A 70,035-nucleotide genomic window follows, 5' to 3' on the forward strand; every position below is an offset into this window, starting at 1 on the left:
AAGGTATTTGCAGGAGTATTTTAGGAGCATAAAACCACAACGTCTCTTCTCCAGATTGGCCACCTGACTTTTTGATGAGGGCAGGAACCCGCGCCCGGAGGGCAGCGCTCGGGTCCCAGAAGCACGAAGTCAGCGCACGACCTCGGCCGGGCGCCTGCGCCGCGTCCCAGCCCCGCAGGACCCCCAGGCTGGGCCCGCCGAGGCCCTCGGGTACCTTCAGCTGCGAACCGAGGCAGGAGGTGCCAAAATCCACGCGAGATCTAGTTCCGCCAGACGCTCTTCGCTCCCCACCGTCAGCCACCGTCACCCACTTGGCTTCGCAAAGCTCCGCCGGAAGGAAGCTCCCACGAGCAAGGCAGCAAACCGAAACGTATCCAACTCCTAAACCAAAAATCCACCCGAAAACCTGCGATTAGCAGCCCTTACGTCTAACGCAGGGGGAAACGCGGCCGGCTCGCTCTCCCCGTAGACCCGCGCGCGGACCTTGCCCCAGCAAAAGGGTCCTGGTGCAACCCAGAGGTGAGACGGGCGAGACCTCGGTGCCGTAAGCAGCCCCGCACCTGAGCTGACCGAGCCCTGCTCTTTGCTCAACGAGCCTTATCGGAAGGGCTACCGGCTAAATAAGCTGCTCGCGCGGCTCAGCTCCCACCGAGCGAGATCTGAAGGTCCTCCAGGGATGTTCCGCGCTTTCTCCTCCTTCCCACGACGGCGGGGCGCTGCCGGCGTCCCAGCCTGCATCCCTGACCCGGCAGCGGCAGGTTACCTAACGCACGCCAGAACAGCCGAAACACAGAGCCGGGATTAGCGACGCCGCGCTGAACCTGACCTGACCTAATACCTTTATTATAGTCGCTAAGCTCCGACTAGGTGCTGTACGAGACGGGATACAGACCACGCAGCGCTCGCTTCGTCGAGGGCAAGAATCAAACTGGCAGATCATCATCGAACCTCCGCGATGGACGCCCTGCAAAACAGTTGTTCCTGGTGAAAAGGAAGGTGCGAGCAAACCTGCGAGCTCGCCAACTCCTTCAGCCCAAAGCAACGGTGCTGCCGATGCAAAAAGGACACCGGTCCGCGAGGCAAAAGGAGGAATATTTGTAAATAGATGCGACAGGCAGCCCGCAGTCGGGCTGGCTGTAGCACTGAGGTCGCGGCGTCTCGTGCTTGGTACGAGTAGCTCTTCAACGAGATTTACCGTCTCGTGAAAGCCTCGCCTGGGAAGGCGAGCTCGGAAGCCTCCCGCAGATTTTTGGCACGATCCGGGCTGCTTCAGGACAGCACGTCGTCCCCGCAAACGGAGGCCTTCCAGCAGGGAGAAGGCGTTCTTAAAAATACGCTGTTGCTCAAGAGTCGGAGCACGAGAAAAGCAGCAGTTAAGCAAGAGTCGCAGTGGAAGTTTATAAAAACGTGACGATTTTCATAGGCTTAACCGCTTTTAAATAAAAACTTTACCCTATTTTCCAGAGCTACAACCACCCGCTTCCCTTCGCTCCAAGTACAACCGTGCTAATCTCAACACCCAGCTTATTCCAAAACTTGGGTTGAAGAACACGTCGGCAGCCGCGCAGGAACGAAGCCTCCAAGCCGTACAAAAGCCAGAAAAGCCTCCAACAGAAACGCAGCAGCTTCGTTACGTCCGAGGCCCTACCCTCATCATCATCACCATCACCACTCTTGGTTACTGATTCCTCTTTCGAGAGGGTTTGTGCTTTTCAGGATAAATTACAAACCTCAACTTTCTGTTCCAAAAAGCTCCTGAAGGCAAAACAACGGCTCAAAGCCCGGCGTTGATCATGGATTACCTTAAGAAGAGCATCATCATTACAGTGCGATAACCAAGGATGGTTATTGAGCATGCACGGTCTAATTTTCACAGCATCCTTGCTTCCACTTAAGCATCAGCCTTCCATCTCCGAAGGCTGCCCGCGGGAGAGGACGTGGGGCTCCCCACGCCCGGGGGGATCGGCCAGGCCAGCCGGCGCGGAGGCAGCACCCAGGAGCCGGGGGCGAAAGCGCGGCCCCGTTTGGGATAAACAAGAGCCGGTGGCGAGGATCCCACAGCCCCGCAGAATTAAGGGCTTGGAAAGTTTAGCCACGGACGCAGCACGCTTCACGGGGCTGCGCTGATCGCCTCGTTAGGGCGAGGGGGGGGCAGCGGCAGGAAGAGAAGGTGAAGAAATGGTTGCACAAAGCAGAGTTTCCTAAAATCGTCCTTCCTTACGCTGCGGCTCGATAAAGCCATCGAACCGTGCGACGAGCGCCGCAGCACCCGCTCTCGCGACGTTCTCAGGAGCAGGGTTACACTCCCAAGAATTATAGTAATAATCTAACGACCCGTCTTAGGCTCTCTTCCCGTTTTAGCCAAATACCAGGCAGGTACCTAAAATAAACACAGTTTTCTCAGCAGCTGCACGCAAGGAAATTCAGTCTGAGACACATTCACCTGCTTAAATCAGGCCGCTACTATTTCCAGCGCAAACCCTGGCTGTGCAGGAGAGCCCAGCACTTGCCGGCCTCGCCGGCCTCCCAGGGGTGCTCGTAATCGGCAACCCCGCAAATCCGGCCACGGCAGATTTTGCCACCCTGTTAAGCGCCGTTTCTCCCCGTAGTATTTTCAGACAGCTCTCTTCCTGCCCGGTAAATCTATTTTTCTGTCATTTGAAGAGAGGAGTTTAGAGTTTAACTAAAGCGCTGTCAGAGCGGAGGCAGTTGGTGAGATACGGGGCGAGAGAGCATCCCACGGAGAGCCAAGTCACATCCCGCCGCAACCGCACGGCATCTGGCGAGTCTCTGCTGCCCGAAACACGGTAAACACTCGGCAGAAAACCAAACCAACAAAAATTAAGGCACTAGAAAGACCACGGTCCTGAACTCTTAAGTACTTGGGCGCAGAACTCCTCCTGCATCCCCTCTGTTCCCGGCAGGGATTTGCACGCTTAATACCCACCACGCGCACGCCGAGAGCTGACGAGCGTTTCACACCTATGAACGCGCTCGGAGAAAGCCCGGCTCTGTAAGCGCGCTCTTCCGAGTCGCGTACTCGTAACGAGTATCCCGACAGACCTCCCTTCCAGATGCATCAAATACAAACCCCGTGAGCTGCCGCACTCTCTCCCCTCTCTAAGCTCCTTTCTTTAGCGAGCAAAAACGCACGTTCAAGTCGTTTAAACATCCCGTTTCCCCAAAAAACGACACAGCGCAGACGCGCGCGCTCAAGCCGCCGCACAGCGGCTTCGTCAGTACGTTTGCCGTCGAGAACATCCCTCGTATTTCCTGGGCAAAGAATGTTTTTCCCGCTGCCCCGGGGTAACGACTCGCCATCAGCAGAAGGGAGCTCGGTGCCTGCGGTCCCCGCTCCGCGCAGGTTAAAGCTGCGACGCCACAAGTCATCGCACCAACTGCTTATTTTCCTTTTCGATCTACTTTAAACGGCAGCTTTTGTTCTACTGAAACTATTAATCCAGGTCTTAAAAAAAGCCTTACGGTGCTAACTCTATTTTATTTTAAACGCTCTGAAGAAAAGAGGCGCCAAAATAAGAATTGCCACGATGCTTTAAAGTCCAACAGACCAGCCCGCTCTCCTCCCGCGATATAAGGAGTTTGCGCGCTCTTTACGTCACAGCGTATAGGAGAGCGCTGCTCTCCCAGGGTCAGGAACAGCCGAGCCCCGCGTGAGGCGCGGCAGAAAGCGAACCCAAACCGGAGAGTCCGGCTGCGGCGTATGAATGGGAGCGACTGCGATCAGTCTTTGCCGAGGACTGGAAACGTGCAGCGGGGTCAGGAAGAAGAAATCTGACGTTGTCAGTGAGCTGACACGGAGAATTCCGGCCATCAGCTTTGGCTTTTCCAGCTACGCGACTTAAGCCGACAGTAACGCCTTTATCAGCCCTGCGATCGAAAGTCGAAAATCATCCCTCACCCCGTGCGCTACGAGCGCATCGCCGCTGGCAAACACGTAACTAATCATTGCGTGTACAGCACCGCGCTGGCGTTAGCCCATTTTACAGACGGGTAAGTGGAGAGGCATCACAGCGGGATAAGCGCCACTCTCCCCGGTGTAACAGGGAGCCACCGCCGCCTCCCGGGAGGATCCGTCCCGTTACTGCGCTCCTTGCGTAAGCGACTCCCACGACACGGCGTCGGTGCAAAGACGTTTCCCTTAAGCATGGGATTGTCAGAGATGCTGGAGCCGGTGAGTCACCGCCAGCCTCCTCGCCCACAAGGAAAGCATACGGAGTCCGCGGCAGCCAGGCAACCTGTAATTAGCCAGACGAGAAACTCCCTTTCCTCCCGAGATTAAGACGGGTAAACTTTCGGAGTTGTTTTCAAGCTCGTGGCTCGCTGCGGCGCGGCCGAACAACCCGAGTCCGAGTCCGGCCTCGGCGTTTACGCACGGATCTTCACGCTAACGCCCGGCGCCGTTCGAGGGGCGCGTGAGAAAAGGCGACGCTCTTCCCCGCGGCGAGACCCCCGGCACGAGGAGGGAGGCTGCCAGCGAAGACGGAGCCCACAAGACGGGGCTGCGAAGCCGTAGGGATTTCCAGGCTGCGAACGGCGGATCCCACCGGCTCCAGGCCGGAGGGAGAGTCACCGCATCTCCCTCCTTCGCTCCAAAACCACCGCAAGTGGGAACGTTCTCCCCACCCGGCGCCCACCGCCCCCGTTCCAGCGGACGCCCGGTTCGGGCGCTGGACCGAGCGCCCCGCAGACGCCGGCCCGGCCCGGCGGCCCTCACCCCCGTGGCAAAGCCGGGCTCGCCCGCCCCTCCCCGGGGGTTTAGTGGAGGCTGAGCCGCCGAGACCGGCGCCAGAGGCCACCGACACCCGCCCCGGCCGGTGCTTCAGCGGCGGGAGCGCCCGCGGGCCGGGCAGCGGGGAGCGGAGCGGAGCGGCCGCTGCCCCCCGGGCCCGTCACCGGACGGGGGGCGGCCACGGCGGCGGGTGGGAGCGCGGGGCGGCCCCACGGGGGCCCGGCCGCCACCGGGAGCCCGGGCGGGACCCGCGCACAGCGCCGGGCCCGACCCGCGGACCCCGCCGCTCCCTGAGGCGGCGCCGTGAAGCCCGCGGGACCCGCCGCCGCCCCGGGAGCCCCGAGGCCGCCGCCGCCGCAGGCCCGGCCCCGCCGAAAACTTTCCCGAGCCCGCCGGGCGGGCGTTACCTGCGCGCGGCTCCATGGCGCTCCGGACCGGACCCGACCCGGCGGCCGCCGCCGAGGCCGCGCTCCCGGAGGGGCGGGAGGGGGAGGGGAGCGCGGTCCTCCGCCGCCGCCGCCGCCGCCCGGAACGCGGCGCCGCCCCCGTTCCCGCCCGGAACGCTTTGGCGGGCGCACGCGGCCGCCCCGCCCCGCCCGGGCGGGGCTCAGCCAATGGCGGCCCCGAGGCGGCTCCGCCCCTCTCCCCCGGCGGCGCCGCCGCGCCTGCGCGGGGGCAGGAAAGGGGAGAGCGCCCCCTGGGGCTGGGCGGAGAGGGCACGTCACCGACCCGCGCGGCCTGAACGCGCCGGGTGGGGCCTGTGTGGGGCCTGACCCCCCTGTGTGGGGCCTGACCCCCCTGTGTGGGGCCTGAACCCACTGTATGGGGCCTGAACTAACTGCGTGGGGCCTGAACCACCTGTGTGGGGCCTGACCCCCCTGCGTGGGGCCTGTGTGGGGCCTGACCCCCCTGCGTGGGACCTGAACCCCCTGTGTGGGACCTGAACTAACTGTGTGGGGCCTGAACCCACTGTGTGGGGCCTGAACTAACTGTGTGGGGCCTCTGTGGGACCTGAACCCCCTGTGTGGGGCCTGAACTAACTGTGTGGGGCCTCTGTGGGGCCTGAACCCCCTGTGTGGGGCCCGAACCCCCTGTATGGGGCCCGAACCCCCTGTGTGGGGCCTGAACCCACAGTATGGGGCCCGAACCCCCTGTGTGGGGCCTGAACCCCCTGTATGGGGCCTGAACCCACTGTGTGGGGCCCGAACCCCCTGTGTGGGGCCTGAACCCCCTGTGTGGGACCTGAACCCCCTGTGTGGGGCCTGAATCCCCTATGTGGGGCCTGCGTGGGGCCTGAACCCCCAGTGTGGGGCCTGAACCCACTGTGTGGGGCCTGTGTGGGGCCTGTAACCCCCAGCATGGGGCCTGTACCTCTTGCATGGGGCCAGTAACCCCAGCATGGGGCCTGTGCCCCCAGAATCCAGGAGGCCCAGGGGAAGGTGCGTGGTCCCCTGAAGCCAATTCCTGCCGGGAATTTCTTTCGCTGTGAGGGAAAGCCGCAGGGCACGGAAAAGCCGCCTCTCCCTCCGCCCCATGGCGCAGGGGAACAATGCTGAGTGGGCCGGCTGGCATCGGGGCCTGGCGGGACGGTGCGTCCATCCGGCCAAGTGCTTGGCATTCTCCCCGCCGTGGGTGTCGGCAGCCGCGGGCGAAGCACGCTGACAATGTGCCCCGGCGCATTATTGCTCAGAGCCAGGAGGAAGCGTCCTTGCAAAGCCAAACCGGAGCTTTCGGTGGCCGGTGCGGGGAGGCTCATGATGCCACCAGCTCTGCCGTGGGGTGTCGGGACGTGCCGGGAAATCCCGGCAAAGCTCCCGCGGGGAACCGCCGGTCGGGCGTATTTGCTGCTCTGGTCCATCTCCCGCTCAGCCCTTCCGCTGGACAAGCGGATTTCCCTGGAGAAGGGTGGGGAAAGGGCGCTGGGCCGGTGCGGCGGCAGCAGCCGGGGTCCGGGGGCTGCTCGGGCTGGTGGCGGTCGGTGGCAAACCCCCAGGCGGGAGGAGCGGCGCGGGGCCCATCATGCGCAGCGTTCAGCTGATCCCAGCACTGAATCGCAGCCTTTGTTCTCCGCCAGCGACCTAGCGTTGTTTATATCTCACACAAAAGGATTGTTTATCGTGTCAGGGGCAGAGAAAAGTCCAGTAAAGAAAGAACCGTCTGTGCTGCCGAGTCCCGGCCTCCCCAGAGTCTTTTTCTTTCCCCCCCGCCGCAGTGATTGTTCAAAGGAGAGATCTTTCTGAGTGCCCCTGATTTCCAAGCAATCAATAGCGTGGCATGGCAAGCGGGCCCCGCTGCCTGCGCGGGCAGGCTTCGTGTCATCCTCCTCCCGTGCTGCTCGCATTAGCCGTTTCTTTCCGGCTGCCTGGAGCGATTGCAAGTGGTCAGCAAGGCAGGCGCAGTGTTGAATAACAGTAAAATCTTGCCTCTTCTCTGCCAGTTCTAGTTTAAACCATTTCCCCAGCTGGCAGAAACAGTTTTGTCAATGAATTTCCCTCTGAGGAGACGTACGAGGCCTCCGCACCCTTCATCGGTAATGCTGGCACTGCCCTTCCTTCCGAAACCACACAGCGGGCACGGTGACGGCAACGGTGACAGCGGCAGCCGGCCCTGTGATGCAGCCGCTCCCGGGCTGACCCAGGGCCGCTCCGCAGCTCCCCGACGCTCTCCTGGTCCTGGTTCTCGTCGGCATTAGCTATTTTACGAGTTCAGCACAATTCTTTTTACGTCCTCAGCGTCCCTTCAGCTGAGCGTTCACAGGATTTTGAGCTCACCGGCTTGGCACGCCCGCTCCCCCTTTCACAAGGCCAGCTCGAGCAGTTTCCACGAGCGGGGAGAATGCGTTTGTGTCATGTCGGCTCTGCTGCAGCCGGGGCACTGGTCTCCCCGGGCGGATCGATGCAGCCGCGGCGGCAGCTCCTCTTGGCTAGGGCAAAGGGCTCTGCAAAGCCCGGGCCAGGCTGACGTCTCCCCGGGGGCCTGAGCAGAAGCAGTCATCAGGGGCTGGTCTCCACTGGCTACGCCGCACGCCACGTCCTCAAGCGACTGCGCCCCATTCCACTTACCTACGTGTAACCCACCCGCCCGGGTGCGTTTCCTGGTGTTGGTCTTCCAGGCAAGTGACCGTACGCTCCCGAGCGTCAATCCCGATTTCATCCAGAGCTCGGCAACTTTGAGATCCTGTCAGTGCGATTCGGAGCCTGCGGTGAAGCAGCCTTGTCCCAGGATCCTGCGAGACATCCAGCAATCGCAGTCGTTCCCGTCAGCGGATGCTCTGACAGGCGAAACTTGGAAGCGGAGGATGGTTCTTAAAATACGTCTTGGCACCTTGGGGTCTGCAAAACGCAGGAGCGAGGGGAAGGGCTCTTTGGAGGAGGGGACAGGCAGTGGGCTAACGAGACGACTCCTGATGCAGCTGAGCTACAAACCCTTTTCCAGCCATTTGGGGACTGACTTAAGGTGACATTTCTGCCCTGTTATCATTACAGCAGTGCCCTTCGCTGCGCACTGACCCGGGGTTGCGTCTTAAAAACACCTGCAGCGCCGTGCTCCGTCCTCGGCAAGGAGACGGTGCGGCAGAGGAGCAGGCCCTCGGCCTCAGCCTCTTCGGTGGACCCGAAACCAAGGCGACAGGAAAAGAGCAGCAGGCTGAACTCCCCGCGTACCTCCCCTGCACAACACCTAGGCAGGGAGCCGACACGGAAGATTGCGGAAAGCACAATGCCGCCTTTGACACCGCAGTTCTTTGAACGACTGAATAGTTCAATTCTTGCTGCTCGCTATGGTGCCGTCAGTCATTCGGGGTCAATTCTGGCGCGACGCAAGCAGGGACGGCTCCACTGAGTGGTGCGGAGTTTCACCCACCTATATCAGCCCCAGCGACTGTTTATGGATTTGATTTGATTTTGATTTTTTTTTCATTCGGATGAAAGCTTTCTCAGAACTTCCTAGTTGGAAATCTCGCAGCAGCTCCTGCGCAAGTCGCTCCCCAGGTGCCGGACAAATAATAGTGCTTTGCACTTCTAAAGAACCTTTCATCTGAGGATTTCAGAGGACTTCACATACCGAAATGCTTTAACCCTTCCAGCAGCCCCCAGTTTTATGCCAGTCCCTTTACAAACGCGGGAGGCAGCTCCTGCTTCCGGGAGGTTAATGGGCTCATTTGCGTTCCCAGTGGGTCAGGCTGGTAAAGGGGAGCGGGATTCCCGACAGCCAGCTCTAATTGCCAATAGTGGGAGGTGAAAATCCTGATTTTTCCAGGTCTGGATGGTCTATTGCCAACTGCTGCTGTTGATCCGCAGAGCCCGAGCATCGCCGTGGGTTTATCCTGCTGGGGACACGAGCAGGAATGGGCAGCACAGCCGGGAGCAGATGGGAGATGGGAACTGCAGGGTGATCCGTGATGGAGCGTGGTCAGACCGGCCTCGGGGGGCTGGGTTTGGAGTAAGGCCGTCAAAGGTGTGGGTTTGGACTTGGGGGTGCTGTGGGGCAGTTGCTCTCAAGTAAGAAGGGAAATACGGAGAAGCATCCTGAGGAAGAGAGTACCAGCTCCAGGAGGGAAATCGAGAGGGAAGGCATCAACCAACTCGACTGAAAATCCCTGTTTTCACTCAGTTTCTTTGTGATGCGAGTGGAGCCTTCATCTGGTTATTTTAGCTGGATCATCGTCAGAAATGGTGTGAGAGGGAGGACAAGACACGGGGAAAAATGCGAGGGTGAGGCGGAGCTGGCGAGGGGCAGAGTCGGAGCTGCCGGCTGCGGTTCTGCCGAGGGGGGAATCCACATCTGGCTCTGCCGGAGTAGGCACACCCTGGGGTATGACCTTTTCTTTGGAAAGCCCCAAAGGAGAAGCAAATCTGCGATGATTGTGGGTCTGTTGTGATACCTTTGGCTCACCCGTGAACTGTTAAGCTTAATTTTGTGACAGCTGGGGTGGACCGTCTGGCTTTTAATGCCTTGGAAATTAAAACCCCATTTTAAAACAAATTAAAAACTCATAAAAACAGAGATGAACTAAAGCCCCAAGTCACACTGCTCTCACTATATTGGATATTACTCTCCCTTCTGTGGAGAGCGAGATAGAACGTATGTTTATACGAGGTTACCGACTTGGCGGCACAGAAGCCAGCACTCCTTCAACTTGCTGTAAAGCCCTGGGTGCCCCAGGACACGTCACCCAAGGCTCAGACTGGGTTTGCCCCCGCGGGGACACGGGCCAGCGTCCCAGCACAGCAAAGCCCCCGTGCAGCCCCGCCGCGTCCGACCGAGGAGCTGATTTTCAGGCTGGCTGCTGAGCTTGGGTCACCCGACTGCGCCTGCTCCACCACAGCAATCCTCCTCTCCTCCGGCGACGAAGAACAAACCCAGAGCTTCACGCAACAGGCAAAACGTAGAGGCTTCCCCTTTCTTCTGAAGCTTCGGGCACTGGTCACCGGCAGAATTAATGCCCAACGTAGCACGGGGCTGATACCCAGAGTGCTAAAGCAGCGGTTAAATGCCCGTTGTCCTTACAGCATCTGCAGCATGACACACCAGCACCGTCACGGCGCTTTACGTCATGGATACGAAGGAAGATTAAAGCGCGGTCTCGACCGAGTGCAATGACTTGCCTGGATTTGCCAGGGGACATTAGGGTAAATAAGAAGACTGCCATAAAGAGGATCAGGGACTGGAGTAGAGGGGGATAAAGACGGAGGAGCAGATGGCGAGCATCGCCAAGACACCGAAGGAGTGAGGCAAGGCACTCGTGAGCCCAGGACCGCCGTTGTCAGGGCTTTGTATAGAAATCATTTCACTAGTGAAGAGAAACATGACGAGGGAGCACAGGGATCGGAGGCACAAAGTCTTTTCAGCTTAACTTGGGCTCGGCCGGTTAGCTCCGGCCTGATTTGTGAGGGAGATGTTTAAAGGCCGCGGCTAGCAGGGTTATGAAAGAGCTTTCCTTGCCTTAAAACTCACTCGACTTTCTCCCAAAAAACCTTACGGAGTGGCCAATTAACTTCACATAATTGACACTTATATGCAGTTTCCAAAAGACAGTGGATAAGGTTCGGGACCCAAAAGGACCTTTGCTTCTTTATTTGTTTTTTTTTCCCCCCTCGTCACTGTTAAAAGGGGAAACACAATAAGATTATGAAAAAATAATGAGGTGAAGTAACCATTCCACATAATGAAGTGTGCTCGTTTTCCAGGGCCAACAGGAAACCACAAGACTTACTGTAGGCGAGCTCAATAGATGCAGAAATTGTTCCCAAGGCAGTTAAATGGAGTTACTTGTATTTACTAATGAGAGATAATTGAGTAGGAAAAAAGACATGCCTGCTCATGGTGCGATGACTTTTTTTTTACTCTGTTGGAAAAGCAGAGGGTTAAATGGCAGCTGACAAGCAAAGCTAATAGGAAAACAAACGAATTTTTGGCTTCGCAGGCCTGAAGCTCTTCAAAGACGGAAACTCTTCCAAACCTTATTTTACTTGCCAAGAGCCTCTTTTTTCTGTAGCACTTTTCCTCAGGAGAACGGAACGCTGTGGCAGGAGATGTCTCGGACATGAGCGTCGCTTCAGAGTGTAAGAACTGAGGTGCAGGGAGAGGGTTGGGATTTTCCCAAGTCACCAGAAACCAGATGCAGAGCCAGGACCGGGACTGGGGTGCTGTAAACTTCCTTGCACACAGGAGAGAGATAGGTAAAGAAAATTATTTCTTATTAATGAAAACCAGAGGAAGACAAACATCACGAGGCATACAGGCAGTTATTTCTAAGCAACTATTTTTCAAAGTCTGCGTGAATTTCAGCTCTCTGCTGCTGGCAGTGATCTGCTTTTCCTCTCTCCTGTAACTAACGTTATTACCCTTTTACTGACACGATAGGAAGATGATGTTGTTGCTGAACCGAAGAAGTTAATTTATAGGAGCAAATGCTTTGTTCTTGGCCCATTTCCAGAGCTGGGCTCACTCACGCCACGGGTTGACTTGGCTCCTGGATGCCACAACACTCGCATGGATGGGGCGTAACGGGACTCGAGGGAAACGCTCATGGTATTTCTCCAGTTAAAAGACGGCTGCTTTTAAGTATGCAGGGAGACGACCGTTGAACCGATGTGCTGTTTTCATGGCACACACAAACGTTTCCATTTCCTCAATACGAGGGAGCGGACAAAAAGGCGTGAGCTGTCCGTGGCTGGATGCCGGTAGCCGGTCCGGTCGCGCTGTGGCATCAGCGTTGGCTTCCGGCGCAGTTTTGCGCATGAACCAGCAATGGAACGCGCAGGATTGTCTCCTCTTCTGACTTGATACCTGAGGATGTGGCTTTCCGCAGTTCGGCTCTCTCCCACCGGCAGGCAGAAAGCTTTAGAACTGGAATATCGTAGTCAGCTAACGGGTTCGTCAGGCACAAATGACATCAGCGGGAAGCAGACGCTGACGTCAGAACGGCCAAGTCGTCCGGCTCGAAGGGGCACATCTAAATTTTTCTAACTCGGCCCATCTGGTTTGCAGCTGGTACCAAGAGCACATCAAGCAGGGAGCTATTCCGCGGCGTTGTTTGCATGAAGATGGTTTCCAGCCTACGCTTTCAACATGAATCTCTGGGATTTCATTTATGAACTTGTGCTTAATTAGATAGTTCGAGCTGAGCAGTTGTGCACGAGCGTCGCAACCAAAGTCACGGTGGAAATGGTGCCTCTTTTAGGGTAGGAAGAAATGAAGGAAGCACAGTCTGATCCCATAAGGTTACTGCTTTGATGCGTGGGTCAAATATAAAATAGCCACTCGGAACATATTCCACGTGAAGCGCGAATCAGTGGAGTTTCCCTGAACCGGAGGAGCTATTCCCACGTCAGTCCCTGGTTTTTGCTGTTTCATGGGACGGCTGCTCAACTTGGGTCAAAGCACCGATGTTATCTGCTAGAGCAGAGGTGGGAAAAATTATTTTCCTACGTTGAGAGAGAAGTAGAAGGATTTTAAAGACGCGAGACAGACTGGGATGTGAATCAAAGGTTGCAGAGAGGAGGAATTTTCTGTTACGTGGTAGCGTGTGATGCCCCAGGAAACGCAGGCTGCCCTGGCCGCCTTTCTCTTTGAAACGAGAAGAGGAAAATCGGCGCCTTTTTAAATAATGAAGATAAAATTTGATCTCTTAAAATAGGCAGCACCGTAATCCTGGGACAATCCTATTGACTAAACTTAGGTACCAAAATCTGCCCCCGAAGCTGCTATCGTGCTGTTTAAATAGTAATTGGACTAGAGTAATTATTAGTGAGATTAAATAGATTTTTATTTATACTAATATACATTTGAATGAATTCTTAAGGAACATTTAAATTAGAAACAATGTCGTACGTTACGTTGTCCAGCAACAAGTCCCGTTGACATTAAATTGCTCTTCCACCGTCCGACGTCATCCTGTGGGAAAGGAAAATTGTAAAGATTTCTTCAAAATAAAAATAGAGTTGCTTTAAATGTCTTTTCTGCAAATAACAGATAAATGTAACAAATAAGATGGATGCTTTCACCCTCAGTAATTAATAAAATGATCGTTGGAACTATTTTTACTCTGGAATATTTCTTTTCTGTTAGTTTTTATCACGTCCATTATTTGATAATTTGTAGAAGTGGCAGATCGGTACAAATCCACCAACTTCTATGTAGATGAAAGGTAAACACGAGCAAAACCCAGCCCGACAGCCAACAAATGTTTTGCCGCATCACCCTCAAACCCACCGAGTCCCCGGCATCCCACGCTGACCTTTTGCAGGTGGATAAAAGCCACAGTGGAAAAATAATTACGGGAATCAAGGAGTCTGAACGCAGAAACCTCAAGGTCCAGCCTGTCTGACGGGCTCGCCAGGAGGGCGAGTCGGGGCCGGGACTGTCCCCCGACACGGGAGCCTTCAGCTTCTGGACACTGCAGATCTTACCGTGGTTTTATTGCAGTTCCCTTTTGCCCACAGTTCCCAGAGCGCTGCGCCCTTCGGTACGAACGGAATTGGTCAGCAGAGTTCTGGGGCCGGTCTGGAGGCCGACGCTGAGGTACACTGGCAAAGCTTAGGTGGGGCGCGGGGAGAACGAAAACAGATGAAAAGTAAGTAGCATCTGACCACGATTTTCTGGATTCGCCAGAAGTGAAGCCAAGGTATTGAATTACTTGGGCCAGTCACCCTCCAAATACCCAGTTAAGTTTAGAAGGCGACTAAATAGACTATACTAAAGATAAAACCGGCATCGGGAGATCTGCTTTATCTTTGGAAATAAACGAACTAGGTAATTCTTCTGAAGCTTTATGAAGCCAGGCTAGCGTCCCTCTAATTTGCGTTTGGTATTGCTGTTTGTTCGTACTTTTCAAGAAGGCGCTTGGATCCGTCCGTTATCGTTCTTTTTTTATGCATTTGTACCACGGGAGCTTGTGGGATCTTGGTGCCAGCCCTGCTGCGAGGCTCTGCGCTGAGGCAGAACAAAAAGTCCCCGACGCAAAGGTATTTTGAAGAGACGTTAAAAATGCAATCCCTTATCTGGCAATTTAAAACCAGGCTGCAGCAGCAGAGGACAATTTACAACTGATTGTCTATTTTTCTGTGGTTGAATGGCTTGCAAGCATTGGACTTGATTTTCAGCCGTGCCTCCTGCTAACTAAATGTGACTAAAAAATCAGTCCCTGATGTCTCAACATGGACATTCAAAATGACGAAGGAGATGCGGTGTTATAGCTTTTGATGTAACAATAGGTTTCAACCACAAAACACAGAGCTTAGGCTATTTCTGTACCTATTTTACACGCTTAATGTGAACATAATCGACAGTCTGCATAGCAAGTTGTTTTGGTTTTTTTTCTAAACCTACTGCTTTGCGAGTGCTTTTAGTGTGCATTCATTCTGTCACACATTACCTCGAGCTTTCTGCACCTGCCTGAGTCGCAACAGTCCTGTAATGGAAGAATATCCCCCCGCCCCGTAATTACATGAATGTTGAATCCTTTTTGACAGTAGAATATTGATGTTAAAATAACAAAATTCTTGCATTATACTTGCGATTTGTCATTCACTTAGTCAAATCTATCACCACAGAAAAACAGCAAAGGCACAAAAAGGCATTTATATTCCTTTAAGGACAATTACAAAGATGTATTTAAGAAGGAGACAATACTCGGGGCTTATTTAGTTGAAAAAAATCATCACTGACATCATTACAAAAGCATTTCCAAGGAAACTGGACAAATAATGAAATGAGAAGTACTTTCCAGACACTAAATCATTTAAAATCTAAACAAGGTCAGAAAACAATAGGATGCAATTAAATACCAAATTTTTATTCAGTTCGCAAATCTTATGCATATAAAGCAGTACTTTTTGCAGTGTGTACCCCCACTAACCCCTGAAGTAAGGGGTCAGTCAGTCTGAATATGAGAAGTAAATTCAGGTGCCTGGAACAGTATTTTTTCTGGAGAAATCCTGAACCATCTAAAGCATGCAAATATTATTTTGCATCAAGATCTGTACGTACACAAAGCTCCCTGGCCTCTACCCGCTCTGTAGGAAGAAGACCCAAAGTATTTTCAACAGTGAAACGAAATTTAGAGTGTGATCTCAACTGGTAATCTAAGTCCTTAAAAGACAACAAACGTGTAGGTTACTCGATTAAGAAAAAGGGGAGTTGCTTAATTGGACGTGAAAGGCAGGATTTATTCATTTATCCATTCTTCTATAAATAGGGATCTGGCAGCGAGGGTGCGCTGGCTCAGTTTGGCGCAGCCCCATTTTAGCTCTGTCCCTCTAGGAATAGCAGCTAATCCCAACGGCGGTTCTTACTGCGATTAGCATGACCGAAGGCTGTCCTGCGCACCTGAACGTCACCCCACCGCAGCCGGTGTTCCTGAAGAGGAGCATTACCTAATTTTCAGTAAAACTAGGTAACGTGCTCGTACTTTGAACCTGGAAGGACGCTCTGCTGATTGACCAAGCACTCCTTGGTACAAGCACAAATTTAAAAACCGGGGTGATTTTGGGCGTAAGGAGCAGAAGGAGGGAGAGATGGGAGCTGTGGGAAGAGGCGGGGGGGGAAAGAGCTCTCAAAAAATGGGCTTTGCAAGAGCGTACAAGTGGCTGATACAGAGAAAGAAAAAAGCTCTGACGCCACCTTTAAGGTTCCTAAATAGGAACATCATTTGTGCTAGTTCTTTCCCAATGGTTGAAATGGATGAGGAACAGCGGGTTGTCCAAAATAAAGACGTTCCTGCGCACTAACATTAATGATGTGGCGAAAAAAAAAAGGCATACGATGCTCCCTTGTCTCCTTTACAGGCTGGTTTCAGCCCTCCCATGCCGGCACACCGGGGGCCAAAGCTACAGTGGTTCTCTACTGCTGCCTAAGTTTGACTAAAAAATCAGTCTCTGACGTCTCAACATGGACATTCAAAATGACGAAGGAGATGCGGTGTTATAGCTTTTGATGTAACAATAGGTTTCAACAACAAAACATAGAACTTGGGCTATTTTTGTATCTATTTTACACATTTAATGTGAACATAACTGACAGTCTGCATAGCAAGTTGTACATGTCAGCAAGTCTGCAACTGCGCTGCGTGCCAGACTCCCCCAGCAGCCTCCCGACGCTTCCAGCAGCCCGGGCTCAGGTCGTACGGCCTGGGCCCCCGCGCAGGATCATTTTCCCCCAGGAGGAGCAACAAGATCCCCCGACCTTCAGGACCAGGTTCTTATTTTCCAGACCTCTCTCTCTCTCTGGAGAGATTTATCGAGATTTAGCTATGGGACTTCCACGAACTCGGTGCACCACGTATCGCAGCTATGCACAGCGTCGTCCCAGACATATTAATACTGTACAAACATTTTCCATCCGGCTGCCAAGTAGATCTCTTCGTTACTGCCACATCTTGCGACTGACCCCATTTGTCGTTCCCTTTTACGGATTTTTTGCTACAACTGGTGAAAAGCAGCTTGAACGATACACCTTGCGTGGCACAGAAAGCGAAGCAGTGAGACATAGACATCGCTTCCTCACGCTGCTGGTTTTAAAATCCCCTGCAGCTTCTGCGCCGTGGGATGCTGAGGACGAGCCCTGAGTCACTGAACGCATCGTGCACCCGGCCAGCTTCACGTATTTTGGGGCACTGCTGCATCTCAGCAGCATCCCTCCAAATAGAACAGCTATGACCAATAAAGTCTGCTCAATTCCGTGTGGTCAGTGTTTTCCTACTGCCGTCAAAGCATTTAGCCCCGAAGAGGACGCACAGTTACTTTCCTCCGCTCCCCAGGCGCCCTCTGTCTGAGTGCTGCAGGAATTCAAACACGATGAAAATGGGTTTTAAAACGCCACTGATCTTTTCTGGGTTTCCCCAGAAGCTGCGTGTTGGGGTTATTTATGTTTAACTGCTTGTTTAATCTAAGCTGCCACAAGCTTCTTCACTCCCAGTGCTTTAATTAAAACTGATAATGAAATGATACTGACCTGGGGTGTCAATGCTTCTCAAAATTTCTTTCCTAAAACCAAAGAAATTAAAACGAACATTTTACAACTCAAACCTAAGTACTTGAAATAAAGAGAGATGCGTATGTAGCCACCAGTTTTGTGAAAACACCTTGGAATGCACCCAAAATTTCTGTCAGCTAGCTGGCAAATGACTCACCTCAGCATCGATGAAAAGCCTGGGGTTTCGCTCAGTAATTTTTCTAAGCCATTCAGCTGAAAAATGAAGTTTCCAAAGTCATGATGCAATACATTTGCTCACATCGTTATTCCGAGAGGCGTTGGTAAAGCAAACATTTCCCTCTGCTCACCTCCTATGTTGGGTCTGTTTCCTTGCTGCTCTCTTACCTGCTCATTTAAAAATAGAAGCACAATCATTTTAACATTTAGAGTTACCTGCAGACCGTCGGCTTCACATCCACGTTATAACTCCGAATGCCAAACATTTTTGTTATAATTTCTTTTAAACCAAATAACAGTAGCCAGACTCCTAATACCATACAAATGTTTTCATTCTAAATCACTTCGAGTGGCTACAAAGCAGGTAGGAAGTGTATCACTATCGGATGTAACTGCACAAATGCAGAACGGTTTTACATATAAAGAGGAACATTCTTTCTGAATATTTTCAGCTGTTCTTTCAGCGGTTAAAAATACCACACCTGGGCTGCCGAGATGCTTCAACTCTTCACATTAAACAAGAGATACAGTTCATTTGATAAGCAATTGTAAAAAGCGAGGTATTTTTCACAAGTCCACTTTGGAGTTTACACAGTAGCTCGCACTTCTCATATGCATCCCTAGCGAGTGCTTCTCTAACGCGGATAGTAACGGGTTTCCCTTTGCTCCATTTTGGGGTACTGGGGATTTTTTAACCGTTTCTGAGGCTTGCCTGGTCCCTGCAAATGGCACAAACTTCGATCACGTTTACAATTACTGTCTCTGGGGCTTCCTTCCCTTCCTCTGACTATTCTTCATGTCACAGCAGCATGTAGCAAAACTGGGGAGGAGGCTTAGTCTCAATAAACGCTCTCCAAATTTTTTTTAAAGTCCTGACATATTTACCCAGAAATTGGTGCCCTTTAAGTAGTTGGATATCTCGCCAGAAAGTCTCTCAATCTCCCTTGAAAACAAAGCAAAATGCAAATAGATGTTACTGGTCAGAACGATTCTCAAGTACAAAGCTGATAAAGACGCCCATTTGTCACAGAACTTTAGCCACCAGAAATTGGAAAGATTTATTAATCAAGGGTGAAATGCGCTCTGCCCTTCCAAGCCACACAGCCACATTAGTTTAGCTCAGCTGTATGTCATTGTAACCCAATGTAAGACAATTCTCATCCTTACTTTTCGTGCTCTTCTTTCCTTAATGCCCAATCTAGGAGGAAAAGGGAATGATACATTATTTTTACTGCCCAAACTGGAAGATGAAGCTCTGTTTACCAAACTCACAGCCAAACTCGCTTTTATCTTCCAAGCAGATGGGTTAGGAAGACGGGTACAAACTATTCCACTGAGATCTTAATAGACTATTTTTTCATTTCAGCGCGTTTGTCTATGAACGATTTACATGCCTGACTCTGCAAAATGTCATAGGCGGTGGCAGTTCTTGCGAAACAAGGGCCTAAGGCAGCTGGCCTTGCCACACAGATTTCTGCACAAATTCCCATTGACTTAAAGGGAGGCTTCAATACTTCTCCAAATAAGAATGTTTACTAGGTAAGAATTTAAGTAATCTAAACTACATTTTGATCCCACCTAGCTTGTTTTATTAGCAGTCAGTTTTATAAGCATACAGAATTGATTTTTTCACTTTATTTTCCTTACATCTTTTTGTATTAAAAGATTTTTAATAACAGATGTTTGCTCTTCGATTCAGTTTCTGATTTATGAAATGTTAATGATAAAGAATTTCCTGTTGGGAAATGCTTAGGTGGCTAGGTAGATAAAATACCTGTTGTTTTATATCGCAGTCTTGAGTTCTGAGGAAGAGAAAACAGAAAGAAAACGGCAATGAGCACAAATACGGAAACACTAACAGCGAAGTCTCCGTATACCGGCGAAACCAAAGGTGTTAAACTGATGTGCGTGATTATTCCCTGAGCAACTGCAAAAAGATGTCATACAACAAACTGCCTACACGTTTAAATAAAATGTAAAACGTACTGCATTTTTTAGCTTCCTATTTTCTGTCCTCAAAGCTTCCATTTCCTGGCCCTGGGATAGGAAAAAAACATTGCGTTGTGAACATTAAGATCAGTATCAACTTCGTACATCCTTAACGTCAGCTTTTTTTCGGGCTGATTAAGCGTCTTGGATTTTAAAATACCTGTAGCTTTGCCTTTTAGTCTTTACGTTGCATGCTGTTCTGAGTTGCAATACAAAATCGATGCCAAACCAATATAATCTCATAAAGTTAATAAACGTTCTGCTCGCGCTGACCGTATTTCTGCTATTGCAATGCTGATGGCTTCCTGGATGCAAGGGAGAATATGAAAATATCTGGTCATTTCAGGGTGGTTTTTTCTTTAAATTACATTAAACGCTGGAACGTAGTAGCTACCTGATGGCAGAAATGGCAACAGCTAAGAGATGTTTGCTTATACGTGATCTATATATTGTGGCAGCTCAGTATTATACTCACTAAATCACACTGGAAAACAAACTACAATCAAATCCAAATGCCATGAGCTAGTCTGCGTGCCCAGACTAAAGGGAGGGATTTAACGGCTGTTGCCTCCTGCGTTATTTTGGAGACACAGCTGCATTTTTCCTCCATCCGGGCCAAGTTTATAGGAATAGTGAAAACAGGCACCTGCTGTACTTCGTAGCAAGCACAGGGATTGCCTTCCCTCTTGTCTTGAATGTTTTAGTGTTATTTGCAAACATGAGACAACTTTGGCAAAACAAAGCCTTGTCTTAACCTTGACATGGTATTGCTTTAACATCCATGTTTATAGCAGTTGTATGTATTTAAAAGACAGATTTCTCAGCTCACTTCATCGTGGAGATACTTCTCAGCGCTTGACTACAACTGCTTTTTGCGTACGGTAGCTGGGATTTCTAAATCTCACCCCATTTACTCGCTAGAAAGGCTTTCTTACAAGACTGTGGCTGGTAGGGAGAGAAAATATTCGTTATATTCAGCTTAACGTAGCCAGGGAAGGTGTGACACTTCTGAACTACTCTGTTACACTATGGTACGAAGAAACTTCACATCTCATCTCCATACACAAACTTCAATAGTCTGTGTATCGCTAATGTATCGTGAATGTCTCCAAGAATGCTTTCGTAAGTACTACTTACAGACTGGCTGCTGTCTAAAAAGGAGATTTCATGGACAAGCCTCTTTCTCTGATCTTTATTTTTCCTGTAAAATACAAAAAATTTAAGCTATATCCCTATTTCCATACTAATGGAATTAAATTTATATTAAACGTATGGTATATTAAATGTAAAGCAGAACAAAAGATGAACTGTAAGTGTGGAAGGGTTCCTTTGTGTCAGCTTCTATGAAAAGATACTTACAAGATTTGCAAATAGCTTTCATTTTTCATCAACACCTGCTCACCAGTTTCTGTATAAAACGTACACATTAGATGATTACATTTTCATGAACGTAATAGCCCTTTTCCAGAATTGTCACACTCAGGAATAAGAATAGCAGCGGAATAAATAGCAGAGAGACCCGCTCTTTTAAAGGTTAGCAAAAGAAGTATCAGCTCCGGTCACGCGAGTTAGCCCACAAAGGTCAACCGCCGCGCTCCCCATCCCGAAGATGCGCGATGCCGAGGAGCAGTGACACGGGAGTGTCCTCCGTCCCCCGCCAGCTGCCCCCCCAAACCCCGCTACCACTGCGGGGCTTTTTAAGATAGAAATTATTACGGATTTTATTTGCTTTTGGAAGCCAAGCTGGCTGGCGTAGGTCTTCAAAACCCTGCCTGGGTGGATAAATACGGAGCTAGGCCAGGGTGCTGCAGCTGCCTGCAGCCGGGCCGGGTCTGTCCGGGCCTAGACCTTCCCCGAACCGGGAGCCAGTGCGCTGGGGGGGTTAGCCCGGTGATAAACGACCTGCCAGAGAATTGCCCCCATGACTTTATCGTGCGCCATACCGAAACGGGGTTTGAGCGCGTCCTTTCCACCCGCCCTTCGCTGGAGGAGAGGCCCGGCAGCACGGCCGCCGAAGGGCAGGGGCCCTGGCAGTGGGGCGAGGCGGGTGCGGGGCCTGTGGGGAGAGAGAGACGCGGGTTCAGCCCTAAACTGCTTTCACCCTCCCAGGCCCCTTCCACCCCCCTCAGCTCGGGCCCCCCTCAGGGTGCCCCTCAGCTCAGGCGCCCCTCAGGGTCCCCCTCAGCTCAGGGCCCACCTCAGCTCGGGCCCCCCTCAGGGCCCCCCCTCAGCTCAGGGCCCCTCTCAGGGTCCCCCTCAGGGTCCCCCTCAGCTCAGGGCCCCCCTCAGCTCAGGGTCCCCCTCAGAGCCCCCCTCAGCTCAGGGTCCCCCTCAGCTCGGGCCCCCCTCAGGGCTCCCCTCAGCTCGGGCCCCCCCTCAGCTCAGGGCCCCCCTCAGCTCAGGGCCCCCCTCAGGGCCCCCCTCAGCTCAGGGCCCACCTCAGCTCAGGGCCCACCTCAGCTCAGGGCCCCCCTCAGCTCGGGCCCCCTCAGCTCGGGCCCCCCTCAGGGCCCCCCTCAGGGCCCCGCGGCGGGGGGGGTCGAAGGGACGAGACCCGGCCGGCTGCAGGGTTTCCCCGCGGGCTGCCGGAGAAGCCCCCCCCGGCCCAGGCCGCGGCCCGCCGCTCCCCTCCGCCCCCCGGGGCCGGCCGCTGGCGGGGAGCGGGCCGGCGGGGCGGGGCGGGGCCGGGCTCCTCGGCGGGGCCGGGCGGGCCGCGCCGCGGGGCAGGCTGGGAGTTGTAGTCCGTCGCCGCGTTCCGGCCGGGCGGCAGTGGCGCTGGCGGACTACAACTCCCAGGCGGGCGGCGGCGGAGCGGAGCCGGGCCGAGGCGAGGGGAGCGGAGCGGAGCGGAGCGGAGCCGAGATGAACGCGGTGCTGGCTGTCAAGCAGTACGTGTCCAAGATGATCGAGGACAGCGGGCCGGGCATGAAGGTGCTCCTCATGGACCGGGAGACGGTGAGCGGCGGGGCCGGGGCGGGGTGCGGGCCGCTGCTGGGCCGGGCGGCCCGGCGGGGCCCGAGGCCCGGGGTGACGGGCGCTGCCGCCTCCCGCCCGCAGACCGGCATCGTCAGCGTGGTGTACACGCAGTCCGAGATCCTGCAGAAGGAGGTGTACCTCTTCGAGCGCCTCGACTCCGCCAACAGGGAGGCCATGAAGCACCTGAAGGCCATCTGCTTCCTGCGGCCCTCCAAGGTAGAGCACCCCCGCCACGCCCCGCCACGCCCCGCCACGCCCTGCCACGCCCTGCCACGCCCCGCCACGCCCTGCCACGCCCTGCCACGCCCTGCCCCGCCACCCTCAGCCCGAGGTGGCTGGAGGTCAGGACGAGGGACCGCGACATCACTCCAAACCCGTCTTACTCGAGGTTGTTAAAACCTGCTCTCCCCGGTGCTGTTTTCCCTCCAGGAGAACGTGGAGTTCCTCATCCAGGAGCTGCGGAGGCCAAAGTACAGCATCTACTTTATTTGTAAGTACCTCCCGTTCTCTCCGGTAAGTCGGCCTTGCCCGTCGGAGACCGACCTGGGGCCAGTGGAAAATACAGACATGAGACGCTGCGACCATTCCCGCTGACAGGCCTTGACTAAAACGCTGAGGATGTGTGAATTCTAGTTTTTACACTGTCTAGTTCTCTTGGCAAAGGGTACACACCTGTAAGATAAAATATTAAACAGAAGCGACTTGCAAGAGATCTTAACAAAGTGACGTCATAAATCTGCATTCCTCCAATACGGCTTATCCCTGAAAACTTCTGGGATTTGAAAGCTTCACGTTGCTTCATAAACGTGAAAGAAGGCTAACGATGGGGGTGAAGTGCCTTTCCTGTAAGGAAAATTGGGATGCAGAGGATGAGAGACTGGCCCAAAGGTAAATAATTTAGGATAGACTTAACATCCCAGCGTTGGACTAAACCTGCTGCACGGCATCTTCTAATGCCGGCCGTATCAGGCGGCTGTCCCTCACGTGTCCTGCTCGGGCCACAGAATATCCTGTGGGTTTGGAAATCAAGCAGAACAGCCGGGTTTGTGTTGAAGCCTAGTCCTCCAGCCCCGGCACCGCTCGGTGCGACAGCGGGAAACGAGCTGGAGTGGCCCCTAGATGTCATTGCCGCTCTGCGGGAACGCAGCGCCGGGCTGCCGGAGGGGCCTCGGGTTTGGAAAGCGGGGTGGTGACCTGCCGGCACAGCAACGCCGAGGAACTTGGCAGAGATGTGGCTGTCACTGTGTTCAGCCGTGTAATACTGCGTGGGTTTTAGGCGTGTAAAACCACTGACTGCGAGCGGGCTGTACGTGGTGTTGCTTCACTGGGCAGATGTGAGGCCAGGGAGAGGACGAGAGCGAGCCTCTGCCGCCTTCCCAGCACTGCCGCGTCCCACGGGGCGTTCAATCCACCGTTGACCGTTACGTGCTGACCCGGTGCTGCAGTCACGTACTGGATATTGGCACCAGAGGCGGATAGCTGGACGGGGAATTAGCTCAGAGTGAGGTAACTTCTGGATTAGGATTTCTGCATAATAATTGCAGGTGTAAGGTCAGGGGATCTCTGTTGTAATCTGCTTCTGCTCCAGGGGAAAATCTGGTCGTACTGTTCTGTGGTGTTCTTGTGTGTTACGTGTCACTCGCAGAGCCCGACTGTTCTTTCGCTGTTGTTTTCTTTCAGATTTCAGTAACGTGATCAGTAAGAGTGATGTCAAGTCATTGGCTGAGGCTGATGAACAGGAAGTTGTGGCTGAAGTTCAGGTGAATTTTGAATATTTTAAATAGAACTCCTAATCCAAAAGCACCGGCAAAGTGAACGTACGAGGTAACAAACTCAGGTGTGGCACTGGGAGGACTCTGTAGTTCTTGAACAGCATGCAGCGCTGCTGTGCAACAGTCTAGGATGGAAGAAAAGATGAATGTAGACGTGGGCTTAAAAAGTAAAAGAAAGAAAAACTCCTGCGTCCCCTGTTTCTACCTGCCCTCCGGTTGTCGGAGCCACTGCTGGTTCTGCCGTCATCTGTGTTTCACAAGGCTGCTGCATGTTTGTGGTGTTGACGAAGAGCTACGTACTCGAAAAATAGACGCGGCAAACGGGCAGTGGAGTTGTCAGCAGAAGCGTAGGGATCTGAGAGGTTAGGCACGGAGGAAGGAGAAATGATCAGAGTCAATGAGTCCGTGCATTGCTTAGGATTTTAGTGTTAGTGTGGCTGATGCTGGAACTCTTGGAGGCTGAATAAGGGTTGGCAAGACGCGTAACTGTATTTGCTTTCGCTTGTTGGCAGGAGTTCTACGGCGATTACATTGCAGTGAATCCACACGTTTTTTCTCTCAACCTCTTGGGCTGCTGCCAGGTATGAAAAAAGCTAATGCTCCTCCAGGGTCTTGTTGTATGGTTAATAGAGAGAGCAGTAGCCACAACAAGCTGGTGGGTTGCCCAGCGGGCAGGCTGCTGTTGAGGGTCTGTAAGGGGGCAGCTGATCCTTACAAGGAGTTGGCAAGGAGAGGAACGCTGGGGAATCCGGACTGTGGCCTCTGGGGTACCTGCCTCTTCAGTCAAACTAGAGTTTACTGTAAGACTTCAAGACTTAGAAGTAAGACTTTATGTGAGAAAGAGTCTGGGGACGGTGCATCCCGACTAGACACAGCCTTTCCTTCCAGGGTCGCAGCTGGGATCCGGCTCAGCTGTCCCGGACAACTCAAGGGCTGACTGCTCTGCTTTTGTCTCTGAAGAAATGCCCCATGATTCGGTACCAGCTCGCTTCCGAGTCAGCGAAGAGGCTTGCTGAATGTGTGAAGGTACGGTGAGAACCTACAGCGATGGGAAATACATTTGGCGATGTACTTAAATTTTAATTCTTTTACATACGGATGCATTTGAGAGAAATACCCTTTTTCAGTCGATTCTTGTAAATCGTATCATTGATTTTGTTGCACGGCTTTGGGCAGGTCACATCCCGCTTCTCTGCCTGCTGCCAACCAAAGAGCAGGTGAAGAACTGGATTTCACGTGGGTGTCATAAATTGCAGTAGGTTACCTGGTGCCTTTTGAGAGCAGGTATTATTTCTTCGTTAGCGGTGTAGACTAAGATAGCAGCACAACTTATTTTTCACCAGCTCTTCACTTTTTGTTCACCTGTATCCAAGCTAAGAGGAAACATTTTCTGCGTATACATAAGATCAAGTGGCTTTTTTTTCCCCTTTCTCGACAGCAAGTAATCACCAAAGAGTATGAGCTGTTTGACTTTCGGCGCACTGAGGTTCCTCCTTTGCTCCTCATTCTGGACCGGTCTGACGATGCCATCACCCCGCTTCTGAACCAGGTGAATCATCTCGCGGTTGTGCAAAGGCTGAGATGGGAATGCGAGTTCCGGACGTGCACAGAGCCCTGTGGCGGTAGCAGTGAGTCGGAGCTCACACCTTGGCAGGGCATGGTTTATATTTGAAAGGTAAAAAGCATTGCCCCTGCCTGCATTCTTTTTGAAATCCCTCTTTTATCTCGTGGCCTGATTTTTCAGGCTGTTGAGCACGGGTTGTGTGTGCTGGCTTCAGCGGCGGGTATAGCCAGCACTCTGGAAAACCAGGCCACTTGCGCTTGTGAGACACGCTTCGCGTCCGGACTCCTCGTGTCGTGGCAGTGTCCTTTCCAAGGCTTTATTTGTGTAGGCTGTTCGGCAACGCGCGCGCACACAGTTACTGAGTGACCTTGCACCGGTGTATTTCTCCCTCTGTGTTATTGCTGGGCGGTAGTATTTACTATGTAGCTATTGTGATTTTTTTTTTCTTCGCTCTGCTGCAGATTCTGGCAGAATCTGTTTGTCTCCTTTCATTTCTGTGGGGTACACTTAGAGACAAATCAGTCTGGTGATCAGGCAATGGCTGGAGCTGCAGCCGGGCTACCTCAACAGCAGCCAGCGCTTCTGTAACGCTGGTGGGGCAGGAGCTGGAGGTGATGCTTGTATGATTGGAGTGATCTGACAGTCAGAAACCTGTCTCACACGTGGTTTGTAGAGTTAAGGGCTGCACTCGGCACAGGGCACCAAAAGCGTTATCTGCTGCGTGGAGATTTTCTATCCAGAAGAGAGATTCAAATGAACGTAAAGGGAGTGTTGGGCCTGTCGGTGCTCTGATCAGCTTTTGGTTTTCTCTCTAGATAAATGTTAGTCTTCCCAGGATAAATATAGTAACTCACTGGTGTGCAGAAACACACACTCCTACTGCTGCCTGAGCAGCGAAGGAGCAGGTAGGAAACGGTGCGGTTTGTAACCGTGGAACCTCTGCAGCCAAAAATACATGTCCCTTCACGGCAGGGGGGGGAGATAATGGTGGCAAAGAGAACCCTTTGAAGAGGAATATTAATCCCCACCGCTCTTCTTTTAGAGTCGTGTGTTTAGAACGTACCTACAGCGAGCGCCCTGGAACGGGGTGGTTTTCCTTTGTGTTTGTACCAGCGCCTCTCACCGTGGGATGCCCGTCTGATTATAACAGATGTAATATTTATTTCATATTGTAACGTTCTGGCAAAAGTTTGAGGGACGCACGCTTTGGATCCGCTGTGTGTTACTAGAGGCATGTAAACTGGCTTTGTTTGAGTTCAGCCTGAAATCCATTAGTTTTCCAGTGCTGCTTGTTATCTTACTGAGGTCATAATTTCCCTTTCTCTTTCACCGTCCGCGTTAGTGGACGTACCAGGCTATGGTTCACGAATTGCTGGGGATTAACAACAACCGCATCGACCTCTCTCGGGTACCGGGGATAAGCAAGGATCTCCGAGAGGTGGTCCTGTCTGCTGAGAACGACGAGTTCTACGCCAACGTAGGTGTCTTAGGGGGGTCCTTCATGAGTAGCTGAATTTGGGGAGCAGGTTCCATTCGTGGTTTTGCCACGTGAAAGGAACTTTCCAATGACTTTGAGCATCGGGGTGGTGATGTGCTGTATAGCTTATGCAAGCGATAAAAATCAATGTGTAATGCAAGCAGCATCTGACATGAAATAACATGTCCATTTTATAGTTTTAAATAAAACCCGGGCCAACAGCAGAGCTGCTTCCTCAAGCTTGCGTCTCAGGGAGACGATGTGCAATGGCACTTCAGTGTTTTGGGCACAGAGTGCCACCTTGTTCCAGTGGCATCAAGGCTCACGTTAGAACAGCTTTCTCTCAGATCCCTGTCTTGTTCCGTGCAGAACATGTACCTGAACTTTGCAGAGATTGGCAGTAACATCAAGAATCTTATGGAGGATTTCCAGAGGAGGAAACCTAAGGAGCAGCAGAAGCTGGAATCCATAGCAGATATGAAGGTACAGACAATGTACACGTGACTGACTGGACTTTGTAAAGCCCGTCCGTTGCAGGATAGTGCAGATCACTACTGGCTGCATACTGGCAGTCCACACTACCAGTACCAACGGTTCAGATCTCTGTGGCGTTGCTAGTTTTCTGGAGCGGGAATCTCCTTTTTCCACGGTGTTCATTACAACGGTTCTTCACTGAAGGCTAGGCGCTTCGATAGGCCATTCTGCAGCACTGCAGTGTGGCCTACAAGCTTGCTTCTTCTGCCTGCTCCCTAAGCTGCTGCTTAGAGCTTGCTGAAATCCCAAAGCCCTACAACTGAATTGCTAAGCTCTGGTTTAAGTACTTAGCTTACCCGCTATGGCTGTGTGGACGTTTTATCTGAGCTGGGTCACTTGGCAACAGCTCAGAGCACAGGCTGTCAGTTCAGTCACTGCTCAAGATTTAAAGAATTCTGGCAATGTCTTTGGAGATACTTTCTGTATCCTTTTTTTTTCCTAGAGTAAATAAAAAGTACATCCCTACCAAAAATCTCCTTGTAATGGGAGAAATCCTATGGGCTCCTGGGATTGAGGTACCCGATCATCCATACCCCCGCGCTGGTCTTGCTTATATCGATGCAAATTAGCTTATACAGTTTATCCCTGGGTAGCACATATCCGCTGTCTCTTGCTTTTCTTTTGAAGAACCGGTTGCTTTGCTTTCCCCATTGCAGGCATTTGTGGAGAATTACCCGCAGTTCAAGAAGATGTCAGGCACGGTATCGAAGCACGTGACAGTAGTGGGAGAGCTCTCTCGACTGGTTGGTGAGCGGAACCTGCTGGAGGTGTCTGAAGTGGAGCAGGAGCTGGCCTGCCAGAACGACCATTCCAGCGCTCTCCAGGTACCTGGGGCTCAAACCCTGACCTTGATCCTTTGTCTCAATCGAGATGGTTTGATCCTGTAACTCTCCTGTCGATGGCAGTTTGATACTGAAAGTCAGTGGGAGTTCTGCGTGCAGATATCCTGCAGGGCTGGGACAGTAGATGTTAGAATTACTCTTCTCCTCCCCGTTCAGTTCAGATGGGGATGAATCATAGTTAATAACTGGCTTGAGAAGCATCTTTGCAAATTCTGTCTTCACATTTCACAATACAACATTCCTTCATTATATGCAGTCAGTTGGCTTCTGGCAAGCTGCCTGTGCAGGCACCACTAAAAAAAAACCAACCTTGGACCCCCGTGCAGAAGCTTGTTGTATTTGTTGGGGAGGAGGAGAAATGGAATCCGTGAAATTGTCTAAACCAGACTATTCATTGAGGTACTGGCTTTTACCTTTTTTTTTTTTCCCTCTTAAATAAAAAACAGTGGAAAGCCTCTCAGATAAAAGATTTCTTTGGCAAAGAGGTCTGAAAAAGCCTAACAGAGACTTCTGTTATAGCTGAGTATAGACTGAAGTTTTGACCCCGTGCTGGCTTGTTGGATTCCATGACCTGACCTAGTATCTGACAGTATGTCAATAGTGATGAATTGTGGCTGCTGACTATTCAGAGAAAATAGCAGTATTGTTGAGCGTGACTGTATTATAGCAGAGTTCAACCAGCAACTCGGTATTCAAAAATGATCCCTTAATTTTTCATAGCTAAGGTAGAAGTTGCAGCATATCATGGACTCCTTTACACAATACTGGAGAAGCAACCTGACTAGAAAATAAAGATAAGCATCTTCAACAGATTTGAAATACACGTCGTCTTTGCCTCTGTTATTCTGTGCTCCAAGTGGGTGGCTAGGGGATAATATTAGACTCTTCAAGTACTGTAATCTACTACCAGATCCTGAGCTGATGTGAATCAGCATAGGCCTGTTGCAGTCATCGCAGCTATATAGATTGGTGAGCATATAGATATGATTCGATAGCTTATATTTGGTAGAATTTAGATGACTAAGTATTGAAGTGGGAATGTAGCCATAAAATGGATTTGCTGAGAACAGCCTCTGAGGTTCTCTTGCTGTATCGTTGTTTCTAGATCAAGCTTTTGCAGTTTAAAAGTCAAATATTTGAGTTCTAATCCATCAGCCCGTAGCATCTGTGCTGTGATCTGTTATTTCTGATGTTAACACAGCACAGAGCACTGGAGTTGAACCTTGGGTGCTTGGCATTGGAGACCATTTTGGAAAATGTTGGTCTACTCTTCTGTCTTTTATTAAGTTACCTCAGATTCACTGAAGAAAGGGATGATGTGAACTTCTGGTGATGATGCCATTGCGTAATCAGCTCTACGGTTAAAAGAGTATGTGGCAGTGCTGGAAACTGGACAGAGACGCAGGCAGGTCAGCCCCCACCGAGTGCCACACTGTCACGGCAGGGTGGTTACTGGAGTTCACCTTGGTGCTAATTCAGGTCTTAGTCTGCGCTAACTAGGTATTTCTGCAGTTTTTAAAGCGGAAAAGCTGCCTGCAGTGTGCTTACAGCCACGTGCCTAAAGGGCTCTATTGTATTTCTAACAGCTGAGACCGACTGGAAAACATGTAGCAGCTAGGAAATAAATGCAAAACTATGGAACTGGCATCTTTCTACATGAGAGATCAGTATCTCTCTGGCCGCACTGCCCCAGGCTGTTCCCTCCTGCAGTCTCCTAATGGCAGTGAAGGGCCAAGGCCACAGAAACAATGAAGAATAAGCCAGTGCACGAAATAAAGGCAGACTTGTTCTCCCACTGATGTAACTTCAGCAATTGTTAATTTCTCTGGTGGCCTCGGGCCCCCGAGTACAGTACATTTTGGTTATTCTTCCCCTGGTCTCTTATTAATCCTGACATAGTACATGAGCCTTGAGAGATGAATGGGAGGTTTTGAATCCCATCTCCTTAGATGGACAATAGCTTTTCTGTTTTACACGCTTCCCGCTTATATAGGCATTGCCACTGCACTGCCAGCACAGGATCAAAAATCTTGCGAGCAGACATTTCCGTGGGACTCTGTCCCTCCCCTCACAGGTGAATTCCTGACCTTACCAAGGTTAATGGCAAAACTCCTGTTGGTCCTCCTCAAAGCCAGGTTTTTATCGGTATTTTTGTAACTAGTCAGCATCAGTCAAACAAATTACAGCAAATATAGCTGAATCAGCGTGGTAAATAACAACAGTTTCACAACAGTGTTTCACAGCTGTTCACTGAATGTTTCCGTGTTGCCTTACCTGTACTGCGAGGGTTGGGGAATCTTGCAAAGATGTGCCGGGATTTTTGGAGTGTTTGAAGGTCGTGTATGCTTACAGAGTGGAAAAAATCCTAACTGGTTCTCTCCCTTTCTTGGAACTGCCATTTCTGCAGCTGTAAAACTGGCAGCTCCTCTGCTCCTGTGCATTTGAGCTAATAGAGGCTGACTGTTTTGCTGTAATGTTCAGCACAGGGAGAATTTCAGACTCTGCTGTGTCCTAAAGCATCTGTCCAGCCCGAACCAGATGTCTGCAAGCACATCTGGTAGTTGATGCCTGTTCTTTGAGATCCAATCTCAAAGCTCGGAGTTGAGAAGCTTATTACTCCCACTGCTCACCTAAGCTACCAACTTGGCTCTGGTGTTTGTTCTGTTAACTCCATTATCTCAGCTCTGTGACTCGACACAATGACGGAGAGGTTGCAGGGAGGAAATAAGTGCTTTTTGTTGTAATGAGAAGGAGTAGCGCTTATATGGCCAATTGTCAACTTACACAAGCAATTATATCCTGCCTGCAATCCCTGGAGGGTAAATGGCATGCACCGGGGGTGCCGGAACTTTTCTGGAGAGGGTCTGTACTTTAGCAGGCAGCCTCTTTGGGGCGTGCACCCTTTGTATTTATGGTGCCATGTTCTATTCAGCAGAAAAAGTCACGATCTGCATGTTAGAAGTAATAACGGTAGATTTCTGTATTTACCTCCAGTGGTGTTAGTCCTTCTTTTCCTTTTTGTGCTTTAATTCCTTTCGTCCTTTGCTTCCAAATGCTTGACGCTTGCTCCTCCACTTCTCACATCCAAAGGTTATCTGAGACGTCGATGTGTCTGCCCCGCACCTTCCAAAAGAAAACAGAGTCTGTGTAATTGTCCTAGCTCTTTTTTCTTGACAGTCAGTATTAGGGTGGGCCAGTTCTGGCTCTGCTCAAGTTGGCAAGGGAAGGGCGGAGGTTAAAGGTTTCTGTAAGTGCCGCTGATGCCCCCCTTCAGGGGAGGCGTACGGTAACCTGAGCTCACCCCGCAGCATGTTATGGAGAGTTAAGAATGGACAACAGAATTGGGCTGTGAATTCCCAGCTTCGTGAAAAGACCCAAAAGCAACTTGCGCTCCGTTGTACTCTAATAAATCTAACCGCAGAGCAGATAAGAAGCTGGGCTCTGTTGCTTATGACACAATTTAATTCTCTTGCATTCCTCCTGCGCGCAATTTTGTTGCTAGGCAGTGGGCTTGATATTGGTCTGATTTAATGTCCTTTGAAGGTCTCTGCACTAACACTGCTCTCTATCTTGCTGCAGAACGTGCGTCGCCTCCTGCAGAACCCCAAGGTGACAGAGTTTGACGCTGCCCGGCTGGTGATGCTTTACGCCCTGCACTACGAGCGGCACAGCAGCAATAGCCTGCCAGGCCTGATGACAGATCTCAAGAACAGGGGTGTGTCGGAGAAATACCGAAAGGTAATTGCAGCATTGCTCCTTCGGCTGGATGAACGAGTGGGACAGGGGGGCACAGAGGTGGAAAATCATCGTTAATTGGTGTAAAGCTTGCCCGCTTTCGTTTAGCACAATGTTTTTTTGTTGAATTGCGCCGCACCTTGCGAAAAGAACCCTGAGCATGGCTGGGGCCTGCAGGTGTTACTTTAAAAGGCGTAACTAATCGCTTAATTTCCATTTCCCAAATCAGTGATATTATGAAGGATTGAATAAAGCAGAGATGGCAGGCGTGCCAGGAGTCTGCTAGGATGGGTGTGTGGCATGTAAACGGGGCCTGGAACATGCTTCCTCTCTCCTTCCCCTCTTCCTCCCCACCCCTTTTCCCCCAGCTCCTGCTGAATAGGCGATAGTTGCAGCACAGGACTTCTGGGGACTCTGAAAGGAGCTTGGCTGGGCGGGAGAGGGTGGCAGTGCTTGGCAAATGTAGCGAGCAGCTGGAGAGGAGGTGGAGAAGCAGGATGATTTCACATTGTGGGGAAGATCTGCTGTCACTGCAGCAGACTATGGAAATGAAAGCCTCTCTCCTTATGCAGGCAGTGTCAGGGCAGACTGACTTGTTTGGTGGATTTGGGGAAATGCTTCTTCTCTTCCCCCTTGCCTCTCTCTGTGCTGCATTATCTGCTTGGGATCAATATCCCTGACTCCGTGGTCATCGTTTCAATACCTCCATTGAGCCTAACTAGACAAAAACTGCCTTAAAGCTAGTCTCCCAGGTTAATAGGATTCTGGTTTTGCCTCTCTCTGTACAGCTAGTGTCTGCTGTCGTGGAGTACGGAGGGAAACGGGTCCGGGGCAGTGACCTGTTCAGTCCCAAGGATGCTGTGGCCATCACCAAACAGTTCCTCAAAGGACTGAAGGTATGGATCTGCCACAGATGAAATAATGACAGTCTTAGTCAAAATTACAGTCACGGAGCAGGACTCGCGTGCAGTGCAATGCCACGTGTCATGGCTTTCAGAGATTTAATAGTAAGTGCACTGGGCTTTTAGAGCATAATTCTCACTGAAGACAATGGGCGTTAGTTGCTGAAAAGCCTCTCTAAGAGTGGACTTCCGTGGTTAACGGTTGCTGTATCCATCAGATGCTGCTGCTCCTTTTATGTGCCTTTGCTGATCTTCTCTCTTAGCCTGCTTCTTTGCTGTATCGATTCATAACAAGAGCTTCTCTTGCACTGTAGGGTGTTGAGAACGTCTATACGCAACACCAGCCTCTCCTTCAAGAAACACTAGATCAGCTCATCAAAGGAAAACTCAAGGACAGCCAGTACCCCTACCTGGGTCCCAACACTCTCCGTGACAGGTACATGGGGCCTTTTGGGGTAGAGCTTGGAACTGAAATAGATCTGCTCCTCCCTCTGTGCTGCCACTTGCTTTGTTGTGTGCCTGCAGATGAACAAAACTTAGGCTTGGCAGAGAAATGTCTTGGTTGTGTAGGTCTTTCTTGTATTCTCAAGCAGGTCCCCTGGAGAGGGCTATTAAGCCTGAAATACGGTTGTCTTTTCTTGCTGGCCAAGATGTGACATTCCCATTGTAGGGGCTCAGGTAAAGGATAAAGCCATTGCAGCAAGCTGCCAGGATGTTCACATGATGGATTTCAACATGCCCCCTAACTTCACTCCATGCCATCTGGCGTTTATTTGTAGAGTACCAGAAATAGTCCAACTGCAAGCTCTCCCTTCTGAGCCAGTTACTATTCCTGATGAGAATGGGATCTTGGTGAATACAGCTAATAACGGTAATTGGAAAGAACTCTGGCTGTCTGGTTCTCACTGACTTTGCTGGAGCTAAGCTAATCTGTTGTCAAAGAAGTCATTAAAGGTAAATATGGGCCTCAGAGTGAGGGCACTGAGTCATCAAAGAGGACAAGTCTTCCTCTAAGGGCATTCTGTGCAAATCACTCCTTCCTTTGGTACCGCACTTTCCTTTCTGTAAATTCAGTTAAGCCTCTGCAGCGTGCTGGTGGGGTATTTCTTATTCCTTCTAGTGGTAGTCTCCTTTGAGGAGAAGAGCCGGCTGTTGCTTTGCTTCCTTTGGGTGATCCGTGATGAGGTCATCACAGCAGTTCTCTGAATCTTCTCCAATGCCTGTTAAATGCCCCGGGGTTCTGTGGAAGAAGTTTTACTTGCAGCATTAGAACAATCGTCATTCCCTTCACACGCTGCGTATTACTGGCTTTTTATCAGCAACTGCCACTATTTTAGCGAAGTAGAAAATAAATTCAAGGTAGTGATTCTCAACAAATGAGGTGGCTGTTGCAGGGCGGTTTGGGTTAAATGAAAACCACAGACTCGTTTGGAGCGGGAGAGAAGCAGACTTGGGGTCCAAGGTTCAGCAGTGTCAAGCGGGTGGGAGGGGCAGAAGCGTGTCAAAGAGGGAGCATTCATCTCTGGCGCTCTTTGGGATGCACGCGCACACCGCTCTTCCTCCTTAGCCCTGCCTTGGGGCATTTCGACCCATCTGATGAAAGCGAAAATGTGTTTTGTAGCAGGGAGGCATTCAAATTCCATGCCAGGCTGACAGCAGGGGACGTTAATCATTTTATTTATGATTAAGAAAGAATTACAGTCGTACAAGAAACAATTTGTTTGTGTATGTTTCTGGTAGACCAAAAAAATCTGCCTTGCTCCAGATTTTGCCTTTAAAATAAAATGGTGAATTTTGGATAGGGTGGATGGGTGGTTTTAATAGGTGTGAAATAGCGTTTCTGTTGCTAGGGGCCTCGATATCCTCTCTGTCCTTGAAACCAGCTCTCGACTGAGATGGATTTCAGCCCAACAAAAAGAGGCTGAGGGATACGGTTTGTGGTAGATCTGAAATGAGACCTGCATAACAGCAGTAACTGCGTCCAGGCATCCCTGACTGGGGTTTGTTCTGAGCTAACTAGAAACAAATGGCCTTCTGACCCTTACCGTCTCTTTTTCAGTTCCCACTTACATTTTCCTGAGCTGTGTTTCACTTAGATTCCTCTTTAAATGTTTCTGGAGGAGGGTACAGCAACCTGTCTCTGAGAATCCTGCTACAAAGAACATGCAAGGAATGTATTTGGGGGAGCATGAGAAGGGTTTAATTCCTACTTCGGACTGAAGGAAAACAGAAGTTGGATGAAGGGAAATGGAGTTTGCACCACCCTCCCTTCTCCGCAGCCGCTGCAGCCTTGTTTCTTAGCTAAACAACGGGAATGCAGTAGTTTTGTTAAAGTAAATCTCTAAAAATACAAAGGCAGAGCTTCCAAACTGTTCTTTCCCTTAAATTTCTCAGGGTCTTGCTTTGGTCTGGGATTGTCCTTGGGACAGTGGCCGAGTCCAACAGTGCTGCTGCTGAGTCAGATGTCTGCAAAACGATAAACAGCGTCAGGGCACGTGGTTATTAGGGTTGTTTCTTGATAGGAATGGTAGATTTCGTTGAGCTAAAGACACAGGAGCTGTAGGAATGAGGGGTTGTAACTGATGAAAAATAGGCACCTAAATACTTTTTGTGTCTGGTCTTTATTTGCTGCAAAAAATGGGGGCCACAGCACTGTGTTATCTCTATAAAGTATGAATATTCAGTGTCATGAAAATGGGGGCTCATCTAAAACCAGGTTTTAGTTAGCAGGTTTGGAAGAAAAAGGCCCACTTGATGGTTTTGCCTAAGTGCCAAACCAATTGAGCAAGGAATGTAAATTTAATAATTTCACAAAACTTAGTATACTAAGTCACAGCCCAAGGCAAACTGGGCTACGCTGTCTTCTTGCTTTCTGCTTTCAGAGGATGGTGTTACAGTGATTGGCAGGAGTTCAGCAGAAGGTCAGGGCGAAAGGCTTTGTATTTTTTCATCAAAGGGACGCATTTGCTTGAACAGCAAAGAATTTGAAAGGCTTCTTTTTAACTATTTCTTTCTGTATTAAACATGAACCGTGTTGCAAGGGAGGAGAAGCTCCTGGTCCAAATTCAGCTGTGGAAATTGGCAGCAGAGAAGGAAAGGGAATCTTTGCAAAGCACTGAGCAGGGTTCCTAGGAGAGAGCGATAAGAAATTCTGCTTTCTTTCGCTTCTCCTCTATTTCCTGCTGTGTTAAATAGCATCCTTTTCTCATATGCCGTCAGCCTGCAGTCCCTTCCACCTTGCTGCTGGAAAGAACTCGCTAGAAAAGTTCCTAAAGCCTCTCTCTGTCACAGCCGTCTGCGGGAGCCCCGGCTGTGTTCCACGCCGTACGAGATGCCTCCTAAGGTTTGTGACCGCACCGGCGGGCGCTGCTCGCCAGGCTCTGCCAAAGCCTCCCCTTTGGGTGCAGCTTTCGCTTTGTTCGTGCTTTGACCCGGGATTTTCTCTAACGGGGCATTGCTGGTGCTTGCCTAAGATGGCTAGAGTCCTCTTCTTACAAAATCAAGTTTGTAATCAGACCACAAGACAGCTCTGTCACTGCTACAGTTCTTAAAACCAAACATGGGCCCTCAAAATTTTGCGTGAGCCAGGCAACAGGCCATGAAATAGCAGTAGGAAAAGGCATGCTGCTCCCTGGGGATCCCGATGGGGCTCGGCTCATTCCGTGTCTCTCTCAAATTACCACGATTACTTACCTGCTTATTCAAAAATTTTGGAAGGTCACCTTGTCTGAAAGCCCATCAAAGTTCAGACTTAAATGTGGACCGTGAGAACTCACCGGTACCGTCTAGTTTAGAGTATTCTGCGACGTACAGACTGGACGTGATCTTTCTCCCGCTGATTTTGTTGAAGGGAAAGTTCCTGTTGACTGCTTGAGGAGAGGAAGAATTTGGAACCATTTAGAACTGTCTAGAGCTGACACACATCTGAAGGGATGGGTGAGGTGGCTCCTTAGGCAGCGACTATAAAATCTCCTTTTTTGGAAGCACCAGCTTGCAGCATGTGATGTGGAACCATTTGGCTGTGTGCTTTTTCATCTGAGCTCACACGTACTGCCCTAAAGATGAGGGAAAGTAGCGCTATGCCTAAACCATGTCTATTATCTTGTGTTCGGTATGGTTTGCGTTTTGTGGATTTTTACGGCAAAGCTCTGACCGTGTCCCTGTTTGTTCAAGAAAGTTGCTTTTTCCTCCTGTCTGAATTGTTTGAGCATTTAGCTGTTAAATTGGTAGTTAACCCGAGGAGATACATAGCCACATCCACAAATTGGGTCTGAGGAGCGCAACAGCTGGAGCGCGCGTTGCTGGAGATTGCTTTCCCACTAATCCTATAACGGTCTTGGAGTTTCTTCCTATTCCGAAATTGCTTATTATTTGCCCTCGATAGAAGTAGTGCCCTGGGCATGTCATGAGAACACCAAGATCCCTTTGTTCTTTCTGTGGCAGTCTGCCTCTGCGGGACTTAGCTCACTTCTGGTCTGTGAGGAATCTGCAGGGTAAATGCCGGATGCTTTGAGCCCGGCACCTGAAGTGGGAGAGAGGCCGTAGTTCTGCCCCCACTCCCCCACGCCAGGCTTAATCCTGTGAGAAAGGCAGCAGCAATACAAAAGCATAAATAAGCACGTCCTGTGCCATACTCCTGATACCTAGCAATCACAACTGCACGGGAAGTAGAGGCAGAGCAGGATATAACATCCAAGCAGGAAGCTTTCGTACCTGCGACCCAGCATCTCCGAGGCATTAGCAGTTTAGTTTGCAGCCCAGCGTAGATATCGGCTCTCCCATGCTGGGTCTGTTTGGATTATCCTTCTTTCTGGATTTCTCTATCTGTCTGACATCTTTTTATACAGGTTTTTCCTGGATGTCAGCCGATCTGTTCCTCTCTTTGTACAAAGATTCTCCACAGCAACAAAAACTGCTAATCCGCAGTGACAAAGCCGTGCCCAAGATGAAACCCAGACTTTCTGACTGAGGATGGCAGAGAAATGTTACTGCGGTCTGTGATGAGATCTCTGGGCCGTTTAGTCTCCCGAGCTGGATAGTGCCAGCTGCTTCCTAAAAAGTACAGGAATGACTTAAAGGGCAAAGGAACCATTTTCTTATTCGAGTTTTGTACAGCGCCTAGCACAGGGGAATTCTGCACCATGACAGGGTCTTCTAAACACAGCAGCAAGGAAAACACAGTATATTAAAAACCTCTACGCTTCCATTCGTAGGGTTTGTATCCTTTCTTAGGTCAGCCTCGTTTGCCTCACCAGTTCGATCATCTACGTGATCCTCATCTGTGCTGCATGAAAGGTGGCCCTGCCTGACAGGCTGTGTGTGAGACTGCTTTCAGCTAAGAGCTAGCGGAGGAGTGGGAGGGAAGAGCACAGGCAGGAAGGGTTTCATGACTTGCTGCTGCTTCTCCTCTGTGTACTTAGTTCCTCCTTAGCCTGATGTGATTCAAAATGGATTTTATCTTTTCAGACCTCTTTTAAGACAGCTGTAAATGCCTTCATAAGTCATTTTTCTCTTCTTGAGCCTGGGGTTGAGAAACTAGCAAATCTCCTCTCCTCTGCATCTGGGCTTTGCACAAGCAAGAAACACGCAGTTTCCCTTCCGGCGGATGTAATCTTCAGTCCTGCCTTGAGTTGAGGAAGTGACCAGGCTGACAGCGCACAGTCTCACCCTCATTTGTGGGGATCCAGCGTCTCGTTAGGCTAATTAACGTAACTCTAACTCACTCCTCGGAGAAAGCCGCGACCAAGCATTGCATAGGCCTGACTTCAGGGACTGTTAAGTGCATCAGTGATGTGAACTGGCACGGCTGGTGTCATGGCAGCAGATTTAAAGGCTGGTACACGTTAAGATATTCCAGAGGAGTATACGGGAGCGAGCCACACGACTTTGGCATCTAAATTCCTTAGGTTTCTGACAGTTCCAACCAAAAACTGCATAAACGATGGTACCAGGAGACTGGTCCTGTGGGTTTCAGTCTGCACAAGACTTCTTGGTAAGAAATCACCTGGTTTGTTTCTTTGTGGCTCCAGTGATCCAGTTAGTGACGTTACCTTAACCCTAAAGTTCCTGACTGACCTACTGGACTTTGGGGAGGTGCAGCTTTCTCAGCCTAAAAGGCATTCTCACTAAGAAACAAAGTGTGGCACGGCCTACTTAGCACATCTACATGCATCATGATAAAAGTGGGCTCGTAGAGATTTTAGGTGTACGTTTTCTGACAACTAACAGCGGCTTATCAGATTATTTCATTGCTGTGCCTCCCCTTCCCTCTGATTTCCCTCCCCAAAAGACTTGGGCACATTTGTGTCTAGTTTCCAAAGCCGTTTGGCTGAACGTAGCTCAAAAGACAAGGTACAGCACTCTTCTGTCCTCTGGGGCTGGCTCAGCGACTTGTGTTGTCACTGGGGTGCAAAAACCTCCGTCTGCCTCAGGGAGATGTTTGAACCTGCACAGCCTGAATGCGCGGTTGCTATATATAACCTGCTTATCTTAGGGCTGCAGTGCAGAAGATTTCACAGGCTGTTCCCGTGCGGGGGACACGGTGTAGCTCTGCAGGGAGAGATGAGCGCGCCGAATCCTGGGGCTCTGGGAGGGAAGCGAAGACAGTGCAGACTGCGTTGCTGAAATCCCGAGGGCAGCACTGCCTACACCACGGCTCCTGGCTGGAAGGGGTGAATCACGCGCAAGGTAAAACTTGCCACTTCATCCAGAGCGCAGGCGTAAGGCATCTAATATAGCGTGTTCCACTATTGCGGACTTCTCTACAAAGGATTCCGCTTTAAGCCTGGTTCTTTCCAAGGAAGCTGCGCAGTAAACTGCAGCAGGAAGTCTTGGCCATTATTAGAATTATTACAGTCCCCAAGGATAACAAATGGTATAGTACCTGCGGAAGAACTGTGCCAAATGAACAACTTTTTGCCGTTGAATTAGCAATGCTGCGTGTCGCTGGAGGGTGTGTCTGAAATGATGGGGTTCCCTCATTCCAGGCATCGAGGCTGCAGTATTCCCTCTCCACCCCACAAAGGGAGGCTACCGCCACCTTCTACAGCATCTCTGAAATCTCCGTTTGTCTGTCCAAATCATCTTACGCAGACTTAGCCCAAACTCTCTGAAAAGACCTATGATTTGGAAGGTTATCGGTAACAAAGATCACTTTGGGAAGGGGTGCGTGCTGATCTTTTCCATTCGTTTTTCGTACCTTTCTGCATCCTCTCCAGGGGCAGGGAGGCAGTTGTGTGGATCTGATGGCTAACACGCTTGTTCTGAGCCAGCGTCACATTCCAACGGCAGAAGCAGTTTTGCTCTTGCTAGTGCTGCCTGTTCAGTGATGCCAAGAAAGACGTCCCCGATGTTCGTCCTTCCGATGCGCCTGTTGCTCCTCTGGACAGTAACAGTTGTCGAGGGCTTTGCAGGTTGGCTCCTCCGCAGGGAGTAACCAGAGACACAGAGTCCCGGTGCAGGCCGGGGTCGTCCCTGTCTCATGCTCCATTTGCTTTGTCACTGATCCGGAGCTCGCACAGACAGAGCAGATGAACGCCTGCTGCTTCCACCACTGCAGTAAGCAGCTGTATTCTGGCAGACGTACCTGCTCGGAAAGCAGGGATGAGGTTGGAGACTGCACAGAAAGTTAATTGTGTCGAGGTTTGACCAGTCTGACTCAGGCGGATGACTGACAGGATGCGATCCGCACCTTTTCGCTGTAGATTCTGCAGAAATTGTTCTCTCAGATGGTAGCAGAGCTGATTTATGGGTTGCAAGCACATTCTGCTATCCCGGAGAGTGGAAAACTTAAGTGATTGGGGAGGGTGGTGCAAGGAAGGTGCAGCCTTCCTTTGAAAGCAGAACGCGCCGGGCATATGGCTGGTTTTGTATTTTATCGGATGAAGGCACTTCTCTCCGTTCCCCCCTTTCCCCTCACGCTACTTCTCTGTAAAATCCTGTATTTCTAGGCTGGCTGGGGAATGTAACCTCAGAGGTAAACTTATGTACAAATCCCAGCAGTTTTGTAATCAGCCAGCAAAACTGCAGCTGATCCGTGCCCTTCAAACCGAGCCCGAGAGGTCTGAAGCACCACTGTTGTCCTCGTTTGACTCCTGAATTGATCTTAATTTAACAGCCGCAGCAGTGTCTCGATCATGCATTAAACATTGGCGTATGTGTCATGGTGGAGCTCCACAGGCATGCAGCGTGTGGGTGTTGCTGAGGAGGCTTTTAAGGACCGTTAGCACGTTGTGTAAATGTTTAGGAGAGACAATGTTTTAGAAACGATTTAATGGGCTACACGTTGTTGTCAGTCTTGAGCCTAGCGCACCACAGAAACGAGACATGGTCCAGGGAGAGAAATCACCGGGATCATTGCCTCAGCGCCCGTGAGAGGTACAGGATTTATCTTTGTGTTTTGTCTGATCCCATCTCAACATTTGCGTTTTTATTGCAGGCCCCAAGATATTATCGTGTTCATCATCGGAGGAGCAACTTATGAAGAGGCGCTGACTGTCTATAACCTTAACCGCACCAACCCGGGGGTCCGGATCGTCCTAGGTGGGACCACAATCCACAACACAAAAAGGTAATAACCGTATTCTTTACTGTGGATTCTGTGTATGTAAAACTGCTGATGTGAGCGTGAATTTGTGACGCCTGAGGGATCTTCATCGCGCAGTAAAACACAGAAATGAGTGTAAATGGTCCGAGCCCGGCTCTGCTCATTGTGGCTGAGGGACAAATTACCAAGCTGAAGGTTTAATGAGCATTTTACTGAATTCAAGGGCAGGGAAGTAGATGTATATAGTTTTTCCTGCTTATAATTCACCACACATTCTAATATGAATGAGAAGCCAGTGCAGCACACAGGAATTCGAAAATGACTGTGGTCTCATTGCTCCTGTTGAAATCTGGAGCAACTGCATTTGATAGCAGGGAAGTTAATGTACCTATGATTAGAACCGAGTTCTATGATTACACTGCTAGCAAGCTCTCTGCCGCCCACAAGCCTGCAGAGTATTGGCTGTGTCTTTTGCATTTTTCCCTGGAGAACGGAGCTTTCCTTGTTGGTTTGCTGTACGCTTTCCTGGCAGGCCAGGCATTTGTAAGAGCTTAATCCCCTCAGGAACCGATCAATGCTGGGGAGCGCTGCCCACGCTGAGCTTCATGCAGTTCCTAGGTTGCTGTCTCTGGGGCGTTCCAGCGGCTGACCGTCGGAGCTGGAAGGGCTCGTGTTGGGCAATGCTGACGGTCTTTCACGTCCCCTGCACTGAGCTGAGTGAGCCATTCCTAAGGGTCTCAGTCGGGATTTACAGAGAGTCAGACAGCTTGTACAGAAACCTGCAACTGCTTTGCTGTAGCTGGCCAAAAATTCCTGTTGATACGGAATGCCTGGTTTATCTCCTATGAAATGTCTGGTTTAGAAATACAAATAATGTTTCCTGAACCCAAGTTATTCATAGGAGTATTTGAGCACAGGTGAAAATTTAGACCATATTGAGGATTGTTTCCTATCAGCACAGCTTGTTGCTAGCCAAGCAAAGGAGCGTGAATTCTTTCAATACTTGCTCCTTTCCACCACGCCGATCTGTCCCCGTTCGTAATGACACTGCCGGGAGCCGATGGGTTATCGGCAGGAGGGTAATGTCAGGAACGTGACAGGTGACCCACATCTCTCCCATGTGTTGCAGCAGGAAGCGCGGTGAAATCTAAGTCCTGGGAGAGTCCCTGGCGTTGTCCAGCAGCTGCTTTGAGCGTAAAGGGAGCACCCTGCTCTGAGCTGGGGTGGAAGGAGAGCTTCAACATTGCCACAAAGAAACGCAAACAAAATGCAGTCCTGCAACAGGAAGGAAAAGTTATGCTTCTCAACATTTGGAATGAAATTTTCGGAGCTGACTAACAGCTTTGGGTGTCTCAGCAGTCTCCTGGAGTTCAGGAAACACATGCTATTAACACCACAGGTGTCGTGTGTCAGAAATACAGCTGTCAAGCACTTCATTGATCTCAGTTACTGACAGGTGGACTCAAGTGTAGCGAGCAGGCTAAAAAATGGCTTGGATTTCAGGCCATATAGGTGTGCTGCTGCTGCATCAGAGTCCAGTGTGATCCTTATAAAATCCTTGCACTTTTGCCCTTCCTTTTCGTGCCTGTAAGGGACCTTCAGGCTCCAAAACTGCCTGCACAGAAGCAATAACAATTCTCTTGCAAGGAAATCCAGTGGCTCCTATCACCACTTGCTCAGAAAAAACGCCCAAACCCTCCAAATTCACAGTCCCCGCTCTGAAATTTGGCCCTTACTTTAGCTTAATGTCAGATACTTGGAAAGCTCCTGAGCTGATGCTAGCCCAGAAGTAAATTGCTTTTATGAACTGGGTTACAAAGGCAAGTCTAATGTATTAGCCCACATATCGACCAATTCCTGCCCAAATTACCCAGCTTCCTCAACCTTCTGCTTTACAAAGTAGCCTTTGAACTAAATCCCGTTTTAGCCAAGCCTAGAAATAGTAAGAAAAAGAGATCAGCAGACATACTAGCCGCGCTTTGACTGATAACAAGAAAGCAGTAAAGTAAATTGTCATCTTGCAAGGATGTAAAAAACCCTGGTTCATATGCAGCCTGGCATCCACTGTAACCTCTCAGTCTGCCAGTGCATTCTGAGGCTGATTTTGACATCTACCAACACGCCTGCATCGGATTTTTACCAGCATCTGTGCTGTGAACCTGGATAGTACTGTCATCACGCCACCCTGAACACAAAAACCAGAGTAAGCGAGATGGAGATCTCTGGGATGGTATAGTTTTTCACACCGTATTGGAGGTTGAGACCTGCCCTGAAAGTGTATCGGTGTAGCAGATGGAGTAAAAACTGTCACTGGGGGAGGGACAGGGAAAACTCACCAGCAGCATTTTGAGTGGGAGAAGGAAAGCAGTAGTGTGGTGAGCAGGATGGGTGTGAGAAGATGGTCTGAGCTTTAGGTTGCTGTCCCAGCTCTGCTGTTGACCTGTTAGGTGAGGTTGGGCAACTTTCTCCTTTGTCTATATGCACCAGAAGGTCTTTGAGCTCACTTCTGCTTTATGAAGTTCAAGATTTGCAGCTACATCGTTGGGCTCCGCTTCTTAGATCTGTGCTGTAATGAGTAACATTAGCTAGTTAGGGCTTCTACCGTGACTACGTTTTGGCGCAGCCTCTGAATTATTTACAGAAAAACTAGGATACTGTATCAAAATTTGCATTTCAAAGAATGAAGTGAAAAAAAAAAGGAAAAATAAGGCTGTTGCTTTTTAAGGGCTGACTACTACAAGGTCCTGTCTGGGAACTCCGGGATGAGGACTGTCGCGGGTCCCATTCTAAAAATAGCCCGGCCCCAAACAATTTGCTTTTCCCCAGTGGCTTGAACAAGATTCCCTTAATGATGAGAGGCCACATGAATAACAATAAAAAATTGGAACTTTTGAGTCAGTCATCTCGAGCCCTTTTCCAGGGAAGACCGGCCTGCTTAGCCCTGCACACAGAGGAGGAGCAGCCTGTGCAGCGGAGCGAGCCGACTCGCTCAGGACACCTGAGAAACGACGATTTCTCATCCACTGAGTGTTAACCGCAATTCTAGCAAAGTGCGTGAGGATCACGGGGAATTTCAGCAAATACACCGAGGTGTGTAATGTGAGGAAACCTAGGTTTGTGTCCTAGCTCCTCCAGTAATCCACTGGCCTTCCTTTAATGAACTGTTGCTTATTTCTGCTGGATTAGGGTTGATATGTCACAATAAACAAGGAGATTTTTATATTAATGCGCTGAGCAGCCCATGTAAGCGCTCTAATCCTGTGCTTTCATTGTTCTTGCCAGTCTAACTTAAATTGTGCTCAACATCTGTGTTTATAGGGTGGGGGATGGCTTAAGGGATATCCATGCTGCTTTTTTACAAAGCAGGAGGCAGACAGGCCTTTGGGGCTGGTTATGTTGTTAGAGCTGTGTATTTGCAGGAAGCTTATCTGTTTAAGACACCATCTGCATTGTCCAGTGAATATACCATAAGTGGATGCTTTAAAGTGGAGGGGTGAAAAATACTTGGTGGAGGGATGAAAAATACAACATTCCATGTTTGCAAAGAGGGCATAGTAGGTACCTGTTTAAAGTTTCCTTATGCTGCACAGTCATGTCAGGGAGACTCTGTCCCAGTTGACCTTTCTGGATTTATATCCATATAGATGCAAGATAGGGGCAGGCATCCAATAACAATGCTCATATCCTGAAATGAGGCATGTAGTCTAAGGGATTCCTTGTAAATAAATCAGGCTGCAGAAGCTGACAGCCTCTACTGTTGGAGTTCGTTCCTCTGTTTGAAAAAATCCCAGTGGTTTTACAAGGTATGAGAAAAATTTCGTTTCTTGTCTTCCCTCCTCTGCCTCCAACAGATAAATCCATGTAGCGCACCTACTCCTTGGCCTCTTGCCTGACGTTACCCATGGGCAGCTCAGTCAGTGACAGGGTTGGGAATGCAGCTTGGGTCTTCTGTTGCTGGCTGCAACCACGAGCTGTGAGAAAAAAAAATGCGTTAAAGCAGCGGGGGTGCTGGAAAGTCAAGTGATGAAAGCCAGAGAAATACGGAAATCCAGAGATCAGAAAACCTCTTTGATTGTGCACCCTCATTTTGCTGCAGATGAGGCCTTAAATCAGTCCCATCCCAGCTTACTTAATTCTTCCTTTTTTCCCTCCGTTCCCGTTAACAGGCGACCCTCGCGCTGTTAAGTCCAGGAGGGTATACAGGTGAGCATTTGGTAAGGCTTTGAGATCCTTTGAGAAATGCCAGCAGGGTGGAAAAAAACCTGTTGTCAAGGAATTTTCCGTGTTTTTCTAATCAAACCAGATTGGCTGCCTCGGTTACTTCTGAAATTTTGGCAGCCCCACTAAAAATACTTCTATTATGACTTGATTGTCAAAAAGGTAAAAAAGCCTTCCCGGACGTGTTTTCCTGCATGCTGAGCCTAGGCAACAGCTCACTGCAGAGCTCTGCCCGGCCCGGGAGCATTGAAATGCCACATCTGCCCACTTAACGTGGTTCTACAGCGGACTCGTGCTGGGGACTCAGCCTGCAGCTACGCCATCGCATCTGGGCACGGGTCGAACCACTTGATAAATGAAGACCTGAGTGCAGAGCTCCTGTCTGTTTTTTTCCCGCAACATAGTGAGCTGTAATGGAAGGGCTGGAAGGCTGGGGATTATTGATCATAGGTTCTTTAAAAATACATATATAATAAGTATTTAAATTATATTTATGGTGAAAGTGAGAGGTCTTTCTTGACTCGGTGCCAGTCCTTCACACCATAGCAACCTCTGTAATTACCTGCAGGAACCAGATAAACTTGGGCAAAACTGTGCCAGCATTAAATCTGTGGGTTTTCAGTTGCTCTCCGCTCTGGAACATCCGTGGAGGGTCATGGGCTCACACCAAAACGCAGAATGCAAAGAGCTCTTAAAGGCAGTGGCTTTGTCGTGGCATCAGGGCAGGGGGAGAAAAGCCAAGAACATCATTGCTGGACTTTGAACTGAAGAAGTCAGAGAGCCTAATGCAGCAGTGCCTCCTAACCGCTCCCCTTCTCTGGGTGGAAAGCTGGAAAGAAGTGGCTCTGGCTCCCCTGCTTCCTAAAGAAAATTCAACGTGAGGGAGCTGATTCCTTGCTGTTGGCAAACAGTTTTACCACCAGGCCCACGGGCAAGCAGCGCCCTTTTTTTCCTGCACAGGCAAATGGATTTCAAAGAAATTCTGCTGGGTTTGGAGGAGACAGGGTTAAAAAATTATCAATAATCGTCTAAAAATGGATGCCCAAGACCAGGAGGAACATCTGGCGCGTGGGGCTGACTCATCCAGAGCACAGGTTAAGCACAAACCTGCTGTGACTAATCCAAGGGGATAGCTAGCCTGACCCACTTACCCAGTTACAGTAATAGCCTGGTTGTGCCAAACGCGGCTGCGGTGTGCTTAGCCGGTGGAGCCTGGTCACCGGATACCTGTGCCGACGGGAGGAGCGTTTGGACCAGCCGCGGTTCCCGCTTGCTGTGGAGGGAGGGAGGGTTTGGAGTAGAGCGGAGAGATGGGTTCAAATTCTTCTTGTGGTTTGATGCTCGCACTCTGATCAGAGGCTTTCCCAGCCAGAGCTGGAGGAGCTGCGACCACTGCGCTAGATGCTCACGCTGTTTCTTGCAGGACCCTCGGGGTCCTGGGGAATAACAACAGCGGCAGCACGGCGCGGTTTTGCTGTGCGCCAGCCCACCCCTCTGCTGCGGTTGGGAGTCCGGCTCTTAGATCAGCTGCACTCCGGACGGGGAGACCCTCTGGGCAGGAGATGCTCGGAGCTGGTCGTGCCGCCTGCTTTTAAGACCTCCCTGAAGTATAAAGTGACAGCGTCTCACTGCATCTCCCTCTCCACACACACAAACTTTCTCTCCAGATAGCAAGTAAACAGGAGTCCCCTTTAAAAATAAAAGCAAGTAATTCTCGGTGAAGAACTCAGTCTGCCTGGCTCTAATGCCTGAAAATAAAACTGGAGGAGGGAGAGCTCTCTGTACTCACAGAGCTGAATGACCACAGTGCCCGCAGTTCCTGCACACCTCCTAGAAGTCAGGCTGCCGCCCTCCTGGAACGCACATTTCTAGGTGGTGCGGTGAGGAGATCTGGAAATTGGTGCAGGCGTTTGCATGAGATTTTATTTTTTAATCATTTTGGTTTTAAACCCTCATGATTCACAACCTGGGCAGGTAGACCTATTTTAGACCTGTTCTAGGGGAATCACATTTTTGTGGGATTTGTGGTATATCCTGATTCTTATTTCTTTATGTTTGTTTTTTTTTAAAAGCATTAATGTTCAGATAACTTGATCAGCATATTGAAGGAATGAGTCAACCTAGAAACTGGTAGCACTTCGTCGCATTGCCAGAGTAACCATCTTCCTGGTAACGTATCCTCGCTAGATCTCATGTGGGAGCGTTGCTGTGGTTTTGCAGAGCATTCCGCGGCCTCCCAAACTGCGCAGCCCGGCAGGTGTAAGTAGCTGCGATGAAGCAATGCCAGTGGGCCAGCGCTTCATTTTGTGGGCAGCCGTCACAGCGCCTTTGGCTTCAGGGATGTGGCGTGCAGATGTATTGGGATGTCGGGTGAAGGTTCACTCGCAGGGGTCTTGCGCTGGTGTTTGTGTTACAGCGGCTGCTCAGGCGCTGTATCAGCACGCAGGAGAAGACGCTCTGGTCGGTTCAAAGGTGGTTTTTTTTCCCCTCTTGAAAGGATTGAATTAGTCTCAAACCTTCACCCACTTTCAGACCTATTTAAACAACCGTGTTTCCAAGGTTTAGCCTTCCTTGCTCCGGCGTGCTTGGCTGGATTAAGCTCCGCTGTGCTTTGTGAAGCAGCGCTGAGGCTGCCGGAGTGCAGGCGTGATGCAGCTGACCTTGGTGCAGCTCCAACAAATACCACTCTGTATGTGTACCTGTTTCTCAGCTTGCTGCGCATAGCCGTGCGCCCAGATAAGAAATGAATCTGTGCTTGTCGCAGGTGTAAGCCTGGAAACTGAAACGCCGTGGCGCGTTTCAGGGATAAAATTGGCCTTTAAAGACTGCCTGGTGACAGAATGGGTGAAAGTCGTTTTGCAGACTCATCAAGGTAGAAATTGTCTCTCTTGCCAGCTGACCCAGCACCACGTAACCCCAGTCCTGTGTGCAGCAGAAATTCTTTGCTGGGAGAGTTGCCTCCGTGGTGATCGTGACTTCAGCCATGTCCATACAAGGCTTTTAAGACGCTCCACAAGCATTCCAGAAGGGGACTTTCCAAACTATCAAATGCTTAGCCTAACTCCGCTCCTGAAGTCGTAACGGGGCTTCAGTGGAAACAGATTTGGGCTAGGACTGAACGGTCTTGCAAATTCCGATTTCAGGATCTGAGGATCTGAACCAGAGCAAGACAGAGAGCGCAGCCCTCCTGACTCCCAGGCATTTTCGTTAACTGCTGCATGCTCGCTGCCTGCTTCGACCTGGTTTTCTTTTCTTCCCTCTGCAGCCCCTGGCAGCTGATCCCCACCTGACAATTTTTTTTCTTGAGAAGCGGTTCACCTATGCAAATGTGTCTCTGAACGTGTTGGCTTTTGGGTTTTGTGTGGAGCCATTGCTCTGGTGCGCCGTTGAGCCGTTCTCTTGACTTTATAGGGCAAACTTGTACATAAGTCTCAAATTGACCAATTCCTTGGTGTCTAGCACCCAAACTCCCTCAAGTTTCCTTGGAAAATCATAGAGAGGAGAGACTGGGATGAAGCTGAGTGTGTACATAAGCATTTTACTGGGTTAAAAGATGAGGTTGAGATGCGTCTGAATGAATGGTTAGTGCCCAGAGGTTTCCATGTGGCTCATTATTTAGATCTGAGTGTGGTCTAAAGAGGCTGGAAGTCGGAGGGAGGCTCTTGCCGTGGATGTGAGCCCTGGGATGAGGCTGAGGCGCTGGGGCGTGAGGCACAAGCAGTGACCCCGGCTGCTCAAGGGGCTGCTTTCCAGAAAGCCCTGGCTGTGAAACGGCAAGGATGCCTCGGCAGGAGGTTTCCACCCTGCCTCTTCCTGCCTTATCATCCGCACAGGAAGACTGAGAGTGAGCAGAAAAACAAGCCTGAGCGCTGGCCTTCCTGGCTTTGTTACTGAAAGGTGAGCGGGGCTGCCAGCGCAGGCCAGATGCTGAGCTGAGCCCACGAGGAGCGGCTGCCCTCGTTCAGGAAGCCTTACCGTTCACGGCGCGGGGAGAGACAAGGGACCTCCCGGACGGGGTGGGGCATTTAAGGATGAATGGCCGCGTTCAGAGAAGATGCTGACCTGGTGATCCATGCTGGGAGCCCCAGATTTTGGTGCCCCGGGCAGGTCAGTGCAGTTCCATAGCTTTGCGCTTTGTTCTCCCTCACTGAATTAATCCTGGCTGGTGGGAGGATCTGTCGCTGGAAAACGGGAGCATTCTCCAAGGCTGCCATTCACTTATTTCCTCTTGGATTAGTGTCTCCTAACTGTAGCTGTCCCAGTCTGAGGTAGTGCCCCCCATTTTCACTTGCAAGCAGCTGGAGGAGTAGGTCAGGCAGTGGGTGATCCATCCACCCTGCCCCTGCCCCTCGACTGCAGAGAAACGGTGAGCCCCGATGGCAGCTCTCAGCATGCTGCTTTTATGTTGGAGGAGGTGAGTCTCTGACGCATGCTCCTTCGGGCACCCTCAGTCCCTGACACCTCCTCGCTGCTGCCTCCTTGGGGAGGGAGCTGCTGGGTTTGACATGAGCCTGCTGAGGGGAAGGAGCATCACCGTTGGGACCGGGATCCCTCTTCTGGGTGGGATTTTTTGTTGGATCAAATGCTGTCGTGAGCAGGTCTTCTCCTCTTTGCCACCGTCACCACATCCGCAGGAGTGACTCTGTCCCCCCATGCCGGTGACACCAGGGGAGAAAACAGATGTTTTCATCGCTCCGAGGTTGTGGAGCACTTGTCGGCTTTGTTCAAAGGCGTGAGGCCAGGCCATGTGGTTACCTTCTATCTGCATGAGTGAAAAGTTGGCCCTTGTCTCTGCTAACCTTAACTTTGCTTGGCAGCTTCCTCGAGGAAGTTACAGCTTCGGGGTTCCGCGGCCGAAGCGCTGAGAGCTCTCAAGTTACGCCAAGGTCAAGCAGCAGACGGTGAATCTTGGAGAAATCGCTGTCTCGCCCATCCGGAGCTTCCACGAACTGACCGAGCAGAACTGGACATTCCTGCACTGCGCTGCTGCCGTAGCTTCCCCCGTCCATGCCAGGAACCTTAATGGGCACGAGAAGCTTCTCCAGCGAATGCCGGAGTTGGCGTTTGCCCTGATGAACCAGGACGTGCCCCAAACTGCAGCACCCTCATTGTCTTCTCACAAGCACAGCTCTGAACGGGACACGGCTGCGTAATTGGAATTGTAACCTGCAGGAGAGCCTGGGAAAAATGTCACTGCAGAAGCACTGAGTCTCTGCAGCTCGGCCGCACTGTGGGAGAGCTGTGCTCTTAGTTGATTTGTCAGAACACACGGTATAAGTCCCCGCATGAACATCTAATGATCCTGGCCCAGGCTTCTGTGTGCATCTCTGAAGGGCGAAGCTGATGGGCACTAGAAGCCCTTTGCTCTGCTCAGTTGTCTGTATATTTTGAGTCCTATTAAATAACCCATTTTGACTGAACCTCTTGTTTATTAAATGATTCCTCATATCCCTTTCGTAATGCCACTGCGGTATAATTACATTCTTAATCTCCTTTATTAACTTCTGTTTACCTTAAGAAACAAACACATCTCCATGCCCCTGTTTTTGCTCCCATGCTGTGAACTGGAAGAGTGTTGTGATTTCTTTTTAACAATAAAAATAATTCCAGCAGTAATAAAACATGTTGGGTTCGAAAAGCAACCAGAGAACTGTAATTATGGAGCAGAGCTGGGAGCAGAGGAGGGTGGCTGGCATCCTCCTAGGCACGGGAGCTAGACCAGAAGGTGCTCACTCTGCTTCCCGTACCCTGGCTCCGGGGAAGGTGGAGACGAGCGGGGTGAGAGCTGTAACCCCAGCCCCTGCCTTCTGCGAGGGTGCAGGCATCCAGGAGAGAACACAGGCTGTCCGCCCCTTCAAGAGGATTTTTTTTTCCGAGTTCCCTTTTATTTTAGGTACTGGAGCCGTGAAAAGCAGCACAGGTTAAGAGTCAAAACAGACATCAGCAGACTGGATGCCTGGCTTCTGCGAATGTCCGCTGCCCATGAGCAAGTCTTTCCCTTATCTCTTGCTTTCCCATAATTAAGACTGAACCTCTAGCTCCCCGAGAGCTCTGCAGAGCTGCTGGGGATGGAAAGGACTTGAATTCACATCATTTCTCTGGCTCAATTCCCTGGAGCAAGGTCACTCCGAGCCTGGGCGCCTGTCCATCCAAAAATCTCCCTGCGGTGCTGAAGGATTGATGGTACGTGCGCTGTGGAGCTGCTGCAGGGCTCTCGCGGGGAAACAATGGGGTCAGGCCGTGGGGCAGAGTTCCCACGCCACATCATTAGGGAACGTTTCCTTTCTAACTCGGGAGCGTCAGGCATTGTTTTGGAAGGGATGGGTACTGGCATGGTTTCCAGTCCATCGCCTTTATCCTCGCAGCTAGGAAGCTGACACGTTTTGCTCCTCTCCTCCCTGTAGGATTAACACCCTGCAATGCCGCAGTCCTCGTCAGGCAGTGGAGCTCCAAGGTGGGGTTGACGCTGTTGCTGGAGGCAGGAGAGGTACCTCATGAAACAAAGTTTTTGGTTTATTTAGCCAGGAGGCTCTAACCTTATCAGGCAGCTCAGTTTCCTAACAGCATATTGTCAAAGGTTGTGCTCCTGGTACCGGATTAAGAGGTGGATTAAGAGACTCCTACAACGTGATGTTGCATCAACCTTTCCAAAGTGAAACCTGTCTCCTTATTGCCTTTTGCAGCCTCCTTGGCACACATCTTTGCTTCCTGGCAAATGCAGGCACTGAAGGTTTGGACCGAGCCTGACACAGAATCCTGGGGACCCATCCCTGCCCCTGGCGTAGTCATTATTTCCCTTGCACTCCCCTTGCTTCACATCAGAAGGCTTGGAGGCTCACAGTGCCACCCTCCTTCGCAAAGGCTCGGACAGAGCTGACGTCACGTAGGTTTGCCCGGCTCCCTTTCCATCGGCATTGTGGTGAACAACCAGAGCTTTTTAAACCAGAGCAGGTGACAAACTGGAGAGAAGGGGTACAATGCTGGGTTTGGGGTTTTTTTTTCCAGTCACATTTGGACCTTGTATCTCACGCTGTCTTCACCTCAGCCCCCTCCTCCTGCTTGGAATCCCACTGCTTTCCTGCCGGCAAAGCGAATCGTTCCTCAGAAATGAGGCAAAACTGGGCTCTCCAGGCGAAATCCCTGGCTTGCTATTTCTGCTGGGCCATCAGCACAGGGGCCCCCAGGGCACCTGCTCTCAGTGCAGCAGGGAGTGAAATTACAGAAATTACAGAGCAGGAGCCCGTGCGTTAGCACCACAGCTCTGAGCCGAGCTCTGCCGGCGCCCGTGAGAGCCCTCCGCTCTCCCCAGCGAGCTCGGTTGCTACCCTGGGTCCCGTGGAGGCACAGAGGGGGGTGAAAGAAAGATGCTGAACTGGAGCATCCTTCCTCGGCAGAGCAGGCGCTGCTGAGGCGGCTGCCTCCTGATGGGCAGTAACTAGAGATTGTCAAGAGCAATTCCCGGGCCGGTGTCTTGGAGGCCGAGTCCTGCTGGGGAGGCTGGCATTCGCAAGCCCAGGCTCAGGCACCCCCTCTGTTTTCTGTGCTGCAAAGAGCTCCGGGTCCTGGGAGGGACCGGGCTCACCATGCTGAGCCGGCAGCAATCTGCGTCCTGTTTCCAGGCACCTGTAAGGATTTTGCTCACAAACTTTTGCGCTGGTATAAGATGAGTGCAGTGAACAGGGAACTGGGGCTTCTGGTTTATGCAAGGCTCTAAACCCATCCTGGGCCGCATGAGACAAGCCAGAGAACTTTACTTGGTAGTTTCTACATCTCATTTATCTGCTTAAGCTAAAGTGCATGTTAAAAATATACCCAATCTTTGTTTAAAAACACATATCCCCAGACTGCCTATCCTCCCTGGATTTCTTTTTTTTTTATTGTAAGTACACACTGTAGCTAAAATGGGACTTGCTTCAATTTTCAGCCGCTGGATTTTGCTCTGTCTTTTCTTTCAGAGCTTTCTGCCATGCCAGTGGACGCACAGATCATACTCAAGGTAATTTTAGCCCGTAGTATATGTGGGGGCATTAATTTGCCTTCCGGAGGCCATGTAACTTACTGGATGGGTGGGGGGAAGAGAGGCGGCTCCCAGGGGCCTTCCTCTGACGTTTTAGGAAGATTCTGTTTTCCCATCTGGAAGGAAAGGCGTATGATGACTCTGGTTTAGGGCATCGTGAACAAAAGTCCCCCCACACTGAAGAATCAGTTTCCCAGGGCATTTTCTCATGGAAAGATCACTGAGCTGAAAAGGAAACAGCAGGGCCCTTGGTAGGAGGTGGGAAGACTCTCTGCGAGGCTGGTTCCTTTATCACTCTGCTGAGCCACGGCTTTTTGTGGCTCGGCTTGTATTGTTCCTGCGCTCACAGAGGCAAAATGGGAGAGCCTCAGTCATTCAAACCCTTGCTTCTTTCCTTGGCACGGGTGACTAATACTTCTGCAGATGGAGATTTATTGGGCAATTGCTGGGCTCCTTGCAAAATGGGAAGAGCCTTGTAATTTCTTCTTTTGGCCACAGCTTCAATCTGTTCAAGAAGCAGGAATAACAAGAGAGTGCAGATGGAATAATGTCCCTTGCTGTTTTCCGTACCCAAGTGCTGGAATACAAAGTGCAAGTTGCTGTTACGTGGAGGGTAATAGTTCACAGAGAAAGGGAGGTGATACCTCTGCATGATGCTGAGACTGGATGAGGCTGGAGTGAAGTGAAGTTTTTGCACTAAAGCTGCTTTTTCAGAGAAACATGCAAGTGTGGTAGCATTGAAACACTCTGCAAACATATTTTGCTGAATTGTTGGGGGATTTGTTGTTTTTTCAGTATCAAAACTCTGCAGAAACTTTTCATTTAGAAAATACCAAACCATTTTGAGAGGTGTGAAATAAAAAAATCCTTTTTGTTTCCAGCTTTTCCTTTCTTTGTAACTGAAGGGGTTTAAGACAGCTCAGAAATAAAGGATTTTGTTCCTGTTTTATCTGCTATGTGCTGACCAAAGCGGGGCTCTGCTGGTTAGTGGCCCTGGCTATCGCAAGTGAGGCTGGTCCTAATGAGGGGTGAGAGTCCCCTTGGCTCTACCCAGTAAATTTGTCCCTGGGGGAGCCTTGTGAGGGACAGCAGAGCGCTCCCGAGCGCTGCAGGACCTGAGGACCCCCTGCTACTTGCCTCCTCGCCTGCTCTCTCCTACGTGGCTGACGGCAGCCTGCCAACCTCAGCGTAACCGTGTCGAGCGGCGGCAGCCGTGGATGCCGGGACCCTGCACTCCCCAGGGTTACAGGAAGGCTCCTGCTGAGAAACCTGCAAGTGAGTTTCCACATCTCTGACACATGGCCTTTAATCAGCGATTGACTTGGGAATTAACAAGCCAGATCAAATGAAATGAGCTTCTAAATCCCTGGGAATTATCTTAGCATCACAAATAAGTCCTGTTGATGTGGAGCAAAGCGGGAGAGAGCGAAGCCCTGTAGTGGCGAGGGGACCAGCCAAGCCAGTGTCCCTCGGGGACCCTATCGCAGGTGTCCTGACAGCTCTTCTTCATGCTGGAAAAATCCCGCAGCCATCCTCAGGCAAGGAGCAGATCCCTCCAGCCGTACCTGAGGGATGTGGTGAGGATCCGCAGAGACGCGGCTCCCCGTGCTGCGGACCTGTGTCCCGCTGGGACGTGGGTGAGGACCCAGCACCAGGTATTGAACCTGGCTCGTGTCCCGAGTCAGCTCTGGTGTGGCCCCGGGGCTTCTTCACGCTGCTGAAACTCTCCGCAGAGGCAGGGTTGCTGGAGCAATTCCAGAGGCGTTAGGTCAGGGCATAAAAACCCTGTTGAGACGCATGTTTTTCAGGCTGTGTGCTGGCTGACAGAGCCAGGCAGATGTGTTGGTTTCTCTCCTCCCCTCTCTGCTAATGTTTTAGCTCCGGTGAATGCTGCTACCTCGTTTGCCCCCGCACTGCAGGAAGAGCTAGCCCTGCACGAGATGTGAAGTTCTGCGCGAACGCCAACCTTACCAGGCCCGTGTTTACCATCTTACCACTCCCACAGACTCTACCTGCCCTGGGATCCTTGGCCTGCAATTTCCCAGGCCAATTTCCTGACCTCCCCCTCCTGTGTTGTCTTTTCAGGCTTGAGCTATGTTTGCAGAGCTGCCCAGTTTGTTAGCGCTCTGCAAATTTCATTAACAGGCTCGTTTCCTCCCCCTGTCACATCGTTAAATTAGAGATGTTAAATAAAACTGGACCTCTGGGAGGGACGTCAAGGCAGAAAGGGAAAATACATTGCAGGAGGAACACATAGATGGGGCGTTTCATTTAAGGAAAAAAAAGCCCAAAAACTTCCAAACCTGTCTATTACTAAAATATACTGCAGGGGAAATAAAGGCCTGTTTCTCTGTTACACGGAGGCTACTTTACATCAGGTGGGCAGTGCCGCAGGGTCGGGGGAGAGGGGATGCTAAATTTGCAACTGCTTTAAAGCACCAGTGAAAGGAGAGGCACTGAGAATGGCCATCAGGTAGGCATGCAGTAGGTGCAATGGTTTAGCGGGAGGTTTATACTGGTTAGACCTATACTGGGGCAGTCTTGGATGTACTGTGAAGTTAAGCTGGTATAAAGGTGCCTCGTCTCAGGAGAGTTTACCTTCTCATGGGAAATACTACGCCAGGAGCGGAGAGCTCTCTGGACTGCGTCGCTGCAGATCTTGAGTCTACTCCTGGCCCTTCCACTAACTTACTACTGTTGTCTTAGCTCAACTTCAAACTTGCCCTTGACCCCAAGTTCCCAGTGGCCCAGATTTGTTTGCCTGCACCCTAGTTCATGTCTAGCTAAGCCAACCTGGTCTCCAGATGAGCTTGGCTCAAACTGTGAAGGTCTGAGGTCTCCTCCTGCAGGCCGTGGGCCAGAGATAGGTTCCAGCTCCGGCTCCAGCTCCAGCTCTGGCTCCGATTCTGGTTCTGCCCTGCTGGAAGCCCCTGTAGGATTTAAGGTACTTCATCAGGACATGGACGCAGCCTGCCCTGCTCCGAATTACAGCCCTGTTGACTTCTTCTCTGGAGAGGAGCCTCTCTCCTGGCTTTGCCACCCTCTCCCAGCCCCATACTGTAAATTTTAAGTTGTTGGGAATGGGGCAGAGCCTTGAGTGAGTCACTCGACAGCAGGCGACTCTCAGCTCTTGCTGCCAACCTGAGCCACCAGACCCTGAAAGTGTCTTGTAGAGAAGAGAGGAAAGCTGAGTCACGGCAGTCCCCTGGCCTGGTCCCTTCCAGAGGGGTACATTCTCCCATCAAGCAGACCCCTTCCCCAGACAATAGCGCTGTAATTATCTCCAGAGACAAGAAAAAACACATGTCCTAATTAAACTCAATTCATCTAAGCAGCAGTTTCACACTTGATATCCAGAGGCAAAATTATGCGGGGAGAGGGGGTGTTAAATACATAAATAAACTGAGAGTGTTTGTTGTTCTGCTTTTGCAGCAAGAAGATATTTTGGTAACTGTTTATTATGAATCAACTCATCATAGGGGAGCAAAACTGCAACATCAGGGTTGAACAGAGCAAATAATAGGATGTTTGAGGACAGTAAGCAGGAGGACATGAACAACTTTAGAGAGAGGTTCTCCTTTCATTTTGCCCATGTTTTCAAGGTCCTTCCTCTCCCTCTTACACCCTCCCACCTCTTTTAAAAACAATGATAGTTTTGTGCTCCGTGTAACAAAATTCAAAGCCATGATATTAGCGATTCCCTGCAAGTCCATTGTTCCCTGCTCCCTTAGAGAAAAGACGGTCAGCTGCGAGTGAAACGTGGCATGGGAACCCAGCCCCAGCCCGGCATCCCCCCTGCAAAGGACGGTGCACCAAGCCAGGGCTCCCGCTTCTCCACTGCCTCCCCTGCTTACAGTCCCCTGCGCCAGCAGCTGCGTGGAGGATCATCCCTGCACCCACGACCCACACTTCTGTGGAGACCCTCCCGCGTTCCCCTGCCCCATGGAGACCCTCCCACATTCCCCCGCCACTGCAGAGTCTCCTTGCACCCAGATTCAAAGCCCTTTGCGCCGGGAGAGTAGCACAGAAAACCTTTGTGGAACCAGTTTTTCAGACTACAGCCTTACAGAGCAAAAGGTGGAGCCTTTGGGGCAGTTTGTGTAGCACAGGGGAGTCCTGGGGCACGGCAGGGGCTGTTGGAAATACTGTGCTGCACCTCCCGACGTACAGCACCGAGCACCAGGACCGAAGTCGCTTGGCAATGCCGACAGCAGGAAAAGCACATCCTGACACGGACTCTTCTGCGCTACCGCAAGAAGGTACTAAAGAAGCGAAGGCCGTAGTTTTGTAACGTTATAATCTACACATTTCTGGTTCCGTCTTTCCTGCTCATGGCCAGGTGGTTGCTCCCAGCTCTGGGCCGCAAGTTGCTTTTTCCTGCGGTGTTATTTATTAGGTACTTTTGATATATCCTGCAACCACGATAAAAAATACACCGCTTTTGAAAATACAAACTGGGAAAACAAATCATCCCAGAATACAGTCTACACAAAGGTTGTTAAACTATGGACTGAGTTAATTAGCAGCTAATAAAAGACTAAATTCTTCCATTAGCTATTCCGGTATGTGAGATCCACTGATTTCATCGGGGGCCATTTGCGTCTGTGGGCACAAGGCCATATTTACTGTGGTAACCATGAATGCAAATCACAGGACAATCAGGGCTCGCTGCAGCTGGGATGGGGAGGGGGACGGGGCGGGGGACCTGCACAGCCGTACAGACAGCTTCACATGCCACACCGGTGAAAACGTGGCTCAGGGAGGCCACAACCGCTCCCATCCCTCCCAGCCCCTTCCCCAGCCCAGTAAATCCAGCGTGAGCAATGTCCGGGGGTCAGTTCCACCACTGGGAGTGTGACTGCCTGTTTCAAGCACGGAAATTGGAGCTGGACTCCCTCCTATCTCCCTTCCTTCCATATAAATTGTTGATGTTTCCAGAGCTGAATCACTGGTCGCATCCTTTACAAACGTGACTCACTGTCCTACTCCTGCCTGCAGCCTTGTTCAACCAGCTACACCCCTTGTGTTTTCCAAAACAGCCTGAGGATTTCAACCTGAGCCAAATTCCTCCTCCCTGGGACATGGGTGCAGGTGCTTTATCTGGTGCAGCTACAAGGCGACTTCCCTGGCATGAGGCACAACGGCCAGGGACGTTCGTTTGCACGGCACGAGAGCCCAGCTCTGCGGGATGAGCGGTGCAAAGGGCCATCAGCACCCATGGAAATCCAGGCCATCACCTGGAGGGCTCCCAAGCGGTGGAAGACCCTCCTTGGCTGCCCCAGTGCTGCTTGGTCATTGCATTTCCTCGTCTTTGTGGTTCGTGTGAGAAAGGGATGGCCCCTTCCAGCAAGGAGCCCTGCACACTCCCCCCGGGATGAGAACAGACTTAGAAGCGCCACAGAGATTTATGATGTCGAACGCTTTTTATATTTTTTTCAAAAAGCGCCTTTTATGCTGCCCGGATAAATTGATCACCTGCTGCTGGGGGAGTGGGAAGGGCTGTTTACTGGGAACCACCGAAGAAGAATTTGTTAGGAGTGACGCACTGCCCTTTCCTTTGATCTCTGCAAGATGTGCCTGGAGAAGGCACACCAGAGCCCAAACAATAACGCAAAGCATACCGGCAGCATCAGCCCGACTGTTGCTCAGGCAGCCATTCCTCCGCCGGCAGCGTCTCCCTGCACGCTGCCGGCACCCAGACCCCGCTCCGGCACCCAGCACGCCCCACTGGCAACACGTAACTGGACAAAAACAAGTGTAATGTCATCAGCCCACACTGTGGGTACACCCCATGTCGCGATAACGGCAGGCGGCCGCTTTAGTAAAGGCGACTTAGGCGACAGCCGAAATCCTGCCTGTGGCAAACTTTCGGATGCTGTGTATTGGTTTAAAAATTTGTATGTGACAACGGGGAACCTTACACCAGTGATTTGGCACACGGCTGAGGGAAGTGTATAGCTAAGGCATGATATAGACTCTTAAATGGGATCTCAGTGGGCGTGAGGCATCTTCTCCATCCACTTTTAAAACTCCCATGAGGCACCTAATGGTAAGTCTTTTGGCACGTAAATCCCTTGATAAAACCCCAAATACAATCCCGAGACAAACTGTACTCAGAGTATCAGAGGTCTGAGTTAGATTTGTGAAAACAGCACGTTAACTGTGAGTGTCGGGCTGTCCCGACAGTCCTGCAAGGAGGCCATTTGGGAAGAGAGTGGGCCCTGACCAGCATGAGTCTCGATTCAAAGGGCATGACAAAGCTCTCCCGCTGCTACCAGCATCGTGCCATCTGGCATTGGCCTGCAGCCACCTCTGGGGTGCTCCATAGGACCTGGCCACTGAAAACAGGACGTGGAGAACAAAAACTCCGGTTGGGAGGCAAAATGTTATTAAATAAATTGGCACGCTCCATCATGCAGCGAGAGACCCGGCAAAGTGCACCGGGGGCTTTAGACAGTCAACGTTTGCTACAGTGAGCGTGACTCATCTCCGTCCCTCTGCCATCACACCTCACCCGCTCCTCCAGCTTTGCCCACGTGCCGTAACCCAGCTGCCCGGGGTAGGTGCCACTGCTGGACCTCGGCAGCCCTCGCTGGACACGTGCCATCGCAGTCGTTCTTCCCCACGCCGCAGGAAGAAGCTACACCGTACCCACCTAACCCAGTGCCCCTCAAGCAGAGCAGAGCAGCACCTGACACCGCTGAATTTACTGAAGAGAATCATAGAATCGTTTAGGTCCGAAAAGACCTTTAAGATCATCAAGTCCAACCATTAAATGAGGGAATGAGGGAAGCAATACTAAAGCATTTAGCCACTTCTTAACTCCACACTATAATTGTCAAAAAAAACAATTATCCTCATGGTATAAAAGGGGAAACTGAGGCGCAGAGATGGCAACTCCCAGTTCTGGGTCCTGCGGAGTACGGGGCTGCACAGGGCCAGAAGGAAAAGGCAATCCCTGCTCTGAGCTTCTTAGAGGGTGGGTTTGTTTTAGGTGGTAACTTGTTGCACTGTCCCAGATACTCAGTGGACTCCACAGCTCACGACACAAATGGGAGAGCACTACAGAAATGCCAGCACTGGAAAAAGAAAAGATACAAACCCGCCAGCCCCTCACTCGCAAAAGCTCTGAAAATACTCTCTAATTCAAGCGCTCAACCACTGCTTGTGCTTCCAGCATATAATGTTTTAAAAGATGTTAGCAGCACAAGTACATCATCAGTATTCTCGACACATTAATTCCAAAGTACTTGGGTTAAAATACAGTCCACAACCGGTAGCGTGGGTGTGTGCCAGCCTAAGGATCGGACGGAAGGTTTTCACTGTGAAGCATACAACTGATCAATTGATCAATGACTGATCAATCTCTTTCTTTCTCTTTATCGATCTAGTTCCAAACAGAACTATTTCCTCCGTTCTCTGCTCTTCTCTTTTTTACACACCTCTCTAACCTATAAACACAGCCTATGACCTCAGTCCCACACTCAGATAGTTCTGGACGTGCAGGACACACAGGAGGGAGACCAAATAAGCAGAAAAAGGGCACTTTTTAAGAAGCTGAGCATCTCCTCACTTTTGGGAAGCTGTGCTCTGAATCTCACGGTCTTTTTGCCGTGTAATTGCCAGCTCTCAGACCCTGACTGCTGGGAAGCGATCCCTTCTCCCCTGGCCCCCTCCCCAGGGAATCTCCCCGCTCCTCTCTGCAGAGTGCTTTTGTTTCTACTTCTAAACACTCAGCCACTTTCTTGGCAGAAAACCCTCCTGGTGCCACCTGGCCGCTCTTCCGTCTCCCAGGAAGTTTTGCAGTGACCTGTGACACAGCCAAGGAATGTGGCTCGGACACCGGGGGGGACATCTGCCAACGTGCTGCCTGTTCCCGGCCCCCCCGGCCTCGACACGCTCACATCCAGCCGCGCACACACATCCAGACACTCACATCAGCAGTGAGTCAGAAACAAAGAAGAAAAACCCTCGTGGGCTGCGATTCGCCCTTTATTGTGAACTCCAGACGTCATACGCGCACGGCTATAGATGGAGCTCGGGAGCCCAGGCCAGCCCAGTGCAAGCCCACGAGAGCTCAGTGATGGTGGTGGTGGTGCCGGTTGGTGGGGGGGGATGCTGTGTCTGTATGGCTAAGGATGTATTACAGAGGCGGGCTGGTCTTCATGTAACTAGAGAGCTTCTGTGAGCTGCAAAGGGTGAAGACAGAGAGGGAGTGAGAGGAGGTAGCCTGTGTATTTCCCAGCCACACTCTCCCCAAGAGGAGGCCACCGGGAGCCCCTCTCTGATCCCCCCCCCAATCTCCCTCCAGCGCAGCACACCAAGGAATGATGAAAAAAAATAATTCTGCAAAAAGGGTGAGTCGAATCGGTTCTTCTTTGGGGCACGGTGGGGTGGGGGAGGCTCCCGGATGTTTTGGGGAGGGGGGCTTGTCTCTTGATTTCCAGTTGTTCGCTTTGCCTCCGCTCCCCCTGCCTTTGCCTTGCAAAAAAAATATAAACCCCCAACCAGCTCAAAACAAAACCAAAGCCAGCACCCGTCTCTCCTTCTCTCCTGCTGCCCAGCGCTTCTCCTTCCTCTTGAATTTGCCAGGACATACTATTCGCCGTTTAGTGCGGAGCGATGTAGGCAGGCAGTTTTCATTTTTGATCACAAGGAAACGATATAATACGGAGACACCATCTATCTGTCGCTGTGTCTGCTCTGTGCCGTATGTGTGTGTCTGCTGTGCCCAGAGATCTTACCGCTGTCTACGAAGAAATCTTAAATATAAACCCATACATAGATATCGCCTCTAGGATTAATTGTTCATAAAAGGCTCAAAAAGGCAATTTTCACTGCAGTAAAAAAACCAGCTAGTTTAAATTCTCCCCAACACCCTCCTGTTCCTCCTTCCATGGGCAAATGCACGTTGCATGAAGCAAATGTAACAGCCTTTCTTATATAATGCACAGAGTGAAACCCTGCCTGCGATTTTTGCATCCTCCCCTCGGTATTATTGTTGTTGCTTCATGTCTGCAGCAGAAAAATCTATGTAGAGTGAATCAAGCAAAGTACCTCGGTCCCAGCGTCGGTGGAGAGAGGGGCCGGAGGGAGGGGGAGGCGAAAGTTGGGCAAAGAGGGAGGGGGGGAGAAGAGGAGTGTAAAACCAAGAATAATACCATTTTCCCCCATTTTCTTCCCTCTCTCTTTGTATTAGGGGCACCAGGATGGAAACCAGCAATCTGTGCAGCCAGAGAAGGTCGGCTGGGTGCGGAAATTTTGCGGGAAAGGCATTTTTAGGGAAATCTGGAAAAACCGTTATGTGGTTTTGAAGGGAGATCAGCTTTACATCTCGGAGAAGGAGGTAGGATCGGTTTCATTTTCCTTTCCCATCCCCCCTTTCCTCCCCTTTGCATATGAAAAGCACACGCCGAGCAGCCCCAGCCTTTCCCCAGCGCCCCTGCCCAGCCATCGCCCCTCCATCGCCAGCCTGCGTGGAAGAGGTTTCTCGGGGGCTTCTCTTCTCCCCGAGTCAGCACCGGAGAAACCTGGCCTGGGTTGGCGTGCCAGCTCCAACAGCGAGTCTCCCAGACAGCTCTGCTTGGGAGACATTTTCCCCGCACTGGACACATGAAAGGATTCACTTAGCGAGAGTTAAAACCCTCATCCTTCTTTCCGCCGTGGTGAAACGGCAACGCCAGCTTCCTTCTGTGCCTGTCCTCTGTCATTAAGTTCGACAGTGGTCCTGTTCCCAGCTGCTGCACTGCTCTATTTGGAAATAACTGTGGTCTCCCAAGTGGAATCGAGCCATTTACAGGTCCCTTATCTCTTGTATTTTTTTCCCCCTGAACCACACCGCAAGAGGACAACGGGGAAATTTAACCACGGATTCAACACCTTGTTGAAAAACGTGTCCCCTCTCCTGCCCCTCGTCTCCGCTCAGCATCGCCTGGGGTTTGGGGTTTAATGTAGTGTTTACATTAGACTTAATTGGATGTGACTATCCGGCTGAGCGTTGCAGGCTCTGGCAGGCTGGGATCCGGCTGTCCTTGCACAGCCTCCCCCCTTAGTTTTTGTCTTGATAAATTCATCAGGAAGAAATCCCCAGGCAACAGCACTCCTCCCTCTGATTGCCCTTTAACAACTCATGTAGGGAGAGCTGTGCCCACAAGAAGAGGCACTGGGGCTCTTTGGAGTCAGGTTGGTGGTGGGACAGGGCATTTGGGGTAAAAATACAGATCTGGGTCTGGGTCTCCGTGGGTTTCCTCCCGTAAGTGGAGGTTACTCTCCGACGGGCATTGCAGGGCGGTCTGTTGTTCAGATGGCTGGCTACCTGGCCCAGCTTTATCCGTTTAGGATCTGGACAGATAATAGGGTCCAGAGCGCCAAGCATAATTTGATTGAGGGGCTAATTGAATCACGGGGCATGGCAGAGTGCAGATGGATCAGGGGTTATTAGAACACAGAAATAGCCTAAAAGCAGACTGAAAGCCCAGGTCGCCCTTAGCTATGTGTTGGCATTTCACAGCTCACTCCCATTGATATCTCGGCTGCTCCAGAACCGGAGCGAGACACAGGCGTGGGGAATAAGTGTCATCTGCAGGCTGGGGGTTCAGTGCCTTAGAAATGCTCAGGTCAAAAGACATGATAAGAGAAGGATTAGAGACCACAGACACCACTAGTGGTAATGAAACACTAAACCTGTGATGACTCTATAGATAGATTTATGGATGGGGAAAGTTAGATGGAAAGATGGATGCGAGAGGTACCCAGCGAGCGGTACAAATCTCCTTTGATTTGTGGTCCCTCCAAATTTTCCAGTAGTAACGCAGACTGTGTAGTGTGTATTTCTCAACAGCAGGCCTGCTTGTCTTCCACGACTCTTAGAAGCAGCTCACATACCTCTGGGGCCACAGCTCAGAGTTTAGAAACTGCTAGCCAGACAGATTACATGGCTGGAAGGATTTTACCTGCTGCCTCGTGTTCTACCAGTCTGGCTCAATGGCTCTTCTGTACTGGGGCCCCGATTCAAGGCGGCACTGAAGCACGTGCTTGAGCAGAAACATACACTTAAGCCCAGTTAATGGGGCTCGAACTGGAGCTTGTACTTTTTAAGCCAGGACCTGGAAGACAAGCAGTCATGACCAAGTCCAAATGATAGGGCAGCTGCCTGCTCGATCAGACTGCGTCGGCTGTGCCGACACAGTTGGAACTGCTGGGAAGAGATCGGGAACAGGCTGGAGTAGGCGGCTCTGTAATGGTAAATTCACTGCAGGCTGGGCAGATGCTTAACAGTGTTAGCAGGATACTTTATGGTCCTTCAAGCAGGTTTGAAGGCCCAGTATCAGCGATGGGACTGAGTAATGCTGAAATTCACAGCTGAGTTAGCAGGGAGGTTGTATATCTGGTTTTGGGGGGACTTAGAGACAGACACAGGAACTTCTCAGGGTCCCTCTCACCACCATTCAGTGGGGGAAGGCGTCATATGGGTGGGTAGGGGGAGAAACTTGGCCCCGCTGAAGCAGAGGGAGAACAAGGCGGCTGGGACTGTCACCGCAGTGTCAGTGCAGGCGGGACGGGCTGCATTCTGTCTGAGCTCAGGACCTCCTCGGAGTACCTTCGCTAGGGAGAGGGAAAGGGCACTTCCAGAGAGCTATTCAGAGCCCATAAGCCCTGAGCAGCCGCTGGAAGTACCCGTTACGGATACACTGTGGTGCCTGCGCTCCTAACGGGGGGAGGGCTCGCCGGGGAGGCCAGCCGAGCAGCTGGGCTCCGCGCTAGCAAACTCCTCCAGGGCTGCCCCATTTGGAGGATCCTCCCAGACCTTCCGTCTGCAGCCCAGACCTGCACAGTGGCTGTCCGGGACAGCAAAGCCGTGCTGTGTGGCACAATACACTCCTTTAAGCAGTGTGCAAGCCCTCCCTTTGATGGGAAATACTGGGGATCTTGCCTGGGAAAACAAAAGCGGTTTCCAAAATCCTGGCCACCCTGAAGTCACCAGCTGGACTGCCAGGGGCTGCAGTGTCCCTGGGGTGTCCCGGACACCCAGCGCTGCCGGGTGGGTGGTTATGTCTATCTCTGGTACCCCAACTGTTTGAACACTGGAGAATAAACTGACGGCAAAGGCTCTACTTGGCTAAGGAGCAGGAAAGCCTGCGCAAGACAGAATTAATTCATATGGGAATCAACACCAGTGAAGATGTGCAGGGAAAAGATGTCCGTCTGTCCATCCCTCCTTCCCAAATACGTCCAGGTAGCTACCACTCAAATATCTGTGTACTCTGAACCCAGAATAGGGATGAGGCTGTCTGAAGGGCCATGCGGGTGCTAGTTCTGAACAAGGAGCACTTGTGTTTGCTTCAGGGAGCGTGCATGTATTTCTTTAGGGGAGAAAAAACTGTGCATGTGAAACTGAAGCAGCACTGTGGCTCTAAGTGTATGAATGTGTGTGTGAAAGACCATAAATAACATGCAGCAGCGACTGCCTATGTCTTTATATGGAAGAATCTGTGATTGTGTAGAAATGTGGTTACAGAGGTAACATCTGGCTGCCTGCATGTGCACTGAAGTGACTCTGTGTGCCTGCGGGATTGAAGAATACGCCTGTGTCACAAGGTCCGGCATCTCTGGGAATCTCGATATACAAGGTGGCTGCAGCCACCTGGCACGTTGCGCTGCCTGTCTGGGTGAGCACGCTTGCATGTGCCTGTGTGGACGGAGGGCACACATTTGGGGTGGCTGCCTGCCGCTTGCGTGTTTCCAAGACTTTCTGTTCAAAGACAGACGGGTCTTTTAACACACGGCACGTGTTTTTGGTACTGACTGGACCTTTGTTCCTTAGCAAAGCCAGGCCTTCACATACCAACAAGATCTGAGATCTGCCCTGGGGAGGCCCGTAGCCAGCACCCCCTCCTGTCCACAGGTCTTAACGCGTGTTTCAGAGCTCTGCTCCGGGAGCATGAGGCTCCCTCTGCATGCTCGCTTTCCTAGCAGCAGGTGCCTGCAGCTCCCGCAAATGGCTTAATAAATTGGGATTTGTCAAGCAGAACAGGACGGAGCCTCTTTTGTTTTTTCACACACCAGATTATGCCCAGTGGAGAAAATGGAGCCACTGCTGGGTTGCGCTGATGAGTTGTGTGAGAGGCTCTTCACTGCTCTGGAGAAAGACCTCTCCACTTGTGAATCCCTGCCACGCCAGTGTGGCTGATGGGCAGGCACTGGATGCAGCCAGAGAGAGAATTAAATAGTGGAGACCCTGAGGAGATGTGAATAGAAACCTCTAGTGGAAGTGGCCACTAGACAGGTTGAATCTCAGTCCGATTTCTACAGTGACAGGAGAGGAGACTCAATTGTCTGTTTCTTCAAAAGATCAAAGTCCTCCTCAGCTATAAATTATTTTTGCTCCATCAAAGCCATCGGAGCAATGTGGATTTGGTGGATGGAGCTTATGAGTTAACTCTCATATTAACCTTGGTGTTTCTCGTCAGCTCCTCTTAAGCTCAGCGGCTGCTCTAGAACAGAAGGCAGGTTGTTTAGCGCGTAAAGCAGGACTCCCAGCCTCTCCCTGTCAGCTCAGGGCACTGCAGAAGAAGGGGTTAAATACCAGGACTCCTGGATGCTATCCTCAGTTCTGCCACGCACTCGCTAAATGAATTCAAACCAGACATTTATTTACTTCTGCCTGAATTTCTCCATCTGGAAAGCAGGGCTAATAATACTCATCTCCCTAAGGCACAAGGTGCCTAGGAAGGGGGAATTGTATGTCACACGCTGTGGGCTCCCCTGGGAAAGATGTCAGCTCAAGGCAGGTAACGGCGGTGCACAAAGACAACCGGGAGCCGTAAAACTGCTCGGAGCTGAGCACCGGTCTGGTATCTGGAAGGGCTGAACAAGTAAGTTTCCAGAAGTCTAACTCCCACAGGCAGAGTCAGACCTCCAAAATCCCATCAGTATCCACATTGATTCCTGCTGGGAATCTGTGTGCTTTTCCAGTTGCCTACCTAGGACCTGGGCTTGCAGGTTGGAGAGTAGCCCTGATTTTGTTGATTTTGGTTAGGAGAAGATGTGAATGCCTGATAGAAGGCTGGGCTTTCTCCCTGGCAGAAACCAAGTCTGTAAGGAGAGGAAATACATTTTATCAGACCAGCTGATAAACCTGGAAAATGCAAACAGGGCTTTTGAGTTATGTTCTTTTATTGGGGCATCAACCTTTGGAAGCTGTGAAACTTGCTCTAACACCTAGAACCTTTTGCTCTTCCAACCGTGCACCAAAATGGTAGCTGAGGCTTACAGACCTAGTTTGGGCAGGGGCTCTGAGCCTGCACAGAGATCTGTACCCCTACTGCAAGCCGAACTCTGTGAACTTATGCAAAAAACCCCTTCATTATTTAGCATTTGGTCATCAGCCAAAAAAAGCATTCAGGACAGAAACATGCAAGACAAGATGTGCTGAAGTCAGCTGAGCTCTGCTAAGCAAAAGAACACCTTCTTAGTATCATTTTTGCATTCTTTCCCCTCGTCCTCCTCCACACCGGTTCCCTCCCCCCCTGCAAATTTCTGGTAATTGTTCTCTTGTTTCTAGCACAGCTTTGTTATTGCTTTGCACTTGGGAATAGCAGTCAGACTAACACAGACACAGCTGGGCTCCTACCACTTCCTGTCAGGAAGCCCAGGGCTGTCCAGACAGCATGAACGGACTCTGTGATGACGAGATGTTAATGAGGAAATGCTTCTCGGGGCTTCCTTAAGCCTTTTCTTGTTTGCTACCAAAAGCATCGACTCAATTAGCACAAGAGCACTTGAAAAGTAGTCTGTTCTCACTCCTCATTTGTTACAGCACCATCAAACACCGCACAACTCTCTCTCTGCCTGGAAGGGGGGCGTGTGCACGCGCGTGCGTGCAGATTCAAAGTAGTGTCTCGAGTTCACGTACATGGTTCATGTGTGTGATGGAGCCTGCAAAGTACTCGTGGTGTTTCTGTGCATGTGCTGTTTACACACTTGGTCCTGTGACGACGGTTCATGGTGTGCGTTTGCACTTGGTGAATACCTCTATGTATGGGGTGGCCGTCTTTTTTGCCGCTGTGCCATGTCTGCGGTTGGTAGGTGCGGAAAGTATGTTGGTGTCCATTGCGTTCTACGTGTACAAGGTGTTAATCAGAGCTGTGCAGTTACATACGTGTTCATGGACAGTGGTAGTGCTAAGTGTCAGTCTGGTGTGTAAACCCTTGGCTTTCGGCTACACAAGAATAGTCTGTGACTGCATGGCTGGGACCTGCTGCCCCTTCGACACCTCTCCTGCTCTTGCTCTTTTAAGCCGTCCTTTTCCCTTCCACCTTCCTTCTCCTGCTTGGCCAAGCTCTGTTCTACACTTTGCAGAGCAAGGTGAAAAGCTTCAGCAAAGTGTCTTTTCTGTCTCAGTGGCACCGTCCCGCACAACCAGAGAGAGGGTCAAAGAACACTTGGGCAGAAATGACGCACAGCCTGACTCCCTTTCCCTGCAACAGAGGTAGCTTGTGAGATGACGCAGCATGGCCTTGGGATGCAAAAGAGCATCGGGTGTTCTTCAGGGGCCAGCCGATTCTGAGACCTGTGTTTCTGGTAGCCTTGGCTGATGACTCTTTGGGGCAAGGGACTGGAGTCGATAGCAACTTTCTGCCGCCATCCCCTCGTTAGCTCAGGGCAGCGATCTGGACATGAAAAGGCCTGGAAGGTCATGCTCATGCCCTTGAGCTACAGAGTTCATGGTGCAACCTCCCACTCAGGATGCAGGTGTGCAGATGGGAGGCAGTCTCTTGGAGCACTGCCATTTCTATTCTACCGAGGTCCGGAGGCTCTGGCCAAAACCAGGGACCTGCTGCGCCAGTGACTGCACAAACACACTATCTATATCCCTGTCTTCTCTCCACACGTGCACTTTAGCTGGTACTAAAGAAGGAAAAAGTGGACCATCTGCAGTGTCCCGCTGTACACGGGCCGTTTTACCCCGGGTCCACAACATTTTGCAGGTCTCTCTTACTGTGATATCTGAAACTCTCCCAATGCTCCCTGTATTTCTTTTTCTAGTTCCCTTGCAGACCAG

General features: G+C 50.8%; 2 protein-coding genes and 1 long non-coding RNA gene across 4 annotated transcripts in view; 2 read left to right on the forward strand and 1 right to left on the reverse strand.

Annotated features, from left to right (window-relative positions):
• Positions 1 to 16,232: 16,232 nt before the first annotated feature.
• On the reverse strand, positions 16,233 to 17,416 carry LOC132320145 (uncharacterized). The gene is made up of 3 exons (XR_009484551.1): positions 17,382 to 17,416; positions 17,204 to 17,235; positions 16,233 to 17,027 (listed from the first exon to the last, which is right to left on the reverse strand). It is a non-coding gene; the product is annotated as an uncharacterized LOC132320145 (long non-coding RNA).
• A 4,836-nt stretch (positions 17,417 to 22,252) lies between these two features.
• Positions 22,253 to 51,375, forward strand: VPS45 (vacuolar protein sorting 45 homolog). The gene is made up of 15 exons (XM_059832233.1): positions 22,253 to 22,345; positions 22,448 to 22,582; positions 22,796 to 22,856; positions 24,047 to 24,126; positions 24,651 to 24,719; positions 25,027 to 25,164; positions 25,577 to 25,687; positions 27,045 to 27,179; positions 27,549 to 27,662; positions 28,370 to 28,537; positions 32,135 to 32,293; positions 33,079 to 33,186; positions 33,507 to 33,628; positions 41,630 to 41,761; positions 50,773 to 51,375. Exons 1-15 carry the CDS (start codon positions 22,253 to 22,255, stop codon positions 50,858 to 50,860), a joined length of 1,713 nt encoding a protein of 570 aa, XP_059688216.1. The 3' UTR covers positions 50,861 to 51,375.
• A 10,720-nt stretch (positions 51,376 to 62,095) lies between these two features.
• The window catches only part of PLEKHO1 (pleckstrin homology domain containing O1), an 18,988-nt gene continuing 11,048 nt past the window's right edge, over positions 62,096 to 70,035 (forward strand). Inside the window, exons 1-2 of one of the 2 annotated variants that reach the window (XM_059832339.1) lie at positions 62,096 to 62,329; positions 63,172 to 63,318. In XM_059832339.1, the coding sequence (XP_059688322.1) occupies positions 62,300 to 62,329; positions 63,172 to 63,318 (177 nt within the window). In that variant the 5' untranslated portion in view covers positions 62,096 to 62,299. The remainder of the gene's footprint in view (positions 62,330 to 63,171; positions 63,319 to 70,035) is intronic. The other variant, XM_059832340.1, reaches the window with a different exon arrangement.

Source organism: Gavia stellata, chromosome 33, assembly GCF_030936135.1.
Source record: "Gavia stellata isolate bGavSte3 chromosome 33, bGavSte3.hap2, whole genome shotgun sequence".
NCBI classification, from domain to species: domain Eukaryota; kingdom Metazoa; phylum Chordata; class Aves; order Gaviiformes; family Gaviidae; genus Gavia; species Gavia stellata.

Coding starts and splice junctions, on each gene's coding strand:
- VPS45 (XM_059832233.1), top strand. CDS start 22,253: ATGAACGCGGTGCTGGCTGTCAAGCAGTACGTGTCCAAGATGATCGAG. Junction 22,583..22,795: donor GCTTCCTGCGGCCCTCCAAG/GTAGAGCACCCC, acceptor TTTTCCCTCCAG/GAGAACGTGGAGTTCCTCAT. Junction 27,663..28,369: donor AATCCATAGCAGATATGAAG/GTACAGACAATG, acceptor TCCCCATTGCAG/GCATTTGTGGAGAATTACCC.